The following is a 72,089-nucleotide window of genomic DNA, read 5'->3' as shown; positions in this document are numbered from 1 at the left end:
TATTTTTTTATTTCTGTGCCATCCTTATGTTTATACAGTTGTTAGGGGATTTTGTATCTTCTCCGTTTCTGCCTACTAAAGCAGTGTGATTGTTGTTGTTCGAATAGTTGTCGTTACTTGGTGTTTTTCTACTCAAAATTCACTTCAATTTTTTGCTTAAGCTAAAAAAAAAAAACTCTTCTATGGAAATTTTCTGCAATTTGTTCGGCTTTTCGTTGTATTTAGAAATTTGTTTTTGTTGACATGGCAATTTCATGAGAAAAAAACAACAACTAAATGTGCTACATACGGCTGTGTCGCATCGTATGTACCTTCAAACCGACTATTAGACATGTAAGAAATGCCCATAATTCGCCTGAGTGTCTAAACATTCAATTACAAAAGCGATGAAATTCAGTATTTTTGTTATTTTTAGTGCAATTTTAGTTAAAAATTTGCGTTTCTAAATTCATTAATGTACAAAATTCCATTAGTATCCCTTTGTGGATTCTAACTCATTTGTGGCTTTTCCTTCATTTAGGACCATGTAATTTAATTTTTTTAGATACATTAAAAAAAATCAAAAAGTTGTATTAGAAAGAAGAAAAAGTATCCCTTTATACTTTGACTTTTCATTCATTTGTCTAGCTTCACTGTGACAGACAATTAAAACGATTCCGTTAGAGGAAAAAAGTACCATAATGTTTTCCTTAGCGAATTCTCACTCACTGAGGACCATGTTTATGTCTTAATTTTATGTTTCTAGGTTCATTATTAGAGGAAATTTAAAAAGTACCTTTATAAGAACAAACAAGTACCATTTTATATTCTATACCTGGGTAGAGTATATTTCATTTGCACTGGTGTTTGTAATACCCAAAAATATTTGCCCAACAGCCACCTTAAAGTATACCGATCAACTCAGAATCAGTTTCTGAGTAGATTAATAAAAATAATTTAAATTTTAATAGAAAAATTATTTGCTCATATACTCAGTGTAGGGTATTATATGGTCGGGTTTGATTTTATTATTTGTTTAGATTTTAATGCATTCGGAATCATCTGTGCTTTATTTCATGCCAACTTTTACGTTGCTAAGATCATTAATTTAAAATGTTCCCATAACTACAAACTTGAATATTTAAAATATGAACAAAATTTTAGCTCAAAAAAAAAAAATTATAAAAGTACCAAATAGTGTAACCGAGTCTTCAACTTCGAAATCTAGTTCTAAATAACACCATGTTAGCTAAATTTTCCTTTTCTACATTATTCAAATATGTAAATTTGAATATCGTTGTAGAAGCTATCAATAATATATGTGTATGTCTATGCCACATCAGGTTGACATTAAGAGAGCTATATTCGGCTGTGTCGAATCTTATATATTATATTGTTACGTTTTAACATTTTCAAAACGTTTGTTTATTTCCTTTAAATAAACCGGATACAGTTGATTGCAAATAAAAGCCGTTTAGTAGTTTAAAAATTGTAACAACTCTTTATTTATTTAAAATGTACAACAACAGCAAAATTAAATAGTCACTCAATGTTTTTTATACACGTTTATAAATTCGCAGAAATACAAACACACTTTATAATGTACACGAAATCACTTGAAAAATACAACACACTTTAAGGCACTCAGTTGATGTTTATTCGAAAAGCGTCTCTGATAAACTCACGAACGACTGCAACCTCTGCCACTATTTATAACACTGCCATCTGTACTCTAGATTGCTCTTTAACTGTCTAGAGCTTTCTAATACATACGTCATCTGTGGTGTACTTTCTACAATGTTCTTTAACTGAATATTCGGTCGCAGCAAACAGCGTTGCCATACTTACGATCAATGGTCAACTGAAAGCTTTTATTCAATGTTAATAATGCCCACAGATATTTTAATGTTTGGGCACTGCTATTTGAAAGCATTATGCAACTTTTAAATCAGCAGTTAAAATCGTTATATTTGAATTCAAGTACAATTTCGTAACAATATATTATTATACTTTAAAATACAAAAATTTTAGGTAAACAAAAAAAAATTTTTTTTCCAAATTGTTTTTGATTTTTTTTTAAATTTATTAGTGAAAACAAATTTATGCCAAACAAATTTTTTTGGTGAAAAAAAAATAATCGGGTTAAAAAAATTCTCGATTTTGAACCATTGTAGGTCTAACTTACTATAGTCATATATACATCGTTGCAATGGACTTTGAAATATCTTCAATTAGATATCCATATTGTCTATATTAATGATTTAGTAATCCAGATAAAAAATGGGCCAAAAATCGAGGTTGTCCCGGTTTTTTCCTTATATCTCAGCCATTTGTGGTCCGATTTTAAATATCAACCGAGCCTTAAGAATTTCCGATATATTGAGGTATCAATCATATTTTTAAGTTATTTGTGGGATACGGAAAGTTGATTTCAACATACAGATGGACATGACTATATCGACTTCGCTATCTATAACGATCCAGAATATATCGATAGCTTAATATAAAAAGGCCCTAACTCGTGTTTTTTTGCTAGTCCAGATTTTGGTTTATTTCGATAAATCATCCGATCATATATCATAATTACCCAAAAAAATCACTACATAAAAAAACACGAGTTAGGTCCTTTTTATGTTAAGCCATCGATATATACTTTGTGGGGTCGCAAATAAAAAATGTAGAAATTACAAACTTATATATACCCTTGTCACTCATGGTGAAGGGTATAATAAAAACGGAATTTTGAAAACGTACACGATACAAAATATTAGAAACCTGTCATTATCTCAATACTGTCTTTTTTCCCAAATTGAAAATTTGACATTTTTTTACAAAATCAGCTCCACTGTCCACGTTTTTGAGCGGACGAGTAACAATTAAATGGCGCGAAAATAAATATTTAGTGTCCAACAATCTACTCAGCTAGCGGGTAGACTTGCTAGCCTTCCTATCGGAAAAATGCTGTCGTTACATTCAACGTTTTGGCGAAAGTAAAGAGGTGGCTCTAGATATTTCTAAGACGTTTGATAGGATGTTGTATGATGCGCTTCTTCTTCTCTCGATTTATATCGAGCTTTCTCAGAGATCGTACTATACGAGTAGTTGCAGATGGAATCTCATCAAACGAGTTCAAGATCAATTCAGGGGTACCGCATCAACGACATTCTACGACAAACTTCCGACCCTATCTATTCTTTTGCAGATGCCAGCAACATTTGCTACTCATATTCGTTCAATTATACACCAATCGTGTCGCAGATTGGGGCAATGAGGCAAAACATGAATGTTACGTTTAACCATGATCTTGTGACATTCTCTAAATGGGTTTGTGCGAATATAGTCGATTTTAATGCATGCAGTACTCATTGTTGTATATTAACACACAAGCAGTGTTTAAAAAGCTACGATAACTAACAAATTTTTAACTGTTGCTACAACTACTGCTTCAAAAAAGTGTATGTAGCGGTAGCGGTAGCAGTAGCATTTGTTTTTTTTTCGTTTTCTTGTTTTTTTAAAACTACTGCTACCTTTAAAATATAAAACTCTTAACAGAGCAGTAGTAATAAAACATGAATTGTAAATGGAGTAGTAGCATAAAAATACAAATCAGTAATTATGACTCCGAGTTTTTATTAATTTTTTAACTAGACTAGTTGTGTTTTTTCGTTGCTACTGCTACTTGTAGTCTAGTTTTTTAAACACTGCACACAGATCAGGTTGCTTCATGATCTTAAATAATCAGAAACTCTTTATCTTCTAGACATGAGTATTCGGGGCGATGTCCGATATACAAAACACATTTGCCTTGGTTTTCTAAAACAGTTTAGGAAATACTAATTACACCACTTATATCTGGCCCGGTGCTTCGAAGTCTATTTAGGATTTACTCGACCGCGTATAGGAGAGGACAATGGTGCACTAATTTCCCTAATTTCTGCAGAGCACATTCCATTGTACTACAATGGATACTACAATGAAATGTGCTATGCAGAAATTAGGGAACTTGTTCCCGAAACCCGTTCAAGGGCTCGTCAATTCTTGGTCGACTGGACAGTGGATCATACAACACATTACAGTGTAAATTCTTTAGCCGAACAGTCCGTATGTAGAAAAAGCTTCCTGCTGAAATCTTTCCTGTCACTTTCAATAAACGAAAGTTCAAATCGATATACCAAAAGAAACAATTATCCGCCTGCGTTTCTTGAGATCTTGTCGCAGATACTTCATACATTCGACCAAAAATTTAATAAAATTCAATGGGTCGGATCTGCAAGGACTAGTCTGGAGCTTCTCGACCGGATTCATTGAAGGGCAGTGGATGTTGTAAAAAAATAAACTATTAATCATGTACTGATACTCCGGAAGATAGTCGTAACGTGGGCTGTTTATCGGTTGTTCAGCAGAATTAAGATATAGTTATCTAGGAGCTTAAATCGTCCCCATATATGTAAGGATGCACAATATATAAAGCAAAGCTTGTCAAAATTACAAACCAAATAACAAACTTATCACTACTACTGGTGAAGTGTATAAAAAGAAATGAAAACAAAAGGGAATCACTCTACTTGTTTCTATTTATCTTAAAACATCAACCAAACATTTGTTGTTTCTATTTTGGGTAAATGTTGTGCTGTTGTTGCAAATAACTATACAAACATGTATTTCATTTCGTATCTCTCTATCTACATGCCACTTGTTTTCATGATTTCTTTGCTCTTCGAATACTGTGGTGGTGTGTACGAGTATGTGTGATTGTAGTCTCAAAAATTTAAGACGAAAAGTTTATTTTGATTGTTCTTGAAATTCGTTAGACTAGACGACCCATTATGTTTTCTTTAAATACATAGATTGAATAGTAAAAGCAGATGATGATGACGATGATGATGAAGAAGAATAATAACATTGTTGTAATTATAAGCATGACTAAATGCGTAAAATGAATGAGTGAATGAATGAGTGAATGACTGAATGAGACGAAATTAAACAGGCGAAAATCTGTGAAATGTAGCTAATTTCTTGTAGACAACCAAGTTAAATGAAATGTTTTAAATTAAAGATTTCGCCATAATTAGGGGTACATCACTTTAATTTAGCTAATTAGTAGTAAAGTACCAATGTAAACACAGTGAAATGGCAAAATGACTTGTAATTGTGTCAATTTAAAAGATTGTTAAAATGTTACTGAAATATTTGGTTGGGGTTAAATGTACATATAACCTTCAAGTTGAAAGTTGAAAAGATTTTAAGTAGGAATTTCTCTGTAATAGTATGCTTAACTATTTAACTAACTGAACTGAGGTAAATCTGTCATTCATATCCTTTGTAATATCCTGCTTGACTGCATTTGTGCAGACAGTTTGCCGTATAAACAAAAATAATGACATTTACAATTTTTTGTTGCAAAATTTTCCTGAATAATGGCTTTTGTTTAATGATTCTCCCCTTAACCCCAAAGATACTACTGCATTCTTATTGTTGCACTGCAAGTGCCTGACATTTCTTGAATTAAGTACAACAATTCATATAAATTTGAGAAATTCGGTTAAATTCCTTCATTCCATTTTCACCCCCTGGCATTTCAGTTACTTACGCATATCTTGTTGTTTTGTTTTCTATTTAAACAATCGAATTTTTTTCCAAAAAAAAAAGAAAATCATTGAGTTCCTTAAATAATGAAATATTTACCAGATTGAAAGAAAAACCAAAGAAATCTCCGGGAGGTGGAAAGTAGTTTAAAATCTCTTTTTTATTACCCCACTTTACAGCTGTTTAAATACAATTTATATTGCTTTTACACGAGCAAATTTACGAATTGCAAAAGAAGAAAAACTTTCAAAAGGTTATAAATGAACAAAACGAAAGGACACCGCCAGCCAGCAAACAGTCGAAGGAGCAGAAGCAGAAGAAGACTTCTTATTTTATTTTACTATTTTTTTTTTTTGTTTCGATTGCAAATTGTATATAAATCCCCCACAACAGCAGCTGCTAAATGGCAAATAATTGTATATGCAGTTTTTCGTTTCGTTACTTTTTTTTTTGTTGGGCGCTTGGTTTAAGTACAAGAAAAATGTCTTTAAAGGGAAATTTATTTTTATTTTTAATTTCTATTTTTTTTTTATTTTTTGTTCACTCTAGATGAAATTAATTGTTTTATTTTCTAGGTTTTTTATTTGTTGGTATTAGAAACTGTGTAAGTGTAGAAGCATACAAAACCTACAAAACGGAAATATAAAATAGATGAGAAGGAAACGTAGTGAAGTAGAAAGTGCATTACTGCAATTAATGTGCAGGGGGAAGGATGGCTAATGATCATAGTTTGTAATTATAGATTTTGAAAAATAAAATCACTGGTAATTTTAATATTATTGATATTTAGAAAGCTAAAATTCGGCATCCTTATAATACCAATCACGCTTCAAATCCTAACGGAACAATAATTTTAAATTTCAATCAGGGAGCTGCAGGTCTTCCTTGAATTGACGATGTTATTGTCGCCTCGATACATTTAATAATATGAATACACAGAAAAAACAGATTCTTAGTAGCAACCGAATATGCTGCCAATCGAATGATTCGGTTGCACACATATTAATTTTCGGTTCTATCAACAGAAAATCAGTTGATAAAGAAGAATTTTGGTTAAAGCATCCAATTTTTTGTAAAATTCGGTCACTAAAGCTGAATCATTTGATTGGCTACAAATGCGGTTGCTACTAAGTATCTGGTTTCTTTGTGTATAAATTGTATTTTCTTCTTTTTGGTTTTATTTTCTTCTATTATTTAGTTATAGATAAATAAAAAACAGCAACATTTTTTTGGCTTCGAAAATGTGGAATCGACGAACCGAATCGTCACCAAAGCCAAATGTCCATGGCGCTAAGGTAATGCCCTGTATTTGGCCATCAATTAAGAGTCGCTGAAATCTGGCCAGACCATCACAACGTTATAGATTCGTTTGAACCAGAATATGCGGTCAGACATGAATCCGTAATATTGGCTTGATTCGTTCTTAGCCTCAAAAGATGAGAAGTAATTTTGCCTCGAAATCCATAAGTTGCCAGAAACATGGGAAAAGGTCATACTTTGAATAATATAAAAGCTAAACATTTTAAAAAATCATAAATCATACAATACGTTAATTAAACCGATTATAATTAACACATAATTAGAACCGATGTATCATATAATTAAAAAAAATGAACTTTGACTTCAATGATGCAAGGCTAACTGCCTGCTTAACGATGTCGAAAGAAAAAAGCTTCGAACAAATTTGTATGAAAAAGAATTTTAAAAACTGAGTGCTTTTCATACAAACATCGCGGAACAGGCAGTAAGAGTTCATAATGAGTGGCAAGGGTATATATTTGTTTGTCATTCCGTTTGTAATTTCTAGTTTTTAATTTTAAATTTGACCTTCAGGATTTAAGGTTTAACGTTTTCCAATTTTAGTAAAACTTTCATAGTATATTTAGAATTATCTGGACTATAATATTCTGAATAGGTTTTACTTAAAATTCATAACAGTAAGGAAATAGGTCTCATTCGCCAAAAATGGCCAAATAATTGGTTTTTCTCGAAAATTTCAAAATTTAAATCGCAGGTACGGAAAAGCTATAAGAGATATTTTCATAATGTTTTCATATTTTTATTCCCTATTATATTCTCAATAAATCCCAATGAGATGATCAAAAAATTCTAAAATTTGTTTAACAAAATTTTAAAAAATTTGAAAATGGAGTTAAAAAAATTTATTTTTTTTGGTCATACCTGCCAATAGGTTAACGGTATTCTATAAGTAAATATGGATATATTTTAAGTAAAAATGTACTTTTGTTATAATATTTATCAAAATATGTTAATTTTGTTCCTACATTTCTTGTTCTAGTTGCCTGAGACACGTTAATGGCCTGGCGAATTTTTAATAACTTTAACATTTTTTGACCAATTTCTGTTTTTTATGTCGCATTAGAACGACAATTACGTACACATTTCTATTATTTTATACTAAACTACAAAAGTAATTTTTTAATGCCAAAATTTTTACAATAACTGAAAAAAATGCATTTTTTTCCCCTAGTAAATGCATCTCAAAACTTCAGAGGGCACTCAACCGATTTACTTTAAAATTTTTTAGGATGATGTTTTTACTAATGTTCACCAAACTGGAGGGTGAGAATGACCAAAATTTCGTTTATTAAGGGCCACCCCAGTACACATACAGTGCACTCGCGATAATATGAACACCCCAAAATATGAACAATATGAACTTAGTGTGCAAAAGCTTTAAAATATGAACAGCTTATTTTTGTTTTTAACGTATCTACACAGTGTTGAAATCTAAATCAACAGGGTATTGGTTAAATTCTAATTCAACTGAATAATAATATTTCAAAAGTGAACTGGCCTGGTTTTAATGGTTATCGCGAGTGCACTGTATAAGGCCATAGTAAGTTGGACCTAAAATGGGTAAAAATCGAGAAAAATAAGTTTTGAAGAAAAATTTTCTTTTTCACCTTTTTCTTTTTTGGCATAAATTTTTGTCATTAATAAATTAAAAAAAAATTTAATTTTTAAAAAAATTAAAAATATTTAAAATTTTTATTTTGAAGTATAATTTGGGAAGGGTATATAAGATTCGACACAGCTGAATATACATTAAGCCTCAAAATAGAGAAAACATCACAAATTATTTGATTCCATCGATTACGATTTAAAGGTTTCGGTTTGTAGGAAATTGGGCTGAATAATAGAGTCGGTTCTGAAACAAAAATTTAAGTTGGACTATAATGATTTTAAATATACAGAATTTCGCGAATATGCGGTTTAGTAGGTCATGTGTAGAGTTGTCAAATATTCGACATATTCTAAAAATTGGTTTTCGAATAATTCGAAAAAGCATAATTTTTAAAAACCGGTTTTCGTTTTTTTCTATCAAATACCTTTTGTCAATTGGCTTGTAATTTCTACATTTTTCATTTGCGTATATGAAAGTATATATATTCTGGATCGTTATAGATAGCGAAGTCGATATTGCCATGTCCGTCTGTCCGCCACTATGTTGAAATCAACTTTCCGTGGCCCCCAAATAACTTGATTCATACATCAATATATCGGGAATTCTTCCGGCTCGATTGCTATTTAAAATCGAGAAAATCGGCCCACAAATGGCTGAGTTATAAGGAAAAAACCAGGACAGCTTCGTTTTTGACCTAATTTTGATTACTAAATCATTAATATAGACAATAGATATCTAATGATAAATATTTCAAAGACCTGTGCAACGACATCGTTCGGAAAAATATTTTTTCCAAAAAAGATTTTTTAAAAATAAAAAATTAAAAAAAAAATTGGAAAAAACTTTTTTTAAAAAAAATAAAAAACTATTTTTAAGTATAATTTGGTGAAGGGTATACAAGATTCGGCACAGCCGAATATAGCTATCTTATTTGTTGTATTAAAATTATTAAAAATAATCGCATAAAATCTTAAAATAAATTTTAAAAAATATTCAATTTTGTCTAATAATTCGAGACAAAAAAACCGGTTTGTCGAATAACTAGAAAACCGTCCTTTTGTAAAAACCGGTTTAAAAAACCGGAAAATTGGAAAAAACCCGATTTTTCGAATAATTCGAAACCCGGTTTGACAACTCTAGTCATGTGGCAAAATAATCTGTCTAAATATGTACAAAATAAAAAACAAGTTAATTTTTCATTGCCACCCCAATGTGCAGCCTAGTTGCACATTTTTGCCTAACCTTACACTACCAAAACTATTAAATAAATTTAAAAGCTTCTTTTGACAAATATTTATTCACATTTAAAATTCTTACACGAACAAGAGTGAATAACATTGAATACTTCCCCTAAACGTAGACACGCGAAATTTTAACGACTCTTTAGAAAGGAACTTAATATTGCATTTATAAGCAGCAGTTCATAAAATGATGTTAATGACTTGAAATAACAACAGCAACAGCAATACATAAATAGCAGCAGCAAAGAAGGAAGGAAAGATCTTCTTTTTTTTTGTGTAAAATAGGCTCATGTGGGTGACTAAATTAGTAATTCACACAGTAAAATTCCACTGATGTTGTTATTTTAGCAGCAATTGTTGTGAAATAAACTCTCGATGTCTCTCTCTCTCTCTCGTTCTCTAGATTGTTCGTCCTTTCTGGTAGTTATGGTTGTTGTTTGGCATCAATTTTGTACACAGTTTTAGCATGACTCTGTGTGGAATCGTGACTTAGGAACTCATCACGTCTTTTAACAAACCGACCTCATGAATACACCATTTACAACCTATCGAAATTTATGTACTACTCGAGTATCTTTACAGGTCTAACTAATATATGAATGAGTGTATGATGACTGTATGAGTGTTAGTAAGTATCTGTGTGTATCCGTGTTTAGTGTTATCTATGGAAGTATGAGTGTTTGAGAACATTTATAGTCAACTGCAGAATCCCAAGCAAAATGAAGAAGACGAACACGGAAAACTGAAAGAAATTATAGTGTTGGCACTTTTAGAGCCACGTTTTTTTTATATTTCGTTTCGTTTAGTTTTCTTTGCTTTTGCCATTTTGAAACTTAATATTTCATTCGCTCTTTGTTGGCTTAAATAATTATCTTGCGGAATGTTATGGCAATCAATTTAACGACTACGTAACTTGCTGGTAGTTGCTGTTACAGACTCCTCTCTTTTTTTATATGTAAATATTTTTCCTTTCATTTGGCCTTTGGTGCTGCTATTGGTGTTAATGTTTTCGTGTTGTCGTAGTTTAGGTTGTTGATGATGGCAATAAGATGAATATTGTATGAAGAAATTGTTTAAGCAAGAGTTGTCTTTCGCTAAACTACATAGTCAATATTGTTTTCTTTCAATGCAAAGCAATATTTGTTTTTGACAGTTTTGCGTTTGTTGACAGGAACGTGTCAGGTCATAAGAAAATTTTCCTAGACTTAATTGGTTAAATAATAAATAAAATTGTTTTTCAAATCTTTTTTTTTTAATTTTTCCACTGTGTTAGTTAAGATTAAGTTTAATTTTTTATTGCTATTGATAACAAAATGTCTGTAATTGTTTAAACTTGTATTGTTTCAAATAACATAAATCATATTATTACATTTAATTGACTAGCAAGAACAAAATGAAGTGGAAATCATTTCATATTACTTTTTGATCTTTTAAGTCAAATCTCATACATATACATACATTAGGGTGGCCCTTAATAAGGGCAAGAAATGTTCTCCGTCATCGAAAAACCTAATGATGAAAATTTGGGACAAAGTAGCAATAATTTCCAAAAAAAAATTTTAAAAATTAAATATCGAAAAATATTTCAATTATAAAGAGTTTTTAAATTTCATAGATATTTAAATACAACAATTTTTTGAGCCATTTTTGATGCACAAAAAATCATAAAATATTAATTTTTTTTAAACGAAATTTTAAAAAAATTAAATAATTTTTTATTCGATTCTAATCATGCTAAATGAGGATTAAAAACGCAAATTTCAACAGTTGCATCTATTATGGAGTAGCTTGAAGACCGATTTAAAATTGGCGGATTTCAAGAAAATATTTTTTTTGGTCGCAAATTTGTTAAAATTATCCAACACCTTCAAATCGGTCCCCAACTCTTAATAGATACAACCCATAAACTTTGCATTTTTATACCCTTCACCTTCGTGAGTAGGGTATATATAAGTTTGTCATTCCGTTTGTAATTTTCACAACATAATTTTCCGACCATATAAAGCCATGGTAGGCGTTCATATTGTTCAGGTTACGATGATTTTCGTCAAACAACACGAATGTGAACAAAAGAGCGTAAAAATACACACATTTCATTAAGTTGCTTGATGTTGTGGATATTTTATTTTTTACCCTAAAAAGAACACAAATTAAATGCCTCTTTTTGCCTACCAGTGATATAAAGTATATATGTATATTCTAGATCCTTAAGCCATGTCTGTCTGTCTGTTGAAATCAACTTTCCGAAGCCCCTTACTTAAATACACGATTCATACATCAATATCTCCGGAATTCTTCCGGCTCGGTTGCTATTTGAAATCGAGAAAATCGGTTCACAAATGGCGAGATATAAGGAAAAAACCAGGACAACCTCGATTTTTTACCAATTTTTGACTTACATATATCTGGATTACTAAGTCATTAATATAGACAATTGGTCAATTCACAAGGTCTCTTATCATGTCATATTGTCATAATGTCCTAATATTTCACAATGGTTTTTATTATTTTTCAAACAAAAAATGTTCTAAAATAATACTACTCTGTATGCTATGTTTATTTTGTTATCGTAACCAACCAGCAGAGACCTGCGCCGAACGCGTAAGAGTCGTTTAAGCCGAGCTGCCGAGTCGTGATAAATTAGGACATTATGACAATATGACTGATAAGAGACCTTGTGAATTGACCTAATATGTATATCTAATGATAGATATTTCAAATATTAAAAAAAAACAAAATTTTTTCCAAAAATTTAAAAAAGCAAAATTTAAATTTTTATTTTGTAGTATAATTTGGTGAAGGTAATATAAGATTCGGCACAGCCGAATATACAGCTGCGAAAAAAATAGCACCACCCCAAAAAAAAACCCCTTAATTTTTAATATTTTGGATTGTATTCGAGTTTTGAGGACGTCTGACGTATAAGCGAGAACCTTTTCCACCAAATATGATATGAATTTACTCTCATCTGTCCATAAAATATTCTTCCACTTTAGGACTGGCCAATTTTGATGCTTTGGGAACTTCATGCGCTTGGCGATATGTCTAGCATTTAAAAGATGGGCCATTCTTGGACTTTACGCTTTTAAATTATGTTCTTTGAGACATGTGCGAACTGTTTGTACTGTCGCATATTTAGGTCCTTTATTAGTTCGGTTACAGATTTGAAAGGATCCTTTTTGCTCTGGCGGATCAATATTTTGGCGTTAAGGGGGATCAGAACTCGTTTTCTCCACGTCTTTCAGTCTTTTCTTTATAATTAATTGCATTGTGAATCATTTTGTTCCAAAACCCAACCAATCGGCCAACTTCTCTATAAGATTTTCCATCCGATATTAGTTTATTGAGACTTTTCCACGATATATTTTATTTAAAATATTTTAAACTTTCCATTAAAGCAGTTTTGCGAAACAAATCTGTTTTTATAAAAAATGTGTAAGTGGTGCTATTTTATTTTTCTGCATTTTTTTTAGTAATTTTTACTTTAAATTGGTAAAAAAAATTAAAGTAACAATTTCAAGAGAAGTACTACATTTTTAATATAGGGGACATGCTAAGCTATGTATTAAATATCAACATTTGAAAAAATACCAACACTAATTATTTGTTTTTGGAAAAATGAAAAAAAGTGTCCGAGTGGTGCTATTATTTTTTTCCCAACTCTAGCTCTCTTACTTGTTTCTTAATAAATTATATTGACATATCTAAACGGTGTTAAGAATCATTCCTAGGAAGTTCATAGGTTCTAGAAAGTTTCTTAAGTACATTTTTGTAGTTGATTGTTTCCTTGAATTTTGAACGGTTTGCTACCTATGGACCTGAATAGAGGAAAAAATTCGAATTTTTTAAAGTTTTTGAAGATGACATTTTTTTGATTTTATACGTTCACAATTTTTGTTCTTTATGACAAGGGCTACAAAATTCTTTATGACAAGTAAATCAAAATTCCGAACTGTTTGCAAGATATGAGCCTGAGAAAATGATCACAGCAATTTTAGATTTAAAAATATGTTTTGCCACCTTATAAATTGGGCTTCCTAATATACATCTATACCTATTATATATTATCAAAAAATATCAAATAAAATTCTTGCTAATACTCTCATAAATTATACAAACAACATTATTCTTTAGGGCAAATTAATTTCGAAATAAAAAATTCGCAAAATTAATTCAATTATGAGTAAAATCTCTTCTTATGTCCAACAGATGTTTGGAAATTAAATGAATTCTACAAAAATGTTTGCAGCAAATATTAAATGAATAGATTTTATGTTTTTTATAGTATTATTTTCCAAAGCAATTCATTTGATGTTGGTTTTTTTCCAAATTGCATTTGAAATACAATATAATATCTAAAGAATTTTTGATTTGTACATATTTCTTGAAATTGTTATGCGTATGTATTTCGGAGAACAAAATTATATTTGAAAATGTTTGTTGTTAAGCCTTTGGATATAATAATTAGAATTCATTTTACGTTTGAAATGTTATGTTGTTTTGAAAGATTAATAAAATGATATGCGATTATGCAAAAAGAATTTGTTAGTAACTAAAAACATCCACTAAAAACACTCACCATTCCACCGGTAAGATACATACTTAGTTCCATTTATTTTGATGATCCCATTTGATCAGAAGTTCAAAGTTTAATATTTAATAACTATGTAGTAGTTCAATTATTTTAAAATATATGAACTCTTTCAAAAGCATTTAAGTATATTTACTGGTTTATTTTGCATATTTAAAAATATTTAATATTTTCGTTTCAATAAAATAAAAATAAATTTACACTTGTTTGTCTAGCATCAACCAGACCAGACAAATAAAAAACAGGATGAAATATATTAATAATATTGTCAACAATGTTAGAAAGAAGATAGATAGAAATCTCCTATCTGAAACTACAATATGTTAAAAAAAATAACAAACAAATATTTTAAAAAAGAGGAGAAAAACAGAATAATGGACAATGTTTTATCTGACATGAAAACATCGTCAATTAGTGTTAAAAATTATTTTTGGACATGATGTCCATGTGTCAACAACAGTTAATAATGAAGACAGCAACAAGCAAAAAAATAAACTTGAAAACTTATTTAACAAAGTATTTAAAATAATAAACAAATTTATGAAAATTTTAGAAAAAGAGAAATTTTCTGTGTTAAAAATACATTTAACAGGAAGGGAATAATTATATAGTTTTGCTGAGAACTTGATATGAGTTTCTCCTCAGTAACTGTGTGACCGGGAAGCGTTTATATGACCATGACCTTTAACCTCTTTGCATGTATTTGCTAATCTTTTGTTTATTGTGGTTTATTTTGAGTTCTATTCCGTGAAATGTTAAAATGCTTTTACCAAAAGTATTTGACATTTAGTAGACCGTCCGACCTCTCTTTATCTTAACACTTTATTATTTAAACCTAATTTTGTCTAAAATATTTTCAATACAAACAAAACTTTTACCATGATTAGGTTTTTTTGTGTTAAGCTCTTTTCTCCATTTCCAGCCTTGCACTTTTTGTTCAAACTTACACTCTTTATACCCTACACTACCATCGTCGGGAGGGTATTATGTATTTGTGCTGATGTTTGTAACAACCAAAAAAGGGGAACTGTTTTTTTTTTAAATTCAATCAATCGAAAGAAGAACATTAACTACTCAATTTTATGTATGTATATTAGTGTGTCCCAAAAAAAGTTTTTTTCTTATTTTCATGGTATTTTTCAGATTTTTTTGAGATTTTTCGGAAGTGGTTTAGAGGTCGCGTTTTTGCCAAAAATCGTGTTTGTCGGCCTTTTTTGAGTTTTATTCATAACTATGTCAAGACCCACGATTTTAATTACTTTTGAGGACACAGTTTAAAAGAAAAATGTCCATGCTTCATTTTTGTGTGCAAACATTTTTAGGTTTTGTAATGAATTGGCTCATTAAGGTGCCCTACATTACAAATTTTCCATAAATCTTGTAAATAAGGCTTTATAACTTTTAAAATTTTTATGAAAATGAAAAAAACTAACAATGTAGTATGAAAGATCAATTAATTCTTAATAATTTAGAGACAACAATTTTTGAATTTGCATTTACCGTTCCTGAGTTATATAAAGCAAACGAAAGCTTTTATGTACACAAAATGATTTTTATACCCTACACCACCATAGTGTAATCGAAATACAAGTCGAAATTTCAAAGATAAAATTTGGTACAAGCTTTTCTATTGCCACATGGAAGAAGCATATTGAATTTGGTTGGAATCGGTCCATTATTTCTACTAGCCCCCATACGACTGACCTATCTAAAAATAGATAAGCTCTCATAAATATCTAAGTTATAAAGATATCTAAACCAAATTGAGCACAAATAAGTTTTATATAAGCTAAACTCGCTCCTACCAAATTTTGTGGCGATCGGTCCATAAATAGCTCCCATATAAGGTCCACTTCCGAAAATCACTTTAACTAGCATAAATCTCTTAAAAATATTCGTATTCAAATAAAACTCAACACAAATATGTTATATATATACAAAAGTCATGTCACAAAATTTTATAACGATCGGTCCATAATTAGTCATAGCTCCCATACAAAGCCCACTTCCGAAAATCATTTTAACGAGCACAAATCTCTTAAAAATATTTATACATTTTTAAAGAAAACTGTTAAAAGAAAATTGTTGTCCCTATATTATTAAGAATTAATTGATCTTTCAAACTGCATTGTTAGTTTTTCATTTTCATAAAAATTTTAAAAGTTATAAAGCCTTATTTACAAAATTTATGGAAAAATTACGAAAAATTGTAATGTAGGGCACCTTAATGAGCCAATTCATTGCAAAAACTAAAAATGTTTACACACAAAAATAAAGCATGGACATTTTTCTTTTAAACTGTGTCCTCAAAAGTAGTGAAAATCGTGGGTCTTGACAAAGTTATAAAGAAAACTCAAAAAAAGGACGACAAACCCGATTATTTGCAAAAACTCGACTTGAGCGACCTCTAAACCTCTTCCGAAAAATCTGAAAAAATTCTCACAAATACTCTACCCTATAAGCTTTCAAATTATGCTTGAGCCCCAACAAAATTTTTTTTCTGGACACCCTAATATATATCAAACAGAAAACTAAAATTTTGTGAAAATGAGCGAATTCACTTAATTGTGAATAAATTCGAAAATAATTCATCACTTTTTATGATCAATATCTCATTTTGTTCCTATTACATATGGCTTTGCGATAAAGCAATAAGTCTGAACAATTTCTGCCGTTTTCATTTTTTCATGATTTTTTTAAAACAAAAAAATTAGCTATTTTCATGCAAAAAATATATTTTTTGCTTTAATTTGTTTTTATAACTCTGAAACTACTGAGCAGGTTAAACGCAATATATATGTATGTGAAAATTTGTACATAGCATAGGGAAAATGTTTTCCAAATTCAATCAATTGAAAGAATAAATATTGAATTTTATGTATATTAAACAAAAAACTAAAGTTTTTTGAAAATAACCGAATTCACTTAATTGTGAATAAATTCGAAAAGAATCAATCGATTTTTATGATCGATATCTCATTTTATTCCCTTTACATGTGGCTTTGCTAAAACAAGAAATCTGAAGAATTTCTACCGTTTTCGATTTTTCATGATTTTTTTAAAACAAAAAAATTTGCTTTTTTCACCTAAAAACTATATTCTTTGCTTTAATTTGTTATTATAACTCCAAAACTACTGAGCCGATTGAAAACCAATATATGCATGAAGATTTGTACATAAATAACATGAGGAAAATCTTTTCAAAATTCAATCAATCGAATGAAGAACTTTAACTACTCAATTTTATGTATATCAAACAAAAAACAAAATTTTTGTGAAAATGAGCGAATTCACTTAATTGTGAATAAATTCGAAGAGAATCAATCGATTTTTATGTTCTATATATTATTGTGTTGCCATTATATGCGACTTTTCTTAAGTTTTTTAAAAAACAAAAATTTGCCATTTTCACGTAAAAAATATATTTCTTGCTTCAATTTGTTTTTATAACTCCGAAACTACTGAGCCGATTGGAACGCAATATATATGTGAAAATCTGTACATTGCATGGTGAAAATGTTTTCTAAATTCAATCAATCGCAAGAATAACACTAACTATTAAATTTTATGTATATTATACAAAAAATTAATTTTTTTGAAAATGAGCGAATTAACTTAATTGCGAATAAATTCGAAAAGAATCAATAGATTTTTATGATCCATATATCATTTTCTTCTTATTACATGTGATTTGCGATTAAGCAATAAATCTGAAAAATGTTTGCCGTTTTCGATTTTTCATGATTTGTTTTAAACAAAAATAGCTATTTTCACATAAAAAATATTTGTTTGCTTAAATTTGTTTTTATAACTCCGAAACTACTGATCCGATTAAAACGCAATATATATACGGATTAAATGTTATATAAATTTTTCTATGTTTATTTTAATAATATTGGAATAACCTTTTTGAGTTATCATTAATTATGTGGAGAAATAATCTCTCCATATAAATGAAAATTATTACCATTTTGACCTGTATAAAAAAGTCATAGTTCCCAAATATGGATTACTTCCGAAAATCCATAAAATTCAATAGAAATAAGTTTCAAATATATATAAGTCATGTCACCTAATGTTATGACTGGCGATCGTTTCCATATAAGGCCAATTACGGAAATCACTTTAACATTTACATCAATAAAATTAAACTCAAATATGTTTTATATGCTTAGAAACCATAATTTTTCATTATAAATTGTTTGGCTATCGGTCCATATTTTGCTCACATATTCAGTGTAGGGTATTATATGGTCGGGCTTGACCGACTTCTTACTTGTTTCATTTAACAATAGTTAAGTTTTGTTAAACTTTAGTTTAGTTTGGTTTGATAGTTATAATAGTTGTTGTTGTTCGGTTGGGCTCTATGGTTATTATGATTTTCTTATGCAAAAACTTATGAATATATTTAAAGTTAAACAAAAACCAAACGAGATAAAAATATAAATATTAAATAACAAAAAAAACAAAATAAAAAGAAAAACTCCTCTATGTAAGTAAAATGATCTGAAAACCACACTGACGTTAATAGTTCCAGGAATATTGTGCGCGTATTACAAAATGTGAGAACAAAAAAAAAGCAAGAATTTCTGTAATAACAACAATTGTTGTAAAAACATTCCGGCTGTAATGTAGAAGGGAAAGATATTCAAACAAAAAAATATTAAATTGAATCTGTACACATAAAGTCAGTTGTAATATTGTTAAGTCCATTTAGGCATTTTTACACATCTTTTCGCAGATTTTTTTTTTGTGTTTTGTTGTTTTTCTTCTCTTTTAAAAAGAAAATTGAAATTCGTATACATATTTGAAAAACTTGATTATTCGAGAAGTAAAACAATGTAAGGCGGAGTTATGAAGTTAATGTTATTTTAGTAAGTGTAAGTTTTTATGTTACTTTTATTTGAAGTTAAAGAAAATTTCTTAAGGTTTTTTGCTATGGCTTTTTACAAAGTTTAAAATAAAGTTAGTGTTAAACTGAGGTATTGGTGAAGAACTAGAAAATTCACAGTAGTCAGTAAAAATTAAGTTTATAGAAACAACAGTACTGCGAAAATAAATAAGAAATTTATTGTAATATAATATACATTATTAAAAACTATGAATGAATTATTGTACATTAGGGTGGACCTTATTTTTATAATTTTTGGATTTACGATGCTAAATTTTGAGGTGGTAAATTTTGACACACTGTATCTCACCTTGTATTCTAACAGAGGGGTCACAAATTTCATTAGCCTAAAGCCTATGTCGTACTCTATGATTCGTTCATACATCATTTTGCAATTGCAACAGTTGTTTAAAGGATTTAGATTTACTACCCCATTATGCAGAGGCATCTTCTGAAAATTTCCAGCATGTTCTAGCAGAGACACTTCTAGAATGATCAATGAGCAATGTTGATAAATTAAGGTTTTAAAATACACTTAAATTATTTATTCGTTTGATGACTCACAATGAACTAAAATTAGCTTATATCCCTAAAACATATGACGATCTAAGTACTTAAAAAATTGTTTCAAAATTTACTTTGACTACAATTTAAGCTACTACAATTTTATTAAATACCAAAAATAAATAACAAAATTTTCATTTAATTTAATGTGGTTTTCAAATAACAATTAAAATTATGCATTTAATTATTTAGACAATTTGTTTTAAATTTTATACACAACTAGCAGACTGGCCATTAATTATCAAATAATTTAGAAATTTTTTGAAAATAAAAACAAATTTCTGGCAAAATACATACATGTACAACTAAAAATAACAAACATGGTAAATTCAAATTTAATAAAAATATCCATTTACAGTGTCTCACATAAGTATACGAATTTTGTTATATGAGTAACTATGAAAAGTAACGAGATTTTATTAAACATTAAAAAAATAAAAAATTAAAATAAATAAAAAAATTTTAAATTTAAACAATGTTTTAAAGCTAAATTTCCATACAAAATTTGATTTTAAAACGTTGTTTAAATTTAAAAATTGTTTATGAATAAGGCCCTAAATATTTATACAAATTCATTTCTAATATTAATTATACTGTGTATAATTTGTTAAGTCATGGAAATATAAGTCATGGAAATATAACCACGGACACCACTACGTGATAAAAGACCCGTGTCTCTCAGTTTTGCCCAAAGTCATGTTCTTTTTTTTTTATTGGCCCAAAAGATTTGGGACCTCGGTGTCATTTTTGCAAAAAATTATCATTTTCTAAGGCTCATATCTAGCAACAGTGCGGAATTTTGATTTATATCTTGAAAACAGTTCGCAATTTTGATTTACTCTCTGAGGCAAAGTTGTATCCCTTGTCATAAAGAACAAAAATTGTAAACATATAAAATCAAAAAAACTTACGGCCGTATCTATAACGAAAAATTAGCCACTGTATATACATTGCACACAACGATCTGCTAACTAGCAGAGCGATTAAGCTTAGCAGAAAGTTAGCAAAGAGTTTATTTATAATGCACTTTTGTCTGTCAATAATTTATATGAAAATCAACTCTGAAAAGAGTGATGTATTGCCAACTATTTAAAAAAAAATGAAAAAAATCAACTTTGATGTTTTTCTTGACATTTATATTTAACTTGTTTCCCTCAAATTTTGAAATGTTTCAAGAAGTACAAAATATGGAAAAACAAGAAACAAAAATTGTAAAAAGATCCGCAAATTAGGGCCAGGACGTTGGGTTTCACCTCTTAAGAACTCTAAATTGTCTAATTGGTCAAGAGTTTGCATCATTTTTAAATAATTTAATTTAATTTTTTCCCACACAAAACTTTTATAATATGTTTATTTACAAATTTACTTTGACACAAAACAGCTGTTGATTAAAGACTTAGCAAGTCTTTGATCGTTCGTTAACATGCGTTTAGCGAGTGGATAAGAAATACATTATAAATAACTTGTATGTTAAATCCATGCTAAATTTTGGTTATAAATACGGCTGTTAATTTTTAAGATCAAAATCACAAAAAATTCGAAATAAATTTAGAAATAATTTTTTTAAGCTGCCTAAAAGTATGCTTTAGTTTATAATAATTTAATAGTTTATGGCCCAAAACACTTAATTTCTTTAGTTTTTTCTTACTAACTTACATTGACCTACCTAAACGGAATTAAGAATAATTCCAAGGAAGTTCATATGTTCCAGAAAGTTGTTTACTGAGATCTTAGGTACATTTTTGTAGTTGATTATTTCCTTGAATTTTTAACGGTTTGCTACATATGGACCTGAAGCTTTTTGCGATTTTGATCTTGAAGAAGAAGTTTTGCTGATTTTGTATTGTTACATTTTTTGTTCTTTATGACAAGGGCTACAACTTTGCCTCAGAGAGTAAAAAATTGTGAAGTGTTTTCAAAATATAAGCCAGATAAATCTATCACTTTTTTGAAAAAATGACACCGAGGCACCAATTCTTTGGGGGCCCATAAAAAAGTGCATGACTTTGGGCAAAACTGGGAGACATGGGTCTTTTTTTTGGTTTCATTTGGTTTATCACGTAGTTGTGTCCGTATATGGTTATTTTTTTACATGTTGCACTGTGTAATTCATGAAACTACTAGAAGATGCCACTGTGTATATAAATAGTAAGTATTTTCGCTATTTCGTGGAAGTGGAACAGTTTTTTAAGTTACTACTTGCAAAAGCAATATAATGTTATTCATAGAACTTAAAAATTCCTTTTGTAACTATTGTTAGATCATAAAATGATTGGATTAATGCTAAAAAGAACTAAATTCTTGTACTTATGAGAGACACTGTATATATAATTTTTTAATACTAATGCAAAATAGAACAATGATTTTTATGATAATTGATGGAACAGTAAAATCTGCCACAATTTCTAAATTTAGCTAATTCATACATAAACTAAAGAGAAAATAAATTTATAAAATAATCCCTATTAAAAAGCTATTACTGTTTAGATATTTAAACTAATTTGTATGTATTTATATTGTATGACCATATGTTATTTATGTGTTAGAGGATTTGTATCAACAATTTGTTTAACATCATCAGGAACAAGTAACAACAATTAAATCTGGCATAAAAGTTTTAAATTTTTTATTGCATTTTTAATTTAGTTGCAATCAATCAGTGGGAATCAGTTGTATTTAGGTCAATGTTTGTATAAATAGTTATTTTTTTTTTGCTGTCTTCTACTTTTTCACTGCATGTCTGGTTGCTAATAAATCAGTGTAAAACAAAAAACTGCACAATTTTACCACTTATGTAGTTGTACGTACGTACATATGAATTAATTTTTATCAGTAATTGTATTGTGTTTCGGTATGCAGTACCAACCAGAGTTTGAAATTTATTTTAATTATGTGGTGGAGTTTTAAAACTTATACACACTTACTACTAATTAGAGTTGAGTTAATTTTTTCCTATATATTTTACCTGTTCAACAGATTCATTTTACGATATTTTTTTAATTGCAAGTTTTATGCTGCAGCCAGCTGCAATTGCGGCATGTAGGTACTTGTACGTTAAAATAAATATATAAAGGTTTTATTTCTACAACATTCATTCATGCTCTTCGGAGATATTTTGAATGGATTTAAAGAATTTTTTAATTAATGATCTAAACAAAATAAATTAAATTTTTGACTAGAATTGCCATTCGAATAAAAATTATTCGAATAATCGAGAAAAAATATATTTTTAATTCGAATGAATCACTTCAGATAAAAAAATACACCTTCAATAATTGTCGATTAATCGAATAGTCAATTTAAATTGAAGTTAAAATTAAAAGTTGATTACATTGAACATTTTATTAGAAACGACTTTCTACCTTTACTAACACATCAATATCAGAAAATGATATTGATGTATTACAGACCTTGTAAGTATTACAGACCTTGGAAAGTTAGATATAATTAATAATCAGTTTTAAAAATTAATCGATCACTGGAATAATAAGCAAAATTATAAAATTTTAATCGATTAAAATAAAACCCAAATAATGATGACCTTTCACGACTTCTTAAGCAATAAAACAAAACAATTAATTTTAAATGCCTTCCTAAATTCCAATAAATTCGTTAACAACACTGTGTGTAATTTTTTAAGTCATGGAAATATAACCATATACGGACACCAGTTCGTGATAAAAGACCAAAAAAAGACCCGTGTCTCCCAGATTTGCCCAAAGTCTTGCACATTTTCTATGGGCCCCAAAGATTTTGGTCCTCGGTGTCATTTTTGTATATATTTCCAAAAAACTGATCATTTTCTTTAGGCAGCTTTAAAAAATGTATTTCTAAATTTATTACGAATTTTTTAAAGTTTTTTGCGATTTTGATCTTGAAGATGAAGTTTTTTGATTTTATATGTTCACAATTTTTGTTCTTTATGACAAGGGTTACAACTTTGCATCAGAGAGTAAATCGAAATTCTGAACTGTTTGCAAGATATGAGTCTAAGAAAATTATAACTTTTTTGCAAAAATGACACCGATGATGACTTTGAGCAAAACTGGGAGACACGGATCTTTTTTTGGTCTTTTATCACGTAGTGGTGTCCGTATAGGGTTACTTTTTTTTCGTGTTGCACTGTGTAATGAAGCACTTAAAAATATCATTTCAGAACAGTTTTTCAAAAATTTTAATTTTGATCAGGGTAAAAATTTTAGATACACAGTAGGTTGTGCTTTTCATAGATTTTTGAACCACTGTACTTTGTATACCATATTCATAAATTTATAGTTTTAGGAGCACTGCTATAACAATTTAACTTATGTATTTATATCGAAATTCAAATAAACAAAATATGAAACTTTATTACACCCATCTGTTTAGCGTAGACACAACCCATGTGCATAGTGGTGGTTTAGAAACTTGGTAATAATGGGAAGACAGCAATGTTTGTTTATAGCGAGGACACGATCCATTGAATACAGCAAATGTTTTAAAAGCAGTGCTCCTTAAACTATTATAACACTATTCATAACTTTTGACGAATTTGTAATTTTGGGCCTCATTTTATGAAACGTTAAATAAATTTTGTATGAAAAAATCAAGTTTATAAAATGAGGCCCTTAATTATTATTATTTACAATATGTAATTTTTGATTACTATTCTACTTATGTTTTTGATAATTAGCCTTTGTCTCGATCTTATCTTTAGAATTTTGAACAAAGGTTCTAACCAATATATAGATAATTCAGTCTTCAATTTCAATATGATCATTGGCTGACTTAATTACTACTCCAAGCTAATTGAATTAATTGCTTTCGAGAATTTATTTTTTATAGAAATAATCCTTTGCTAAATCTTTCTTATTCTGTTTATTTATTTACTCCAAATCTAAAACCGGAATATAAAACTAATTCGTTTAAACTTCATATTTCTAGTTTCACTTAAAGGGGGGTCAGACGGCATGTATTGCTTGTGTTTTGTGCCATGTATTGGGACATTTTTCCATATGTAAACCGTGTGATCCATATGAAACTTTGTGTATGTAAAATACATGTGTATTAAAGGGGGGTCAGACGGCATGTATTGCTTGTGTTTTGTGCCATGTATTGGGACATTTTTCCATATGTAAACATGTACATACCGTGTGATCCATATGAAACTTTGTGTATGTAAAATACATGTGTATTACTCGTGACATTTTTTGCAATTAGAGCATGTTCTATTTTCGTGTGTATAACAGTGTTGTATTTTGAAATACAACACTGTGTGAGTGCAAAATAAAAAAACAAAACAAAAAATAGTAAAGAAAAATCATAACAAAATAAATTTCATTGCATTAAATATATGTATTGTGATTTAAAAATGTTTTAAATAAATATATTGTTAAAAACAACAAACATATAAACTAATAGAGGTTATGTCACATGCAATTACATATGTACGTTTGATCGTGGAAATTATGAATCGTATGTATAACGTGAATTTTGACATATACATGGAATTCCATATGTATCGAATACATGTCCCAATACACAAGCAATACATGCCGTCTGACCCCCCTATTACTCGTGACATTTTTTGCAATTAGAGCATGTTCTATTTTCGTGTGTATAACAGTGTTGTATTTTGAAATACAACACTGTGTGAGTGCAAAATAAAAAAACAAAACAAAAAATAGTAAAGAAAAATCATAACAAAATAAATTTCATTGCATTAAATATATGTATTGTGATTTTAAAATGTTTTAAATAAATATATTGTTAAAAACAACAAACATATAAACTAATAGAGGTTATGTCACATGCAATTACATATGTACGTTTGAACGTGGAAATTATGAATCGTATGTATAACGTGAATTTTGCCATACACATGGAATTCCATATGTATCGAATACATGTCCCAATACACAAGCAATACATGCCGTCTGACCCCCCTATTAAGTAAGAGTGCTGTATTTGGTTGTCCCAAATCTTATATATCCTTCACCAAAGTTACTTTAAGATAAATATTAAAAACAAATTTTGGTGAAAAAACATTTGAGTGAAAAATTGTGGTAGTCGTATTTTTGTGCTTATATCCCATCTATTTGTGGGCAACTTATTTTAAATTTTTGTAAAATTTATTATTTTATAATTTCGTATTTTTTTATTAATAACGTCAATCCTAAGTTATCATTATCATTAAAATAACATTACCGTAGCTGCAAAAATATCGTTACCAACATAAGAAAACACTGCTACCGAAATAATCCAAATTAGCGTTACCGTTACCTTTTCGTGGTTTCGAATCGGTAGTCAATTTTTTTTTTTCGAAAAAATATATTAATTAAACCATATATTGAAAACCTTGATAGACTTAAATCACTATAAAAATCAACAATGTGGCCATACTATGAAGAAATATAATAAAATTTATATTTTTCGCTATATGCAATTCAAAGCATTCCGCAAAATTTTTCCAAATCCTATTGATTATATCTGGGAAGTTGGAAATAATGTAATGAAACAACGCAGATGTAATGTACACAAGTTCATATAAGAGTATACTAGTAACCTAGTATGTATACTCTTGGTAAAACCAATTTTTTGAAAACATTTAGGCTGACATATCCTCTAAATACGCTCAACAGCCTTTGACCCTCCAGCAAGCTTGGCTACCGTTACCCCAAAACTACCCTTTCAGCTCAACTACCGTTACCGAACTAACTATAATTACCGTTACAGAAATCAAAATAGCGTTATCGTTAACTGTAGAATCGATAGCCAAACCCATCTTATCTTATGTTTTACACTAATCAATCAATGCAAAATTATTAATATGTGAATAAATTAATGATTAGCTGTAGAAAATAAAAAATTATTAAGATTTTTAAATTAATTTTGTTTGGCCAAAGGATGGAAGGATCTGACGAAAGTCTCTGGAATCGCTGCATATCACTAATGTAGAAACAAGTATATATCGCCTAATGTTGCTATCCTATAATTATAAAATAATCGTTGACTATCCGTGCTAACACTTGTGGATGGTAGGTATTAAGGTCCTTCCACTATTATTGTTTTACTATTATGGCTCAATATTACATTTTATGGTCAAATTAAATTGTTTACATTTAGCTAATACGGTGGATACCTGCACTAATACGTACCTTCCAATTGTGGACTCTAAATTGCAGCTAGTGTACACCAGGTGTCACTCATCTATTTATGTATAATAAGGCATTACCAACAATAAATACACTTTTCCGTTGCAATACAGACGTTTTAAAAGTTAATTGTTTTTCTTCAAGACCTTTCCTTTGAAAATATATGGAGCACTAACAATATATTCGATTTTCGGAAAATCTGTCAAATGATCGCATATTGATCATTTACATGATTTGACAAAATATCCAGGTCCAGCAGGTACCGTTAAGATATTGTTAACCTTGCCATGATTGGCAAGGTTTGTAAGAATATAAGTTTGTCATTCCGTTTGTAATTTCTACATTTTTCATTTGCGACCCCACAAAGTAAATATAATCTGGATCGTTATATGTAGATAGCGAAGTCGATATAGTCCGTCTGTATATTGAAATCAACTATCCGCAGCCCCCAAATAACTTACAAACATGATTGATACATCAATATATCTGGAATATCTCCCGGCTATTTAAAGTAGAGAAAATCGGCAAACAAATGGCTGAGATATAAAAAAAAAACATAGACAACCTCGATTTTTACCATATTTATACCCGATACAACCATAGTGGTGAGAGTATATTGGGTTAGTGCTGATGTTTGTAACGTGCAAAAATATTGTCCCAATACCCACCTTAGAGGATCACTTTCTGAGTTGATTAAGAGATGTCCGTCCATCCGTCCGTCCATGTAAACCTTGTAATCAAACTACATGTCGCAATTTCAAAGATAATTCAACAAAATTCGGTAGAAGCTCTCTTATTGCCACAAGGACGAAGCCTATTGAATTTGGTTAGAATCTATCCATTATTTCTCCTAGCTCCCATACGATTGCCTGAAAATATCTGAAAATAGTTAAGGTCTCATCAATCTCCAAGTTAGATAGATATCCAAACCAAATTCAGTAGAAATAAGTTTTATAGAAGCTGAACTCGCCTCACCCAATTTTGTGATGATCGGTCCACAATTAGTCATAGCTGCCATATAGGCCCACTTCCGAAAATCACTTAAACTAGCATAAATCTCTTATGTTGGTATTCAAATAAAATGTAATACAAATAATGTATTTATATACAAAAGTCATGTCACTAAATTTTATAACGATCGGTCCATAATTATTCATGGCTCCTATATAAAGCCCACTTCCGAAAATCATTTTAATGAGTATAGATTTCTTAAAAAAGTTTGTATTTAAATAAAATTCAATACAAATAAATTTTATATATACTGAAGTAATGTCATCTCATTTTTTAGCGATTGGTCCATAATTAGATTGGTGTAGGGTATCATATCGAGCCCTTAGCGCCAAATTATCGTAAGCGACATTTTCAAAAAAAAATTTTTATTGCAAAAATTAAAATTTTATGGACCGACTGATGTTTTAGCGTTCTCAGAATATCAAAATTGTTAATAACTTCAAAATTATAGGGGGTAAGATTTTATCGTAACTCAATGTTTACATTTTACAGTAAACGAATTTTATCGTAAGCAACACATAGTGGTGTTGAAAAAAAAGAGGGCAATAAATCTGTAACTTCTAAATGGTTAGATTGGTTTGAATGAAATTTTACATGCGCAAAGAAGAAGTGTTCTCGAGTTTAAGCTCTGAACGTGGACCTCATGGGCCCACCAGGACCGCGACCAAGGGTCCTCAAAGTAGGACACCTCGGTTATATTACATTTTTAAAATTATCCTATTTCTTCGTTTGTGTTCCGATTTCAAAAAAATTACACACATAAAATCTGTTCATCGAGTGCTACAAAAGACCTAGTCGTAGCTATCAATTGTCTCTTATAGCTTTAGAGATATTCGCATTTGAAAATTAAATTTTCAACATTTTTAGCCAACCTACTCCAATTTTTTGATAACAGCGTATCCAAATATTTTACTTATTACTCTCCAGTTTTCCTTCATTGGACTAACAACATACGTATGTGTCAAATAAGAAAAGAACTGTTTAAAAATAATGACTAAGTCCAAAGTTATATGCATTTGAATTTAAAAAATGTTGAAAAGCCGATTTTTCGCTAATTTTTTGGTAAAAAAGAACTTCTTTTCTTTTTAAGTTATCGCAAAAAAGAGGTTGTATAAGGAATTTATACTTTCTGAAAGCTAAGTTTTCATAAAATATTTTAAATAAAAAAAAAAATTAAAAATTTTTGTTACCGAGGAGACCATTCAAGGAGACGAGGAGGGTCCATTCAAAAATCACCTATTTTTTATGTAAAATTAAAATTTAGTGCAAAAATTCTCAAATCGCATATTCGATATCAAACAACAATAACCGATTTTAGATGGCCCAATATGCTTTTAATTATTTTGTAAAGGATTCCGATAATTCCGACCCTGGTATGGATATTATAGCCAAAAAAACTAAAAATTTTAATTTTTGGGATTTTTCAGCACTTTTTTGGGAATTGCGGGATTGCTGAAAAAATTTCAAAATTCGTTTTTATTTTTCCATTTTGAATAGAAAATTTTACATAACTGTGAAATTTCATTAAAAACTAATGATAAATAAATATTTTATTTCAATTCGAAAAATTTTTATCTATGCAAAAATTCAATAAAATATATTTTTTGTCATATTTTTCAATAAAGTATTCCATGAATTTTTAATTGTCAAAAGTTATAAATATTTTTGAAAAATAGACAAATAGCTTGAACGAAATTATAATATATATTGCATCATAAAATTTTTAATTCTATGGATAAATTTCAAAATAATCGAAAAAACCTTCTGCTGTAAAATTTGTGTTTTGTCGCTTACGATAATTTGGCGCTAAGGGCTCGATATGGTCGGGCTTGACCTTTCTTACTTGTTTTTATCAATATCTGGATTATTTAGTCATTAATAAAGACAATATGGATATCTAATGATAGATGCATGTTTCAAAGTCCATTGCAACGATGTATATAAGACTATAATAAGTTGGACTTACAATGGGTCAAAATCGGGGAAAATATTTTTTAACCCGATTTTTTTTTCACCAAAAAAATTTGTTTGTCATAAATTTTTTTTCACTTATAAATTTAAAAAAAATTTAAATAAAAAATTTAAAAAAAAAATGTTTAAAAAAAATTTTTAAAAAATTTTTGTTTGCTTAAAAATATTTAAAATTTGTATTTTAAAATATAATTTGGTGAAGGGTATATAAGATTCTCTTACTTGTTGACATACAAAATACATCAACGAAAACCCGACTTACTTTACGGATTCCATTCTACATTTTTTGACCATATTAGTTTAATTACAACATTTCATGGTTATCATTGTAATTATGATTTCTTTTTTACAAATGACTTTAAAGAAACAAAAAGCAGTTGTCTTAAAATTAAAAAAAAACATTATTTGAGTTTTGAAATTCCTAAACCCAACTAAATTCCCATAATTCTAACTAAAAATTACATTTAGTTGAGCTGGGCGCCAATGACAAAACAATTATATATTTAATTAATTAAATTACAAAATCTGCTTTATATTTAAATATTTATAATTACAGTTTCCTTTTCAACTAGTCTGGCCTAAAATCCCTGTATGAATACAGTTTCCTTTTATTCCCAAAACGGATCTCTGTCTGGCGTCTAAGTGTCACTTGTAATACTTTCTTAAATTTTCATAATTTGTTAAAGAAGACAATTTTTAAAAGAATGTACAGCAGGCATGTGCTTGCTTTTAAGAGTCTGTGTGTCCTTATAATTGAGTTATTAAATCAAAAACATGTGGTTCGTTAAACAACACGCTTTTTTTATTTAAAAATAAATTACAATTTTGAGTGCATATTACAATTATGAATAAATAAATAAAAAAAATAGATCTTTAAAATTAGTTTTCCACGCCTCAGTTGCATTTACAATTGAGCATGAATGTAAACACATTAAATTAAAATAAAGTAAAATTGTTGGGAATATTATAAAAAGTAGTAGGAGATTAACGAAATTTTAGGTACTCTAAATTTTTTTTTTATTTATTTCCAAATGACAAATTTTCATTTTCAAAAACAAGAAATAAAAATATATTGGAGACAACTAGTTCACAAATATGATACGAAAAACGTAAATATTTGTTTTTATTCGTTTCACTTCAAATCTGTACGAATGTCGCGTTCGTGACCTTGTAGTTTGATAAACTCTAGGAGGAGTTATGGCCAGTAACTTTAAGTCTTTCCCAAAGCCATAGTATATCATGCTCTATATAATAGAGTGTCTTTATAAACCTCAGCCCTTATCATACACAATCGTGGAAAATAATCTTTAGTCACCTACACGTGTGATTATTTAGAAGAACATCTTCCTCAATTCTTAAAGCAACTGAAATGGTGAAAATGACGTTGTCAAGTTGATGAGGAGGACATTCTATTTTGTCTTTTTTTAGATAAAATTATTTAACAAAAAAAAACACACATTTGCATTCAATTATAAAATTAAAATTGTATGTCAGCTGTGTTGGTTGCAAGATTTATTTAAATGCCTCAATGCAATAGCACCAAAGAAAGATAAAAAAACATTTATTTTTTTTATCATTAACACACAAACGATCAGAACTAAAAAAAAAGAATCATAAAATATTATTTTGAGGTGTTAAAGGGGAGAAGACACTATTTATAAAAATTTAAACACCCTTCCTCCTCCTTTATTATCTGGCTGTAAGTTAAAAGTTTGTGGAGACTAATTAAATGGTGGGACGTTGTTGGCTGCCAGCCTGCTTCTACACTTTCATTCAGTTTTTGTTGTTGTTGCTGTAAAGCGGCTTCACTTCAATGTCTTGTCTCTCTGTCAAATTGACATATTGTCATTCATGTCAGCAGTGTTGCATTTAAAATTATGACAGTTTTATTTGATGTTTTATTGTGATTTATATTTGTATATGCGAGTATTATATACATATTTGCTGTAAAGAGTTACTCTGCAGCACACACACTCTTTATTGAAAAAAAGGTGTTCCTCATTCAAAATTTCCCCCTTCCTTTGTGTTTTTGAACTAATTAAAGGGGCGGTTGTTGTTAATTTATTATAGAACTCATTTAAAAAAAACAAATAAAAAAACGATTTTTTTTTGGTTTTAATAATTTGTGATTTTATTTCTCCGGCATTTACAGCGTTCATAATAGGCAGATGTTTGACGTCAATTTAATTTGTAGGAAAAGGATTAGTTTTTGTCATCTCTCGTCTATAAATTGGCTTTTAAAGCTTTACACGTTTCTTATTTTTTAGTTTGAGTAAGAAGGTGGGCATATAAATTAGTTGTCATTACTTTAGAATGACATTTTACTTTGACAACATAATTTGTTTGGAAAAGACACATGGGAGTTTTGTCAAGAAATGTTTGTAAAAATAACTTGAATAGTTAGGGATTTCAAAAACCATGACCCTTTCAAATAAATCTTTCAAAAACATACTAAATATAGAGAAACTTTAGAGGCATTAAATTATATACTAGAGTAAAAACCCTAGAAGGAACGAAACCGAGACAGAATTGTCGGCTGTACTCGAAAGTTCTTCAAAGGGAAAAAAGCTTCAGATTGATACAGTTATCGCTGAGTTGAAATCTTTGGCCGAGTGAAAATCGGGTTGTTCCAGAGCAAAGATCTCATTGTCGTGGGAACGAAAGAATTGTCCCGCAATTGGTTACTCGTAGAACTTTCATAGATATGTAATGATTTATTGTGAACATTATTAATTTGCTAATAAATTGATCCTAACAAATGTACTTTTAAGCAAATTCACAAACATTTTAGAAGAAAGTTTGTTTGATTGAAAGCTTAGAATATTTTTTCCATTGATATTTCTCTCTCCTTCCGTTCTAAAAGCTTTTATTTAAGTGCTTTTACGAAATGTCCGCTGTTTGAAGAATTTGTTGACGTTTAGTGATGGTCTCAGATCTATGAAAAACCCAAAGATAAAAGTATTAAATTACTTTGTTATAAACAAGTATGTACTCATAATCGTCAGTATTTATAAAAATATTTTCATAATATATTATCAGCATTTGTTTTGTAATAATCCATTATTCTTTTATTTTATCATAGCAGCCAGAAATAAAATAAAAATAATGATTAAACAATAATGCCCGAAAACCAGGATAATACACTCCACAATGCAAAGAAACAATATAAAAAATATATTATTGCCAAACATTAGACAAGACGTTGTTGGGCATGAGAAGTGGAAAAAGAATAACAAATTATGTTTTAACACGAAACATAAACAAAAGCAACAATATTTAGCAAAAACCAAAAAAAAAGGAAAACAAAACGTACCCACATCCTACGCAAAGCTAAGGAAACAGGGATGGTATTTTTGTTTATAACAAGATGAGAAAAAAAAACAACATATCCAACTATAATGGCAACATATCACATTACTCTGATATAATGCAGAAACGTTCATACATAAATCGAATCTACAACAGACTCACTCACTCTGTCAGGTCATACCAGACCACACAAAAAAGGGATGAGGATTTTGTAAAAGTTTTAAAAAAAGTACCTTTGTCCATAATGGGGTCCATAATGGACCCCGAAAAACTCTAGACTAGAAGATCTAAGACCAAACAATCGAAAATTTAAAAATTTTTTAATTATGTAATCTAAAGAGAACATAATTATCTTTAAAATTCATCTTAATCATCTATACTTAACAAATATTTATCATAACAATTAATGATGTTTGTGTCAAGACAAGTTTTCTGAGCAAAATTACTGACATTCTTTCTCATCAGGTTGAACATCAGGTTCATAAAATATGACTATTTAAAGTAAATTTTCATGATTTTTACAAAAATTTAAATCGTGAATAAAATCGCAAGTTTTTTCAGAATTTAAAAAATAAAAATGTCCAAAGGATTCGAAAGGGTATGTGTTTACCAAATATGTCCAAAATCGGAAGACCCAAGGTCAAAACTTGTGTTTTTTCTGTGCTGTTTGGTGGAATTCATGATAGATGCAATTAGTAAAAAATTAGAGCATTTTAATTATAAAAAACCCCTTTAATATTTCATGAAATAATTGTTGATTGACAAACTTTAGATGCCAAAGTATTTTTAAATTCCTGGCGTTTGACTAATAATAAATTATGTACATATTATTCCCCATCTTCATAAACAATTTGTATACCCTACACCATCATAGTTAAGAGGGTATATTGCGTTAGTGTAACTCCCAAAAATATTAGTCCAACACCCACTTTAAAGTATATCTATCAATTTAACGATGTCTGTCCGTCTTGTTGGCTGGCTGACTTTCCATATAAGCCTTGTGCGCGAAGTACTTGTCGCAATTTTTTGATATTTTTTATTTCACCTAGCTCTCATACAAATGTCCTCTCGAAATAGGACGTTTTTGTCTTAAATTTTAAAATGAAAATACGCAACTGGAACAACCACCGTCAGTTCCAGTAGATTGCTCCAAAAGAAATAAAATTGCGAATTTTTACCGTCCCCCCTCTAGAATTGTTCTATGTATTGTAGAAAACGTTGTGTAAAATATTAGGATGATAGGATAACGTTAACTGGTACCGCAACGGCGCTGAAGTTTTGAGGTGCATTTACAAGGGGAAAAAATTATATTTTTTCAGTTTTTGTGAAAATTTGGCCATTATGTAATTACTTTTGCAATTTAATTTAAAGGAATCGAAATGTGTACGTTCTAATGAAATATAAAAGACAAAAATTGGTTAAAAAATGTTAAAGTTATTAAAAAATCGCCCGACCATTAATTTGTCTCAAGCCATTAGAACAAGAAATGTAGAAAGAAAATTAACATATTTTGAGAAATATTAAAATAATAGCTCATTTTTGCTTAAAATATATCCATATTTACTTGTTTTCGTAGGATACCGTTAACCAGGTATGACCGAAAAAATTAAATTAACGGCAGTTTGAAAACTCCATTTTAAAATTTTTAAAAATTTTGTTAAGCTAATTTCAGAATTTTTTGGTCATCACATTGCGATTTATTGAGAATATAATAGGGAATAAAAATATGAAAAAAGTATGAGAATATCTAGTAGAATTTTTTCGTACCTGCGATTTAAATTTTTCGATTTTCGAGAAAAACTAATTATTTGGCGATATTCTTGCGAATGATACCAATTTCCTTACTGTTATGAATTTTAAGTAAAACCTATTCAGAATATTATAGTGCACATAATTTTTAATATAGTCTGAAAGTTTTACTAAAATCGGTCAACGTTAACCCTTAAACATAACATGAAAAAACAACTTTAACCCTGACAACTATCATGCTGAACTTTTGAAAAAATTTGTTCATGAAAAAAGGTTGCAAAAAATATTTTGTAAACCCAATAGGTTATATATCAATTTATCATGTGATGACAACAGAACCTTGGAATCAAATGGTATTCTATATTTTTGAGTCCATGAAACTTAAGGAAAAAAAACATAAACAAAATTTTGACTTTAGTGCCCCCAAATTGGCAAAATCTGACACTGTGCTCTGTAAAAAAAATTCAGACCAGCTGGACTATAAGTTTATTCTCAACATGCCCTTTCAGAATTATAGGGTAAGACAATTGCATCGTTTATTTCAAAAACCAGTCAAACAAAAAATCCGAAATTGAGTTATTGGACGATTACAGTAAAGGTAAATGCATCGTTTAATGCAAACAAATTAAATACTGCCATCCTATTATGTTGAAGCAGGCCTTAATCTATATTTTTTTCATAAATATTAGGGTATTCAATCGATTAACCGTTAATCGGTTAACCGATTAATTTTGGACGGTTAACTATTCGAATAATTTAAAATTGCCGATTTTCAAATAACAAATAAACCGATTAATTTGTGTCGATTAACCGATTAACCGAAATTCCTTTTTTTGCACTTTAAACAATTTGTTTGTATTTATTTTTCCCTTTCAATTCAAATACAAATTTCAAATTAAAATTAGATATTTTTGGAACATCCAATAAACATGATTAGTGAGTATGTATAACAACTGATATATTTAATTTACATGTCTTTGAAACTTTATTTGTATTTACATGTATAGACGAAACCTTTTTTAAATGAGTCTTTTATCATAACTAAACGAAACTATTAAATTAATCTAAATCAAAAGCAATCCAAAAAGGAATATGTATTTTTCATCATGCTTTTGATTTCTCCAACATATACAATCACCGAGAGAATGTTTTTCCAAGAAAAGTTTTATTAAATTTAAAGAAAAAATCGTTTAAATTATATTCTTTTTATAAAAGATTATTTCAGAAGGTCTCACTAAAACCCTAAAAACTCACACATCGCTCTTTGCTGCAACAACGTCATAATTAAAAAAAATTGTTTCGATAAAAACGCCTTTGAATGCTTTATGACATTTTACTATTTCTTAAATAAATTTTAAACAAATTTTTACATATAAAATATACGAGAAAACATGAATTTTAATTTTGATGTTTACAACAAAAAAAAAATACTCTCATACAAAAAATAATTGACTTTTTTGAAAACTGATAATTTTGTATTACTCAGTTCAAAAAACACGGATTTTGAGTTATGACGTTGTTGCAGCAAATAGGCGATATGTTCACAAAAATGATCTTAAATAACTTATTTGCCGTTTTTTTATGTTTTTGTACACAAAATTCGCTGTTGTATTTTCAATTTAAAATTAAAATAGAAATTATTCGGTTAATCGAATAATTTTAAATTAACCGGTTATTAACCGAATAAATCTAAACCTCGATTAATTATTTGCTCGATTAACCGATTAATTGAATACCCTAATAAATATTGTAGGTCTCAATAAATGAGAAAAAATAATGAAGAATTTTAGAAATATGAAGAGTTTTAGGGAAATATTTTTCAATGGCCTACAACGGAAGCAGAATGCAATGTAAAACGAGCGTATGATGACAAATATTTATTTCAGAACAATTGTATATACATATATGAACATGATTTTACTTTTGAAGTTTCTAGATCTTCTTAGAATCTATGTGATCGATACAAATTATAAGTATTTCAGAACTCTATGGGCTCCAATGAAACAGAATTGCTATATAAGAACCACTGAATATTTTTGGTGTGTCATAGTGTTATTATTTAATGACCACCGTATTAAATATGTATACTTAAAAAAGTACCAAAAATGGTGCCCATAGTCCCATCACTATAACCAAAACATTCTGCCAGTATGAAGCCATGAACAAAGTCTTTTATGATGCTCGTAGACAAGAAAAATCTTCTTTCTTTCTACCAGCTGATTGTGAAGGCGTATAAAATGATAAAAATAAAACAAAATGTTGATGATGTTAAGCTTCATCATCATCATCGTTGTCTTCTGTTAAATGTCCTTTAACAAAAGAACACCAGCAACAACAACAATAAATGGCCCTGCAAGTGTGGCTTTTCCCAGCCCTCGACAATGAATAAAACAGAAAAAAAACCGAAGAGCAACCAGTGTTACAATGAGAAACATCAGGTGAACTAAATGTTTAAATCTTGTGTGTTATTTTTTGGGAGGGCATGACTTGCTCGTACTCCTTCTTCCTTCATATGGTGGCAATATTACGAGCACCCAAAAATAAAAACACACACAAAAACAAAAACCAAAAAAAGAACATGGGACGTGTGCTGCTAAGATCACATAACATTATTGTTGCACGTGACCACAAGTCGAGTAGTACATACAGGCTGTTGGACGACTGACTAACTGAATGACTGGTGTTACTTACAAACTGATATGGCACGTTTTTTAGTATTTTGCTGTGCAGACGCAAAGTACATATTTTGTTTTTGGATATTTTAGTTGCTTTAAACAATTTTATGCTTATTATCCGAATAAGGGCTTAACGATTAACTTGAAAAGCATTTGACAAATTATGTTCCCAAAACAAAATTTACTTAAAAAAAACTTGCTTCTGTACACGCTTATGCACATTAAATAATCGATACCAGTCGCCTCCCCTGCCATGCGATTTCAATTATTCAAAAAAGTTGGAAAAAAAGAAGCCTGAGGTTAAATTAAAATAAAAAAAGAAGAGAAAAATACTTATATGTCACCACATGTTTTGTTATGATTTCTGCTGTTTTTTTTTGTTTAATGGGAGGTATTGTTTTAGAAAATATTTTGTCATTTATTTTGTTTTATTTAAATTTTAGCTCAAGGCTTTGGAAAAAACCGAGATCTAAAAATGTTTTGAAGTTATTTGTTTTTAATGCCTTGAAAGGTTGTGACACTTTATTTTCCTGTTTTTTGAGACTGAGTTTTTATTATGTTTGTGAAGGTTATCCTTTGTTTTTAATTCATTTGTTTTCAATTAGCTGTATATCCTTTCAAATATTTGTCAATGCAATTTTTAAGTTTTTATTCAAATTCCACTCCCACATTATTCTTTTGAATTCATTATAATTTTTGGAAATTTTGTGATGAATTAAATTTCAGAATTATAAATAGGAGTAAACCAGCTGTAATATTTTACATATTCCTATAATGCGAATTTGTTAAATGTAGTGAATATGAGAATGTAAATTAATTGGCAGATATATTTAATGTATTTTAAAGATTGAAATATGGTGTTATGACTGATATTTTGATGTCTAAAGAACCTTTATATAAAACAGATATTCATATAAACCATCTTCTACACCATTTTTCATTAGAGTTAGATAACTGAGACGGGTTCTGGAACTATATTTATTTAGAAAAGTTTCTTTCTTTTGGAATTTAAAGTTTGATGGAGGAATACAAGGACTCTGAAATTGCCAGAAAAGCCGGAACGCTTAAACCTTGAAATCAAGAGTGATAATGGTACTCCACCAGTTGATACGTTGAGTTATAGATGGTACTCCACTAAGTTACGGTTGAAACAAACGACGTAGAACAGGAACCGTTATTACATCACGCACTTGCCAGAGTGAGACGTAAACCGGGCCTGATGCACTCAAAACATCACTATCCACCCTAGACAAAGTCGACTGCCCACCCTAGATAGAGTGGATGGTCCACTCTAAACATCTGGACCGAGTCGAGTGTCCACTGTAGACAGATTCGACTGTTCTCTCTAGACAGAGTCTACTATCCACTCTAGACAGAATGAACTGTTCACTCTAAAGACAGTCGACTGTCCAGTCTATACTGAGTAGACTGTCCATTCTAGACAGAGTCGACTAAACACTCTAGAGAGGTCACTCTATACATATTCGACGGTCTACTTAAGGCAGGGACTAGACTCTCAGGATATGAGTCCTACCGTAGCGAAGCATTGTGTTGGAACTAGAAAATATGTTATGGGAGTCAGAAAATAGCGATCAGTGTTTGAGGACTTTCGATTTGAACATTCCTAGTTTGAAAATGACAGGAAACTAATCGACCATAAATTCTTGATGTAAAACGTGTATCACGTAAAAATGTGCGGATATCAGGAACAAGTTCCCTAATTTCAGATGAAAACATTTCATTGTACCGATAGAACAGTTAAAAACGCAAGCCATATTGCGACGGTGCTCTAGCGAAACAATAGAGTTGGCTATCCTACTTTCACCAACAATCACCTTCGCCCTCTCATGTACGAGGTTGAGAATTGGAAGCACCGGCCCATAGAAGAGATTTCGATCTGGTTTATTCCAGAGGTCATCACACAGTATTCTCATGCCTCATTTAGGTTTTACCTCATTGCACTGATCTCTGATAGGCTTGGTTTATAACAGAATGAATGAATAGCTGTTATCTGCAAAATAATAGAGAGGACAGAAGGTGAGACGACAGAATGTTTAGAAAAATAATGAAAAAGGAGTAGGAGAAAGAACGGAGCCCGGTATTATTGACTTGATCTATAACTCGTTTGATAAGATCCCATATGCAACTACTTGTAGAGTGCAATCTCTGAGAAAGCTCGATATAAATCTGGAGAAGCAAAACCAAGATGGTAGTTTAGCATACTTTCCGTAACAAATTGCTATTGGGCGATAATTTTCAGGGTTATTAGCCTCTCACTTTTGAGGAATTGGGACTATATTAGCATCCTTTCAGTAGTAATGGACGATCTAGCATCGAAGTGCACAGCTTACAGACCAGCGCTGGAATGCAATCTGACCGATGAGCCTTATTTACGTTATGATTTTATAACATCAAATAAAAATAAATCACACGATCTAGGGTGCAAATATTGATCACCAAAGTAGTAGTTGCATTTTTAAATAGCTTTATATCATGTGGCATAGTCTTGTTTGAACACCATGTCGTCTACATCATTATCATCCAATTTAGGAAGAAACAACTCTGTTATCATGTTGCGATATCGAACACCAGTGACAGTCACTGCTTCACTAGTATCATAATCATAGAAGTGTGGTCCAATGATGCCTCCAGCGTAAAATACATGCCAACCAGTGACATTTTGCATGCTTTTGTTTTGTGACAATCACGTATGTATCCTAATTGTGGAAACAAAGTCATCATGGTGAAAATGAGCTTCATCATTTATCGTCACCAATCTTTCAGTATTTTTTTTTTTCAAAAAGTGTTTTTTTGGTTGGCTAAACTATACTTCACTAATGGCGGGAAATTCAAATTTTACGATATCCTTTATGCTGCTGATAGGACCATGAGAGATATACTCTTACATACAAACAGTTTGTGGCATGAGAGGCAGATGCTCCTAAATGTTAACAATTCTGACCAGTGGAACTTTATTAGGATCTTCTGAAAAGGGTAATAAAGATCACTGGAAAGTTGTGCCATGATATAACAGATTTAGACGCCTTATACGGAATGCTAATTGTAAGATTATTTCCCTCCTTTGTTTAGAAAATTCTATTAGGTATCAAAATAATCTCAAACCGAGGAAAAAATATTCTTCTTAATCTTAAGGTAAGGTCACACATGGCAAATATTTGCTCAAAAAAGCGTAACCACTTTATTTTGCACCAATTTGTTTGACGTGTTTACTCTTACAAGTGTTTTGTAAGATCAAACAGCATCAAATAAAATAAAACTAAATTTTTTGTTTTGAATCATCAAAAGTTAAATAAGTTTTTGAAATAAATTAAAGAATTCAAATGTGTTTTATTTAGGGGTTACGTCTTTTTCGACAAATATTTGTCATGTGTGACCCTACCTTTAGTCTGAGATGTCACGAGGTAGATGATAACCATGTTTTATATTTCTCTCAGAACTGCCTTTTGTTTATTTTTTTGCTGCATTAAATATATAACGATTAACTTTAATACACTAAATTAGGTACCAAAAGTTGTTATATCTTTCTAATGCCATGAGAACTGCCCTTGACAGCTGATCTTGGCTTTTTGAAACACCAAAATTATCATTTCTGTGTACTCTGTGCAACGGAGAAGTTTATCTAAATGAAATGCAAAAGTGAGTCAGGATTTCTTCTTAAAATCTGCAAATGCAGATTATACATTATATACATATAAATTTCAATTAAAGTTATAATAAATTTTAAATAATGATTCCAATACTTTTTTTTCTTTAAAACTCTTGGTGTTGATTCCACAAATATGTCTAATTTCATCAGAATCATGGTATATAGCTGAGTATCTACAGAACTCTTTCATAATTCTTTCACAAAAACCCAAACATTGAAACAAAACACAAAAAATAAGCTTATCTGAAATCTCGTTTAAAATATCTTTTTACATAATTGATATTATCGTGTAGAAGGTTAATTTAGATTTAAGACAAAAAACACAAACAAAAAATATCTCAGAGAAAACACAACATTTGTTGTATGTACGACGTACTTGTATGAGGATTGTCTTGAAGGTCATAAATATAATAAAAAAAATACAAATGACTTCAATACCTACAGACACAGATAGATACTCTTGCTTAATCGAAGAAACAATCCCTAACACCAGAAACAATTTCTTCAGATTTGGTCATGAGACAGTAAAGGTAGAAATAAATATATTCCCTGTATTCGAAACATACTACAATATATTTTATGTTAATTTTTATTTTGGGAATGAAATGCATGAAATGAAAACAAAAATATCAAAATGTCAACAATATTTAGTTACGTACAATTCATGTGTTCTTTATTCTTGGAATTGATATGAGTATCTCAGACATTGAGAACACAACAGAAACAATCTTCAGTTTTGAAGATCTTGTTATAGTCAGGCATGTTAACGTGGTCTTTACCATCATGTCTTTAAGGAATTTTATATGTACGACTGCAAATGCGAGTGTATGTGACAGGATGGTTGATACAATAAATAATGTTGGAAGAAACCAACTCATTAATAATTGTAATGATTTTAAATTGAAATCATTTTCTATATACCTAACAATTTTAAATGAAATACAGTGAGTGTCATTAGAAATAAACAAGAAAATAAAAAATAAACATTTATTAAAGAAAGGTTTTAGAATTTACTTAAATAAAACTGCACTTATAACAATTTATAAGTTTTTGTTAAAAACTAGATATTCTATTATTCCACAAGGGGGACTGGCATATATTTTTCCATAATTTTTTTTTCTAAGTCAGATACAGTGAAGCAAAAGAATATTTTATGTAGATGTTTTTAAACCAAATTTTAAAGTTTACTAAAAATTTCATCTAGTTTCCTATCCTTTAATAAAAAAACTTATTTTATTTTAGTTTAAAGATTTTTATTAATAATTTGAGTAATTTTATAACATGATTTTCATTTATACTTCATACATTAATTAATGAACTTAATTTAATAATAAAATTTAACAAATTTGCTTTTACTTTTTACAAAATTATTTATAATTCTTACATGTAAGTACGTTTTATTTATCAAATTGCACATTATATGTTTTATATTTTTTAATAAGTTCTATATATTTTTTAGAAAAATATTAAGACTTAATTGTTTTAAACAAAATTTATAAATATTATAAATTATTTGGAAAATGTTGTGTCGGTTTTAGCCAAGAACTCTCAAAGTCGACTCTTTGTAATTCTAAATAATAAAAAATAAATTTAACAGCCGCAGTTTTTTAAACATTTCAGATAGTTGTAATAAAAGCATTTTGTTTAAACATTCCATGTAAAATCGTTAGCCCCGACATAAATTCATTGGATAATTACAATTTTATATAATGTTCTTCAATTTAGAGTATATTGTCAAAAAAAATAACCAGAGATTGAGAAAATGGACCTGAGACTAAAATAAATACTGTCCAAAACAGTCACCGTTAAAGATGATTAACTTCGTTTCCTAATTTTATAAACAATTAAGAATGTTAAGAACAAAGAAAGAATACACATAGAGCGGAAACTTATAAGTGGTGAGAATGTATTACTAAAAAAAACTAGAACAAAACTCGTATGTGTAACTTTTTTGAATACTTTTTTTGTTTGAGTTTTTTTCTAGTTTCCCCTCTATGTATATTTCCTCTATGGTAAAGATTATCATGAATTTATTATAATTATTTTATTATTACTTGAAGGCATTCCAAATGCTTTAAGGATAAAAGCGGATACGATTCATTATTTAGTTTGATATTAAAAACGTGATCCTCATATCAGTAAATATTTTTTTGTAAACATTGTTTTCGTTATAAAAATGTTACCACCATTCAATATTTTGACATGGAACACACTTTCGTTTAGTTTGTACCATAGAGAAATACACATTGAACGGAAACTAGAAAAAAAACTAAAACCAAAAAATTACTCAAAATAATCTCACATACATACGAGTTTAATTTTTGTTTTCACATGTTTTTTTTTACCACATAAGTTTTCACAACTGAGTTTGCTCTTTGAAAGCAATGTTTCCACTCTTTTATTTTTTTGTGAAATAAGTAAAAATTTTCCAAAATAAAGACATTTTGAATGCAATAATTTTTGGGTGAAAATAGTATATTGATTCCCTGAATCTACCCTATGAACTCCTCAAATTAACTTTAACGAGTAAATTCTGAATTTTTAAAACACGATTTGTCTTTGTGGAAACTTGCCTTATAAATCAGAGATCGACATAAGTAGAAAGAAAATGCTAATTGTATTTGTATTGAAAGAAAATGCAACTTTAATTGTCTGTTGCATAGTACTGAGATAACTGAATACTGTCTCATTGCGCTACACGCTCAACGACTGGATGTTGAATATAATGATTTCAGCCGGAGATGTGGAAATTAAACCGGGTAGGACTAAGTTGATCTATTCGAATCTTTATGAGATGAATATAAGAATCTTGTGCTCTTTTCGTTATTGGAAATTGTTGAAGCTACTGATTGAAATATTGTGCACATGCAAATAACAGATCGTGCGCCTAACTAAGTAATGTGGTTAAAACTCTTTGAGCTCTTCGAGTACAAACTGGTTCAGAAAAAGGTTGACAATCGGTTGAGGTTGTCAAACCATAAGCATTTGAAATTAAAATCGAAGTACATATGTATAACCAAAGCAAACGATTGGCAATAAAAACTATAGTCAAAATGATACTATTTTCTTTCTTCATGATAAATGATGATACGTAGAGTTTGAAATCTAGTAAATTTAGCGAATATATAGAACTCTTTAAGTTTAATTGCACATTCGTATTGTGGCCGATCTTTAGATGATCACGGAATATTTGAATTTGATGCTATTTGTGCAGAAAAGTGTCTATGTTAGCCAACATAAACAGTTTAACAGCTGACAGTTTAGTGTTAATGGCAATGATAAAAAAGCGTGTTTTCATTGTTGAACAACATTTAAAAAATAATGAAAGTTCACAGCAGTGCATGAGAGTGTTGGTGACATCCCCAGAACATCAATTCGGCGTCGTGGACAAGAGTTTTAAATTTCAAGAAGCTCTCTACATGCTTACTACTTTCAATTGACACATGAATTGAAGTCTAATAGGCCCACAACGAATAGATTTGTTGAATGGCTTAAACAAGTGAATACTGATTTTTCGAACAAAATCCTACATTTTCACCATATGGCTTTTAATGTGACTGTCGAAAATTTGCATCCACAACGTGATACTTTTTGATGCAGATTTTGAACTGGCGGCATTATTGGAACATACTTCGAAATGAGGCTGTTCAAGGAGTGACTGTTACTGGTTCTAGATAACGCGTATTTTTGTCTTTTTGGTGCCTAAATTGCATGATATTGACGTGGACGACATGTGGTTTCAATAAGATGGTGCCACCTGCCATATTCCGGTGAAGCAATTTAATTACGTGAGATATTTTATAGTCGTATGCTCCCTCGTTTGGGTGATCAGAATCGGCCTCTTAGATCGTGTGATTAAAAACCGTTGAATTTCTTTTTACGGAGTTATTTAAATACAAAAGTCTATCCCCCGTATGCATAAACAGGTTTATACAACTGATTTTGTATGGAAATTTTGTAAACTGTTTATGCATATGGGGAAATGTCAATAGGCCCACAATATAAACCTTATTCAGTAATAATGTGTCAAAAATGCCCAAACTGTTTTTAATGTTTTAAAAGAGGACGTTGCTTCTTTTGTCTAGATCGGTCAAATATCACGAAATATTCTGGACTACATTTTCATGAATATAAAAAAAATAATCAGAAATAAGGAATTTGCGTTTTATTTGTGAAGTATGTAAATTTTACCACACTCTTCATATAATCTGGGCAATATGAATTATTAGCACTGTGTTAGAGACAAACTATCAATATCAATTTCCTTCCTAAGAGCAGGAAAAAAAGTGGAATATTATGAAAATTAATAGAATCACAAAAATATATTTAAAAAAAATAATAGCCACAGAAATACAAAAACTTTCGATACATTTTTTACTATTTCATTTAAGCATAACTCTACATAAGACAATTTAATGGGTATCTCGCACTCTTCAATTCTGTCTTCGGAAAAATCCTCTTTCAATTTAATGTTTTGAATAGAAATTTTTCCTAAATCTTGATCTAGAACATTATTGGTTTTAGTATGTTGTTTGCGAGACTTAAAACAGATTTTTATTCTACAAAATTTTTTTAGCAAAACACGATCGACACAAAACATTTTCCCCAATTATATATGTATTACAAATTATCACCTTTCCTTAGTTTTCCATAAACATCTAATCGTATACAAAATTAATTTCAAAAAATAGAAAAACTTCTCGTTTCAGTTTGCTGTGAAATATTTAAGGGTTAGTAAAATATTAATAATAGAAGAAATGCATAAAAAAAACTATAGAAATACACAGCTAAAAAACATGTGCTAAAATATCATGTTTTATAAAACATAAAAATTTGAAACAATAGAAGAAAGAGAGAGATGGAGTAAAAAAATTAAGAAGGATTATCCTTTGATAAATACAATATATGAGTGCGATAAATATCTAACATAAAGATCAAAAGATTACACATAAATTTACTCATATCATAAAGAATATATGTATGTAGTCATATGTGAAGTATTGTATCTAATATCTAAAGATTATGGCGTTTTGTTTAGAGTTTTTTAGGTAAAATTTTGTTTGTTTGTTTTTTTTTCGAAAAAATCTTTGATTTTAATTACATTTTTTTTAGTAATTTTTATACACATTTTAAATAATGCTTAAAGCAGCAGACTTCCTTTTTTGTTTTCCCATATCTTTGTAAATTGTGACGTTGTTTTTACAATTTTTCAAATGCATTGGCATTGGTTAACATTTCTCGTGTTAAACGCCAAACTTGTTTGGCTGCCTGTTCCAAGGCACTGGGTGATTTACCTTTGAATAGATCCAAACTGGGTAGAAAATAATGGGGACATCGTCGATACTGCAGGCAGGAGATTAATTGTAAGAATATGCCATTAATACGATCCGCAATGCAGGGTTCATCCCATTCAAAGTCACGGGGATGTTTTTCACATTCATACAGCAACAAATTTTTCAAGTGATAGGCTGTAATTGGATTGCCCGGTAAATCCAAGTGACGATCTCTAAGGGTTTTTAAAATGCTAAGCAAACGGCGACGGCAGCCACCTAATAAGAAATATCAAAAATAAATAAGAATAAAGTGCATTTATTTAGAGTTTTACCTTGCAACAAACGATTCTCCGCCTCAAAAAAACTCAACACCCAAGCATCTCCCTCCATGCTGGCGGCATTATTTGCCTTATTCTGAAAGATGACACTCTCCTTGGACAGTAAATCAAAACCCTCTGTTTTAACCTCAGCCACTATATTCGGATGTGGCCAGGGTATATGAGGCAGTGGCCAATGTGCTGCTGATCTTGGCCATATACCTGAACATTTGAATGCCGGTGTTATTTGCACTATAAATCTTTCACGTACTCTTAATTTCACCTCTGTGGTGTCACCAATCATCTTGACCATGTCTCGATAAATACTTTTATCACAGGCTTGTGCTACTAGTGTCTGAAAGCGTGATCTAATTTTACGAGAAGAAAGATAACCTGAAGCTGTTATAAATTCCACCCATAGAGACATGGATCTTTTGCGACCATCACTTAGTTTGAGAACGGCACAACCGGGCAGAGTGCCATCGTCTACGAAATTAAAGACACCCATTTGATTGAGATATAGCACGATTTCGAATTCTATGGGGGAAATGACTTCAACGCCTTCATATCTGCAAGGAGAAAATTGGAATCTTTATATTTTTATAGGGAATAATTAATTTGATTGTTTAAATTTTTTATTATAATGTAAGAAATTATTCATTTAAAGAATATTAAAAATTCCCCTTCATTATTATTTGCATTTTGCAGTACTTGCCTGGATATTTAACAACAGTAGTTCATTACTGTTATATAAGTAGAAGGAATTGTTACAGGACAAAAATATTATAGCGGCAATAAGATACCCACGTAGTATCTCCTCCAGTTTCTGGATTGAAAACGAATGCTGGTGACATTTGAAGGGAAGATCGTGATATTCAACAGTTGCCTCCACAAAAGCACACAAACAATAGGTGAAAGGGAAACAACAATTATTCGGGCTGGACTTTTGAAAGCCAGAAAATTCTTTAATTCCCTTTGACAAGTCAATTCATAGATGTACAGTCTCTTTACTATCTGCAACTAAATAAATTTCAAGGGTTCCTGCCTGTTTGGAAATGGAAATATCTAAAACTCACTTTAGCTAAACATAGATCGAAGATCGTATTCATTACAAATCGTACTGAATTGATATCGCATCACATTACCGACCAACCGAGACTGCCATTTAAATAATTCAATTCCGCTGAGTGGGAACGAGGTGTATTCTTTTATAAGCTTAACTCCTGTGAAGCATAGGTCCTTTAGGTTTCTAAAATACTGTCTGAACATGGATTACTCCCTCCCAGATACATGGAGCTTACAGCCGAAGCGAGAGGATGTGACAGTCGTCTGTGACCTCCTGGGAGACTTATCTTTTGTATTGGCGTTTTATTCATGTTATCTGTTTGACTGATTTGTCAGGATTCCTTTATTGCTTGTAAGGACAAAGAAGAGCTTAGTGGAACCTGACACTCCTTGTTTGTCTAAGCATAGGCGTAGGCTTCCTGGAAGCTTGTGGGCGCTATCGTTGACCTTTAACGGTTCATCCGCTACCACCCCTCTTGCACTATCCTGCCATAATAGCGCAATAATCTGATTGACCCTATTCCCCGAATAAGTCAGGTAGGCTCAAATAGCTCAGGGTGTTATAATATCATTGTCCGGTGTCCAACTGCCCCGAGGGATTGGAGGTTGTGAGTCTTCTTAGTTAGTTATAAGGACAAGGATTGCTTCTGAACTTTACCAAGTTAAAGACGATCAGTTCCGGTACCTCAATTCTGAACACCTTTATATGCTAGTTACCTGAATGTAACTGGCTGCATACAAAGAACCTCTTAACACTATCTATCCAAGTAATCACAAGTTATTTCGATCTTGAAGCATAATGTTATACTGAATCACTTCCTCCTGGGATGTCATCTAATGAGTAATTTAATTCATACAATTTCATTTCAATTTCGAGGAAAACATATAGAGGTAAATGTAGTATACAATTGATATATACACCAGAAAACGAAGATTCTCCCGGTCGCGGAATGTAATGTCATGCTGATTCAACAAAGTTTCTTGGAATGTCATCGATGACGTCATTCAAACTACATTTCAGGAAAGCCAAGGAGAACTTCCATTGCATTCTAACTTTGAACGATAATCATGGAGACACGGATACAGGATAATGCCTGAATGTCTTAGTTGTAGGACGACTATAGTTGTGAACAAGAGTAGTTCTGACATAACTGAAGTTGGGGTGTAGCAATAGGTTTAATGCCAACCGGTTCCTCATGAACCACTTTGACCCCAGCGAATGCTTATCTTGTAGCCAAACGTAGATCACTTCATTCATCTACTAACCCGTTAGAAGTAGCCCAGTTAATTGGAATTGACCTCAAAGCAGAATCACCGGATTCTAAAATTGAGGATTAACGAATTATGAAACATTGAAGATAATTAGCTGCCAAGATCATGTGCTCTGATGTTTTTGTTCATCTGCTTTTAAGGTCTCATCTTCCCGTTTAATTGGTATTGACCTCAATGCCAAAGCACAGGATTCTAAAATTGAGGATATTTGTCTAGGCTATTACAACAACAACGAACTAAGAAACATCGAAGATAATTAGCTGCCAAGATCATGTGCTCTGATGTTTTTGTTCATTTGCTTTTAAAGTGAGGTCTTTGCCAATAAGAATTCAACATTCAAAGGAATTATGTAATATTAAAAATATGAAATTTCGATTGGAGATATTTCATAAACTTGTTCCAAGTTCAATTTATTATGATACAATAAAGGAATAAATAAAGCATTGTTGTTCAAACACACTTCATTATTCAAATTTTTGTAATTGGATCGAAGTGATCATACCCGCGAATAATCAAGATTAAGAATAACATCATAACGGGACTATGAACTCCATTAAACGCAGTGGTAACTGAAGTGAGAGAGGAAAATAATCTAGTAAATAGGGGAAATCACTATTTGTTGCAAACTACCCCTGCATATATTGCAAATCTGGCATAAGTGCTATATTTTGCACAACAACAAAATATAGAATTTGCAACATATGCAAGATTTGAACGGTAGTTTTCAACGAATATTGAATTCCGCTATTATGAGAGCACTTTATGATCACTAAAGCAAGCTAATCGAGGATGTTGATGAATTCCTATATCTTCATTAAATAAATAAAATAAACTTGGAACTTTGAATCTTAAGAAATAGGAATTGTTTCGAGGCGTATTCATTAACTCTATTACAATGATCTTTATCTAGGTTGTATACTACTTTTTAAAAAATAAAATCCTATTCTACTTAGTACATTCAATGTAGCAGAATTGCGATGTCACTTTAAAAACGATGTTAGTGTTGAAACTCCTCTTATTTCCAAAAGAACGTGAATTAAAGCAGTTATAAAACTGTGATGTCTTTTCAAAGATGATTCCTCTTGTCTTATGAATGGAAGAAAAACAAAAGTTGTAAATCTTTATTGAATAAGGATTATTTCGAATAGTAGATTCAATAAAGATTTATTATTTATTTAACTAAATTGACAATCTGTATCGGAGTTTATGGTTTATTTGGAAAATTACTTTTAAATCTAAAACATTCCAATCAAATCCGAATTAAAGCTCTGGTTTCCTTCTCCACTCCTTTCTAACAAAAATGCCTGCGTCTCTCTTTCTCCTTCCTTTGACAAGCAGTCCATATATTAAATGATCTTTTGTCAACCATTAAATCAATACAAAAACCCACATGATTATCAATGTGGCAGCCATAACGATCATGATGACGGATGCCAAGTGAAATGAGTTGTGGTGCAAAGCCGAGAGTGACGAAGGAGAGTGTTAAAGATTCATTCAACCATAAAACAATTAGCACTCAAATATGTACACACACTCAAGCGTAAAACAAGTAGTTGTTTTTGTTCAACACTTGAACAGATTAAAAACAAATACAACACAAACAAATTGATCTCTTTGGAGATGTAAGAACAGATTTTGACAGATCTTAAGGCAATTTCAATACATCATCAACAATTTGTAAGAGTGTGTTTTATTTATTTTTTTTTTTAAATATATTTGTGTAACAGATTTACGACACCGACTGCAAAGTACATGTATTCGTAATTATCATGGGTGTTTTTAAAAAGTCTGATACAAAATAATGAAAACCACATCTAAAGGTGGTAACAAGTTGTAACCCTGTAGGAAATTGAGATGTAATTATCATGATTCTAAAACCAGCAAATGCTTGAATTGCAATACTAACTATAAAAGCTTAATGTATGCTTTCTTTTGTGGCTTTTATCCCTATTATTAGCATTACCCTGGATCGATTCTGACACAAACATATATATGTTTACTGTAACCATATATATGGTTGAGACAATCATGTGAATCGTAAGTTAATCATATTATGGTTACCACAATCATGTAAATGGTTACTGTGACTATAATATAGTTAAAAAACTTGTAACACTATATAAATGGTTACAGTAACCATGCCCAATTATATTTTTTCTCTGCGTGTATTAAGTTGAATTGAAAGAAGTGATTTTAATTTGGATTTATAAAATACTGATCATTGATATTGATCAAACGCAGTCGCGGATCCAGGTCAACCATTTGGGGGGCGGGAAAAATTAAAATTTGTTCTACATTTTTCTTTTTATTCCTTTTTCTATATGAAAACTTTTCGGTTTGGGAGGGGGAAAATTTCCTATTTCACCCCCTCTGGATCCATGCCTGTTCAAACGCTTTTCAGCTATTTCGATGTAATTTTAAATTTATTTTACTGTTACACAGAGAAAACAGATTCGTAGTAGCAACCGAATTTGTTGCCAATCAAATGATGTTACATTAGTGATCGAATTTTACTACATTTTTGTGACTACAAAATTTTGAGAAGTGGTAACAAAAGTTTGCTTGCTTTAATAGAAATTCTTCATTATCAACTGACTTTCTGTTGATAAAACCGAATAATTCTATGTGTGCGACCGAATCATTCGATTGGCAACAAATTCGGTTGCTACTATGAATCTGTTTTCTCTGTATACATTTTAAAAAATAAAGTAAGGATTGATCTACTGAATAATATCAATGTTTTATGTCTGAATTCCTATTGGGTCACTGCAGCGGTACCAGTAGCTGTTGTATGTTAGCTCTTAAATACCACAATTTCTACTAACTAAAAGAATATATAAAAATACAAGGAAAATATTTTGTTTTTCTTCTTCAATACCATTTATTGTTAAGTCATCATCATCAGTAGCCGCAACGCCATCGTCATTATCAACATCTTATTGGCATCGATCGTGAATGATCATTTTGTTTTGGTTTTTCTTTAAATGTGGTTAAAAGGAAAAACAAAAATATTTATACATTTCAACGCCTTTATGGCTCAGTAAAACTCTTTTACTTGTTTTTTTTTTACTTTACACACACTGTGGTGTTTGATTTTGTATTTTAAAACTCTATTGAATTTTGTATGATCATTTGAAGATTTTATTTCTTTTTTTTATACAAACTTCTGTTCAATTCCTTGTTTTATTTTTATTTATTTTTTCCCATTTGTATCCTGTTCTGTTTTTTGTTTCAATTTCTCATTTTAACTCATTTTAACAAGATTTCTTGTGGCTCTGGGATTCCTTTATTTCTGTCACTTAATTGGTGTTAATTGTTTTTTGACAGTTTTGATTTCATACTCGTACGCGTGTTGTGACGTGTGAAAATTTCACATTCACTTCATTTCATTTTTGTGTCGCATTATTTTTTTTTGTGTGTTGCTGGTTTGTAAATTTTATAAAATTAATTCTGATTTGTAAAGAATTTTTATACATTTTGGAATTTTATGATTGGTTAATTGGTAGCTAATGTGTTTTATAATTTTTATTTTAATATTTTTTCAGATACAATTTTTGTTGTGTGGTGGTGCAGTAAAGGTAAGTGCTCTTTAAACAATGCAATATTTTATAAGAAAAAATTTCATTGAATTCCATTGTACTTATTTAATATTAATTAGAAAGGAAATTGTAGATGTTTATCGCATTTTGAATACATTTATAATGCAAATGTGTGAATAAGTTTGATTATCAATACCGTCGATCAGTTGATCAGTCATATATACAGAGAAGGGGCCGAATTAACGCATTCGATATCGAGTAAATTCGATCGTAATTTTGTTATAATTAGGTTATCGAAATAATTTTTCAATACGATAGTTTATTCGATCACGAGTGCGGTAATTCGGCCCCAGATGTAGGCATTTCTTTCGAGAACTTAAGCACTATGAATTGAATTTCAAAATAACTGTTTCAAGAAGCTTTTACAATTTATTGGGTGTATGACTAAAAACCGCGGGATTTACAATATCTATTGAACGCATTGTTGTTTTAATTTTTTTATCTGTCATTCTCAATTAGTTATTAATAATAATATTATAGTGTAAACAACAAAGTTTTTTTGCTTCGAAAATGTCGAATTTTGTGCCAACAAAGCGTTAAATGATATAAGTTATGATTTACTTGTGTCAACGAAACGTTTGCTGAATGTGTTCCATCGGTTTCAACGTCCATGAGATGGTTTATCGATTCAGAAGTGGTGATTTTGACAAGGAAGATCTCCTCAGGTCAGCCAAAAATGTTTGAAGACCACACAGAGAAAACAGATTCGTAGTAGCAACCGAATTTGTTGTTAATCGAATGATTAGGCTGCACACATAGAATTTTTCGGTTCTATCAACAGAAAGTCAGTTGACAAAGAATAATTTCGCATGAATCAACCAAACTTTTGTTATCCCTTCTAAAATTTGGTATCCACAACCGTAAAATTCGGTCACTAAAGTAGAATCATTCGATTGGCAACAAATTCGGTTGCTATCACGAATCTGTTTTGTCTGCGCATGAATTGGAAGCATTACAACATGAAGATTGTTGTTAAACTCAACAAGAGCTTGCAAAATCATTGGGTGCTACTTAATTAGCAATTTCAAAACGTTTGCAAGCAGCAGGATTCATCCAAAAGCAGGGAAATTGGGCACCATACGAATTGAATCCGAGAGACCTTGAAAGATAATTTTGTATGTCTGAATTGCTGCTTGAACGCTATAAAAGAAAATAATTTATTCATTACGATAACCCGAAGCATAATAGATCGTACGTGAAGCCCGGTCAACCAGCCGAATGGACACCAAAGCCGAATAGGCTCTGTAGTCGTTGGGAGAAAAAGGGTATCTATTATGAGCTGCTGAAATCTGGCCAGACCATGACAGGGGACCTGATTCGTTAGAAGCGAAAAACGCCCAGAATATGCGGCCAAACATGAAACCGTAATAGTCCATCATTACAACGCTGGGCCACATGTTGCAATACCTGTTAAAAACCATTTAGAAAAAAAGCTTTTCCTCATCTGCCTTATAGTTCAGACTTTGCCCCGTCCGACTACTATTTGTTCTCTCTGGGATACGCTTGACTTTAGAACAGAGTATCCGAAATTGGCCTACATAAATTAGCAGTTCTTTTTACTCGGATATCCGCCTGTCTGTCTATTGAAGGCAAGATAGAGCCTACATTAAAGGACTTAGGAGAATGGAATTTTTTCCAAATATTTTCTGTTAATCTAAAATGTTTGGTATTGCAAATATGCAAAATCTGTCAAGTAGAACCAGAGTTATGTGAGACAATATCCAGAAAATATTTTTAAACTTTTATGCAATTTTCTTTAAATATATTGCAGAGACAAATTTCTTTTTATTTTATATTAAAAATTCGAGGATTTTTTTTAATTTTTTAGCATTTTTGCCATGAACGAATCAAGCCAATATCGGATACTCTGTTCCAAATTGAAGCGTATTGCAGAGAAAGCGTTCTGCATCGATCAAAACATATAGTAGTCGGATGGGGCCCGGTCTGGACTATAAAGCGGGTGAGGCAAATCTTCCCAACCACTTCAGTCTAAATACTTTTTAACAGGTATTCAATACATGTGGGCGAGCATTGTCATGATGAAATATTACAGTTTAATATCTGGCCGCATATTCTGGGCGTTTTTCCTATTCTCACTTCAAACAAATCAGTTGCTTTCGGTACAGGTTCCCTGTGATGCTCTTGTCTGATTTCAGCAGCTCTGTACAAAAATGTCTCACCAAATGCAGATAGTTACTACCTTAGCGTCATGAATATTTGGTTTTGGTGTCGATTCGGCTTGTTAGCAAGGATTCACATATGATGTCTTACGCTTCGGGTTGTCGTAATGGAGCCATTTTCTTTTATAGCATTAAAACATCTTTTCGGACATGCAAAACGTTTAAATATCAAGGTCTCTCGGCTTCAATTCGTATGGTATCCAATTTCCCAGCTTTCGGATAAATTCGCTGCCAGCAAACATTTAGAAATTGTTGAGTTTGAGAACAAGATTAATGGAGTAATGCTTCCAATTCTTGGTCATCAAAAATTTGTGGCTGGCTTGGGAGATCTCAGTCTGCCGTATCAAAATCACCATGTCTGAACCACACAAGCTATCTTCTGATAGATTTTACACTATTTGCTATTACGAATCTAAATTTCACACTAGTTGCTATTACGAATCTGTAATTTCGGTTGCTATTACAGATTCGTAATAGCAACCGAATTTGTTGCCAATCGAATGATTCTGCCTTAGTGACCGAATTTTAAACTTGTGACTACAAAATTTTAGAAGTGGTAACAAAAGTTTGGTTGCTTCAACCGCATTTCTTCTTTATCCACTGATATTCTGGAGCTAGAACTGAAAAATTCTATCTGTGCAACCGAATCATTCGATTGGCAACAAATTCGGGTGCTATTACGAATTTGTTTTCTTTGTGAATTCTCCATATGCTTCGCTTTTTAATTAAAGAAGTAAAGCAAAACTTCCCGCATATGACGCTTAGTTGGCACAAAATTCGACATTTTCGAAGCTAAAAAAATATGTTGTTGTTTACACTATAATGTTTAATAACTAAGTGAGATTAAATGACAGATGACAGCGGTCAACCGCATTCAAAAGAAAAATCTTTCAAATCGGATCGAGAACAAGAAATTGTCATAATTTTATGTTTTGGATATACCCGAAGTACCCCACTGGAGTTTAAAGTCCAAATTCAAAACTTAAACTCATCTACATATTCCACATACATATCCGTTGAAAATAATTTTATTAAAATCGGTTTAGAATTTTCAAATTTATTTCATCTTTTTTCATTTCCCCTTAAATTTACAGAATCAATAAAAATAAAATGAATTATTCATATTATGTGCAATTATGAAAAGTTTGTCTATTTTGCAAATATAAATAGATTTGAACAATTTTGTCTGCTGAAAGGGTTATAATTAGGACAATGAATTTGAAATCGAAATTAAGAAACATGACTCTTCTAACTTAATGTATTGATTTTCTTAATAGTTTACATCCGGTTATTTTCACTATTAAAATTAACAATACTTCAATTAAATTAAGTGAAAATGATATCTTACCTGCCATTACACTCAACTAAACTAGAGATAAAACGAGGCTCCTGCAACTCCACCTCTTTCAAAATGTCCTGGACAATTTTGCAAATTTCACGTATCGCCGTAGCGGTTTTAAACATGCGAGCTTGAACTCGTTCCGCACAATAACGATTCATCTGATAGATCATGCGCGTTTGGGCGGCCATCATATCGGGTGGAACCAACATGGCGGCGGCGGCGACAGGAAGTCTACAAAAAACCAGCACAAAACCAAGTTATGATTGTAAGTTGAAAGTAAATTCCTTTTTTTCTTGTTTGTAACAAACTATTGTCTAAAGACAATAAACAATTGTTTTTTATTTTTTTTATTTTCACGCCACAAAAGTTTTTATTGTACGGCTGTTTTTTTCTTTTTTTTGTCTGAAATATTTTTCTTTCTTTGTACGGTTTTGTTTTTAGAAGAAGCCGCCACAAAATTCACATTTGGTAAATAGTTTTTTGTTACTTTTAGTTTTTCTCCTTTGCTGGCTTTGATGGTTTAAATTTAAAATGCAAAAAGATTTAAAATCACTGATTGTTGTGTAGTACGTTGAGTACGAGCAGCAAGCAGTTGAACATGGCAATAAGAAACAACGAGCCGTTAAGTTGTTGGTAAAACATTAACGGATGCTTCTGGTCAACAAACGAAACGAAAACAAAAACCCAACCAAAACTCCTCTAGAGAATACGTTGAGAAAACAAATCAATGCAATTGCAGTTTTGGCCTAAATGTTGCCATTTAAACGAGTGAGTAGACAGTCGGACTTAGCACAAACAAACAAACAAATGTATAATTCAATACTCTGCTGGTAAACGAGCAGTAGTATGTAAACAATTTTTGGATGTGATGATGCAGTGAAGTAGGATTTTTAAAGTCGTTACATTGTCAATGTGAACAAACAAAAAACCGACGAAATGCAGAAGTTAAAGCTGCTGCAGTTTGAATTTAGGGATTTTTCGTAGTTTTTTTCTTTTTTCGGTTCAAATGTTTTTTTTTTTGCTGTATTTCTTGGGTACGAAATGACACGCGTCGTGTAGTAAATCTCGCGGATATTTACAGCTTTATCCTCAGATAAAGAAGTTTAATACCTTTTGAAAATACACAAATAAACATTCAAACAAACGATACAATTGGATACAAACTACCAACACCATGATATCCATACAATTCACACATCATATGGATCGTCTCGCTCGTCCAGTGCACCACAAAAGCATGTGATACAGTGCTGCAGCAGCTCATGCACTCGAAATATTCTCACAACGCACCTTCACACTCAAACACACACCTTACACAATGCACGAAGGAGTAGGCGTGTATGTAATGAGTACATTATCGCTGTCGTCGATGCTGTTGGCATTACTGCAGCAGCTGCTGCTTCTGCTATTGATGCGAGTTTGTATTTGTTTTATAGAGATATCTCTTGTATTTTGTTGTAGTTAAGTGTGAGCGTACAACAACGATTTTTATTGTTTTCCCAAGTATCTAACAGATGTATCTTTTTTGATACCACTCTAGCACAACAAATAAACGTGATTGCAGTTTTTTTTTTTGCTTTTCTGCACAATTTACACAAATCTCAAAAATGTATCTATAAATTACCGGCGGTTTTTTTTTCAAATTATCTTCACTATTCCAAGCTTCTCTGTTTCTCTGTGCAGTATCTTTCAGATTTATCCCTTTTTATTAATATTTATCTTTGGTATGTATTCTTATATACTTATATCTCACAGATACTTAGTTATTTATGTATGTGTCTGCTTATAAAAATAAAATGTTTTAGTCAGTGTGAGTGTGCTCAATTATACATAGATACACAATGAATTAAGCTCCTCCCCTTGTAGAAAAAAAATACAATTTTTATTGTGTTTGCTTTGTTTTTGCTATATAGATGTATAACACACTCTCTTTTTAATGGGTAGTTTTTTTAACTCTCTGCAATGTCGCCCTCATAGATACAGACATATTTTTATACATAGTTGCCAGATTAAAATAATTTAGTATTCTAGGAAACATATTTGCATTAGTTTTTGAAACCAAATATCCATTTTTCGCGATTTCAATTTAGGAAACTTAATAAAACACAATTTAAGATAAGATGATTTAAACCTTTCAGTGGTTTTGTCGAATATATTCGACATTATAATATACTCTGTTGCTATGCGTTTTTACTGTATAATAGTTTTATTTTTTTTGTTTTAAATAAAAGACAGACACAGACTTGGGAGCAACCAAATACAAAACGTTTTATTTTTCCCGGATTTAGCGTATTCAATTAGCAAAAATATAAATTTTCATACTTTTAGCTCGACCAAAATTATTTTTGACCCTGAAAGGTTTAATCAGTACATTAATGTTTTTCATTTCAATATGTACAAATTTCTGTTAACATCAACCTTTTTAGTTTTAATTAATTAACTTTTGCAGTATTCTTTGAAATTATTACAAAATTTTGTTCATTAAAATATTTCTTGGAAGTTTTATTTTATGATTTTCAGATAAAAAATGATCTGTTAAACATACAAAAGTTAATGGATTTATATTGAAAATGTATCACTATATGGCTATTATACAAAAATTGTAGAATAAATCAATATATTCTATATCTGACCGCATATTCGGCCAATACTTGCTTCAAACGAATCAGTTGTGTTCGGTATAGGTTCCCTGTGATGATCTGATCAGATTTCAGCAGTTCTCACCAAAGACATACAAAATCGTCTTTCAAGGTCTCTCAGCTTAAATTCGTATGGTAGCCAATTTCACTGCTTTTCGATGAATCGCACTGCTCGCAAACGTTTTGAAATTGCTGTGTCAAAAATCTCCACTCCGCTATAGGTCTAACTACACGCAGAGAAAAAAAAATATTGTTGGGCATGGTTATTGTATAGTGTTTACAAAAAACCGACTTTTTAAAAAACCGGTCGGTTAAGCAAAAATTGGCATTCTTTAAAAATCCGATTTTTCGGTTAACCGATATCGAAAAAACCGGTTAACCGTCATGTATGTGTAGAAAACATAAAATGTCCAATAAAGTATATACAGCTTTAAAATATGTAATTTTTAGTAGTCAGGAATGGTTAATATTAAATAACTATAAATATACAAAAGTGCTAAGTCCATTTATTTTGTAAAAATTTAAAAATTATTATCTCAGTCAAATGGAATTGAGTATAAATACATATGTTACTAAATATATAATACTTTTTTTAATTATTAGTTTATTCATTAAATTTCAACCAAAAAATGTAAAACACTTTATTAATTAAATATTTGATAATTTTTAAATTTATTATCACCTTGACTTTCTGATATAAAACAGAAAATATTACAAGTCCCAAATAAGGACGCATTTCCTGTGATTATTTGTCATTATAAAAAAACTCCATTAACAGATTTCATAAATATTTCAAATAATGGATTTTAGAACGTTCTTAGTCTCTCCTGTAATATTTCTGAAAAGCTAACGAAATGAATAATAAATTAAAATTTTAAGAAAAAAACACACTAATGAAGCCAAATTTATTGAAAGAAGGTATTCAATTTAGCGTTTGGTAAAATCATTACTAAGTTTTTAATGAATCATTAATAGAATTATGCGGAATTTAATTTTTATTAGTTTCATTATGTGAAATTTATTCTCAATTACTTTTAAGTAAACTCATCGTCCTCTACTATTTAGAAACATTGTAATTCTTAACAAGTAAGAGAGCTATATTCGCCTTCGTCACCCTTCACCAAATTATACTTAAAAATATTTTTTTTTTAAATATTTTTATTAAACAAAATCAAAATTTTTTTTTTAATGTTTTCAAATTTTTTTAAAAAATTTTTATTTTCTCCAAATTGTTTTTAAATTTTTTTTAAATTTTTTTTTTTTAAATTTCTTTAATTAATTTTTTTGGAAAAAGAATTTATGACAAAAAAAATAGTTTGATGAAAAATTCGGGTTAAAAAATATTTTTTCCGATTTTGACCCATTGTCCAACTTACTTTGGTCTTATATACGTCGTTGCAAAGGTCTTTGAAATATCTATCATTAGATTTCCATATTATCTATATTAATGACTTAGTAATCCAGATATAGGTCAAAAATAGGTCAAAAATCGAGGTTGTCCTAGTTTTTCTTTTTATCTCAGCCATTTGTGGACCGATTTTCTCGATTTTAAAAAGCGACCGTGCCGGAAGAATTTCCGAGATATTGATGTATGAATCGTGTATGTAAGTTATTTGGGGGCTTCGGAAAGTTGATTTCAACACACAGACGGACAGACGGACATGGCTATATCGATTCCGCTATCTATAACGATCCAGAATATATATACTTTATGGGGTCGCAAATGAAAAATGTGGAAATTACAAACGGAATGACAAACTTATATATACACGCAGAGAAAAAATATAATTGGGCATGGTTACTGTAACCATTTATATAGTGTTACAAGTTTTTTAACTATATTATAGTCACAGTAACCATTTACATGATTGTGGTAACCATAATATGGTTAACTTACGATTCACATGATTGTCTCAACCATATATATGGTTACAGTAAACATATATATGTTTGTGGCAACCATATTTATGATGAATAATTTTATCATAATATGTTGTTCTCAGATTATGATAAGCCTTAAGCCGAGAGCACCATAATATGATAAGTCCTTCATCATATAAATGGTTGTCACAAACATATATTTGTTTACTGTAACCATATATATGGTTGAGACAATCATGTGAATCGTAAGTTAACCATATTATGGTTACCACAATCATGTAAATGGTTACTGTGACTATAATATAGTTAAAAAAACTTGTAACAATATTTAAATGGTTACAGTAACCATGCCCAACTATATTTTTTCTCTGCGTGTACCCTTGTCACTCATGGTGAAGGGCATAAAAATGCACAAAAACGTAAGATTTATTAATTTTAGTCCCAAATTTTAAAAACCGGTTAACCAAGTGATAAAAAACGTATAAACCGGTTAACCGAAAATCAACATTTTAAATTAACCGGTTCGAAAAAACCGAGATTTCGAAGAAAAACCGGGTTTTCGGTTAACCGGTTTATAAACACTATTATTGTAAGCATTTAAATAGTGTTACAAGTTTTTTAACAATATTATAGTCACAGTAACTATTTACATGATTGTGGTAACCATAATATGGTTAATTTATGATTCACATGATTGTATCAACCATATATATGGTTACAGTAAACAAGTATATGTTCGTAAATGAATTGTCAAACATTTCTTGGAAATTTTTTACACAAGTCTGATTAATTTAATTTGAATTCATTGTGTATTTGATGAATCAACTACTTTTGTCTACATTTATTTATGTATAAGAAACAAAAATCAAATAAAATAAAATATAATTACTTTCTACATGTGAAAATTGTGTAACTTTGAAACTTTGGATTGAATTTGTATGAAAAAGCTAAAATATAAGCAACATTTTCCAAGCTATGTATACCATCATTTGTTCCAAAGATTATACTTTCATTAGAAATTGTTAGAATTTAATTTTATACAATTTGAAAAACTTTTTTTAAAGCTTTTGTTGAAATTATTTTTATTTAACATTTTTATAAACTAATTTTAAATTTAAACAAAGTTTTAAAATCAAATTTTGTATGGAAATTTTGCTTTAAAACATTGTTTAAGTTTAAAATTCTTTTATGAATACGGGGGTTACTGTATAAAATTTTACAAAATTTAAATGCTGGGTTATGTTATTTTTATACCCTTCACCATGAGTGGCATTTCTACATTTTTCATTTGCGATAGTATACATTAGAGTGGGTCAATTTGTATGGATCAAAAAAAAAAAAAAAATGCACCAAGCGGTTATAAAAATCGTAATCTACGATGAATTCTAAGAATGTTTGCCGAAGAAACCATGGGTCTAAAATCTAAACCAAGCTTCCCATTTTTAATGCTAACATATTCCTTTCGTATTTTATATTTTTGACTATGTTTGGGCTATTTCGAAAGGAAAGAAAGGCAAAAAAAGATGAATCTTTGCAAATGGAAAAGATTAACAATAAACTTCACTCGAGGATGGTTACAAAATCTCATTTTGTGAGAGGTTACAAAAAAGGTGCAAATAAATTTGTAAGTTCCAAACCGATAATCCGCTTTTAAAAAAATTTCTCACGACTATAGAGGAGGTGTTGCTGAGCCTAAGTTTTCAATTTGGACTTTCAACACTAAGGTGTGGCGGAGTCTCAAGAACCCAAATTGGGGTGTCTCGGGTATATTACAAATTAAAAATAATGTTAAAAGTTTGTTCTTAATCCGATTTGAAAGATTTGTATATATGTAGAATCTACTAGAATAGAGCTACAAAAAACATTACTATAACTGTATTTTATCTTTTATAATTTACGAGATATTCACCAAAATTTTATGTTTTTTACCTACTTTGGTCTGTATTTTTGCAAATATCGGATATATATTTTTTAAATTAATATAATAAGGAAAGAATTATTTCAAAATCGATACAAAGTTATGTGCACTTAAATTAAAAAAATTAAAAAGTAGTTTTTTCGCGATTTTTTTTTCGAAAAAAGTACTTATATTAATCTTTAGTTATACAGAAAATAAAAACAAATTAAATAATACATTTATATTTTACTCAACGGTAACATTTTGGGAAATACTATATAAGAAAAATAATTTCAATATTTGTATAACTGCATGGTCAAGAGCCTTCCGAAGTAGACCTATTTTTTATGTAAATTTCAAATTAATGGCAAATTTTCTCTAATCGCATAGCTGCTTTCAAAAAATGAAAACCACTTTTATATGCCCCAATATGTTCTTAAATATTTTGCAAAGGGAATTAATAGCCCGGATATCGGTACCATCAACATAATCAAAAATCTAAAAAAAATCCATTTTTGTGTTTTTTTTATTATTTTTTTATTCCCATTTTTTACAAAAAGTCTTCTATGATTTTTTAATTCTTAGAAATTTTATACATTTTTGAAAAGAAAAATGCGAAAGGAAAATTTTCGCATTAAAAATTTTTTTTATCTATACCTGAATTACTAAGTCATTAACATAGACAATAAGTCGTTCAAAATCGAGAAAAATATTTTTAAAACCGATTTTTTTTTTTCAATAACAAAAATATTTTTTTTGTTCAAAATATTTTTCACTAATAAATTAAAAACAAAAAAATTAAGTTTAAAAAAATATAAAATAAGAAATTTTGAAAAAATATCTATTGTCATAAAATGTTTTTGACTACTCATCTACTTAAAAATTGTTAACATTTTCATAAAGAGTATAACTTGAAATTTTAATTGTTTCCACAAAATTGTTTTCAAACGTTTATAGTGAATTCAGCATTGTTGATGAAATGGCGAACCCGCACATAAAATGGCAAATAATTTTCATGTGGCAACCCAATTTACCCTATACAATTTTATTGCATATAAATTAAATTTATAGTAAATACTTTATTAGTTTAGCATTTTCCAACTTTCAACTTTCCCGGTTTTTCCATACACCGCATGTCTGTCTGTCCGTCCGTCCGTCCGTCTGAATTTCATGTAACCCCCATCTTTTGGTAAAATTTTACACGAGCACACATACAAAATATTCACAATTTGTGGGCCATAATTTATCTTCATGTTGTTTTATTTCCATTTAAACATTTATTTTATGTTTTTTTTTGTTTGTTTGTTTGTTTTATTTTCATTATGTTGTATCTTATTTTATGTAAAAAAAGTAGGTACTTTCAGTCTGTGTTTGTGGTGTATCTTCCAAACAAACATCATCCCTGTTTTGGGAAATGTAAAAAAGTTTTATATTTCACTCATACCTATTTTGCCTGACTGTCTCTCTATATAAATACCTTGGCAGTATTTTTCAGTTTTTTTTTTTATTTTTTGGGTAAAAAATGTTTTTTGAATGAATGAATTAATGCTGTAGTTGCTATTTTTTGACAGTTTTCTATGGTGTAAATATTTTAGTGTCTGCAGTTTAAGTTTCTTTATGTTTTTTGGGTTCTTTCCTTTAGCTTTTTTCCTGCTTAAATGTTGTTTGTTGGTTTGCTGTGTGTTTGTTATTAAATTAAAATATCACATTAAATTCGGAAATGATTAAGTATCCTGGTTTCTATAAAATATTACAATTTGAATACAGTTCCATTTGTAGAGAAATTTATTAGCGATATCGGTTACCAAATTTTAAATTTATATAAATTGTTTGATTTTAATATTTATATCCTGGTCAGTAATAAAGTTTTTCCAGTTTTCGAAAGTTTATTAGTAATTTATATTTGAAATTGTGTGGAAATTAAGGGAATTAGATCTTTAAACTCAAATAAATCGTATTTCTTTCAATGAACATATTCTATAGTTTATGGAATTTAACAATTATTTAATTAAACATTCAGAAATATTCGAAAATGTGTGCTTTAATTAATTTTGATGCTGCATTTTATCATTTATTTATCGACATTTTAACTCCAGTTATCCAATTTTCTCTTAATATTTTGCTGAAATTGTCATATTTGCTAGTTATTAAATATTATTTATGTCAAAGACGTCATAAATTCCAACGTGATTGTTGTTTTTTTTTTACAAATATTTTGCATTTTATAAAATTTAAAATTTAAATTTTCGTTTTCTTTGGTCGAAATAAAACTAAAATATTCAGTATTCATGCACACGCGTTTCTAATGAATGTTGATCATTAGAAATAAACAATTTTGTGGTTTCTATTCGCATCAAAATCTATCCATCTAAATGTTAAATAATTTGTATTTTGTTGCTTAGTATCTATCACCTCTTTTTATTGTTTAATGAATTCAATCCAAAAGATGGGAAAATAGATAGACAGTCTGTCTTTCCATCTGTAGACCGACAGAGACAGAAAACGAATTATTTTTAATTTATATACCCACAATTAACAATAAAAATAAAAATCAACAAAATATATCTGTATGTATCTGTGTGCTTGTAGTTAACAAACTTTTAAATGACAAAAATTATGCAAATTATAATAAAATTTCAAAAATGATGACAATTTTTGTATATATTTTTGTTTTACTCTTAAGAAAATGGCAAAAAAATTAGGCACAAAATCCATTTTTTTCACACACAAAGTCACGAGGGAATTTTTGTTAAAAGTTTAGAAAAAAATAAACATCAAAAGAAAACAAATGTTTTTGGTAATAAAAATAAATCAAAGGTATTTTTTAACAAAAAAAAAAAAATACTTAAAAATTTGTTAGATGTATACTTATGCTGCTTTTAAAATAATCATTCTTTTAAAACATATTTAAATGTCAGTTTTGTTAAAATTTTCAATTATTTTTTCTTTAAAATTTGCAATTTTATGATTAGAGTTATTCCAAAACTGTGTTGTATTTTGTGGAAACTTAGTTCAAAATTTACATTTTATATGTTAGTAACATTTTGTACGCTTTATATGAAAAAACGTACAAATTTGTCAAAGGGGACAAGGTTCGTGGAACTTCTGAGGAGTAAATAAAGGCCTTTTATTTAAGTATTTGATACTGTTGAAAACATTATGACTTAAGGATTGATAATTTAGTAAAACTAAATAATTTTATAAAATTTTGGGACTTCATTACCTTCAAAACTAAAAAAATTATAATATGGTGATTTTTCACGATTAAAAATATAAAATTTGAATTGATGTAAAATTTTAACAGTTAAAGATATCATAACAAACTTTGGAACCAATATAGACTCAAGTGTCCTTAAATCAATGGCATTATAATATTTGACATTCTTTATTTTCAAATTACAAATTTCCTAAAACTGGGAAAATGTGTTACAAAAACTGAGTTTTTTTTAGAAAAGTTCCCACTATGACGTTATTTACCCTCTGATAGTAAAAACACTTAGTAAGTATTTAAGAAACATATGGGGTTATACAAATATGGAGCATATTCGTGGATCGAAATCTTTTTTTTAAATTTTTTTTTTTTTAAATTTGCCAAGTTTGGGCATGTCTGGGGGGTGATATGTCCTCTAAAATGAGCCAAATTTTTCTTTACACGCTTTAGCATTAAGTTATCTTTCCGGATCATATAAAAATTTTATATAGTCTCGAAGAAATTTTTTTCTACAAAAGATAAAAGATATGGGCTTTTTTGGGAAAAAACGTAAAAAATACGGCAAGTTCCAACTCTGGATGCGTATAACTTTTTATAGAGAAGATATAACCAAGCAAGTTGCTTTATTTTATTTAGAATTTTATCGACAATATAGCTGATATTTTAAAAATAAATTTCGACCCTCCGTAGGCCCGCCATATATAAAAAACCATAAAAAGATCGAGCAAAATTAAAAAAGAAATAAATCAATAAACCTGAATATCTCTTCAACTAATTGAGATAACCTACACTTGTAAGCGCATTTTTTTGTAGATATTATCAAGGGCTATTTACATATCAAATTTCAGATCATTCGGATCAAAAATGGATTTTTGGAGATTTTTTATTAAAAATTTGGGACCCGAGGCAACCAACTTTGAAGGGCTACGCACTGGCCCCCATTAGCGCTAGGAAGCTGAACAAACGTAAATCGACTTGAAAACACCTCAGCTCAACCCATTTCGTAACAATAAATCCAATAGTTCCCAATATACCGAATTATTTCCAAAAAAAAGGTTCTAAACCACTGTGGATCGTATGTGAAGCCTTGCCAACCATCCCATAGACAGCAAAGCCAAATATCCATGGCGCTAAGGTAATTCTCAATTATTGGTGGGACCAAAAGGGTCCCACCATCCCTACTGAAATCTGGCCAGACCCTCACAGTGAAACAGTACCGAATTAAACTGATTCATTTGAAGCGATCATTGCCAGAAAAACGCCCAGAATATGAAGCCAGAAATGAAACCGTAATATTCCATCATGACAATTCTCGGTCACATCATTAAAAACTATTTGGAATGAATTGGTTGGGAAGTTTTGCATCAGCCGCTTTATAGTCCAGACCGTGCCCCATCCGACTAATACTTGTTTGGATTGATGCAGAATGCTCTTTCTGGGATACGCTTCACTTTGTAAGAGAGTATCCGATATTGGCTTCAAGAGATGAGCAGTTCTTTTGCCTCGTAATTCATATGTTGCCAGAAATATGAGAAAGAGTCATAGCTAACAATGGCCAATACTTTTAATACATTTATATTGTACAAATGTTTAAAAATAAACGCTAAAAATTAAAAAAAAAAATCCCTCATTTGTAAGTCATACACCTAATAGCTTTAACTCTTTAAGCCACGGTTTTTTGTGTATAAGTTTAAAATTGCATTTTTACTTTAATCAATGTTAGTTTATTATAAAAAGTAAGAAAATAGATATTAATCAAGGTTTTTTGTGGAATGAAGTGGTTAGTTTACTAACCACCGCGGTGGTTAGTGCACCGTGGCGGTTGGTATTAAAAATAACTATGATAAAAAATTTTGTTTCGTAAACATTTTTGGGAAATCGAATATTTTTGACTAACATTTCTGACCAAACAACCGAAATAGCAAAGTAACACTGAACTGATAACTGATTTTTACAATATTGTTACGAAATTGTACTTGAATTCAAATATAACGATTTTAAGGGCTGATTTAAAAGTAGCATAATGCTTTCAAATAACAGTGCTGTAATAGCAAACTGTAACATATCTGTGGGCATTATTAAATAAAAGCTTTCAGTTGACCATTGATCGTAAGTTGGCAACGCTGTTTGAATTCGAATATTCAGTTAAGGAACATTGTAGAAATAGAGCTTTCTAGATGGTAATGCAGTGTTATAAATAGTGGCAGAGGTTGCAGTCGTGAGTGAGTTTATCAGAGACGCTTTTCGAATAAACATCAACTGAGTGCCTTAAAGTGTGTTGTGTTTTTCAAGTAAATTCGTGTACATTATAAATTGTGTCTGTATTTCTGCGAATTTGCAAACGTGTGTAAAAAACATTGAGTGGCTATTTATTTCTGTTGTTGTTGTACATTTGAATAAATAAAGAGTTGTTACCATTTTCAAACTACTAAACGGATTTTATTTGCAATCAAAAGTATCCGGTTTATTTAAAGGAAATAAACCAGCGTTTTGAAAAGGTTAAAACGTAACAATATTTTCAAATTAAAATACTATTTATCTAACCAGAGCACCCTGAAGGCAAAGTTTTGGAAAGAAATCATAAGTGACGACATCAAAAAATAGAATTGTTTAGCAAAATGTAAATAGATGCGAATTAACTATGTTTTAAAGACTATAGAAAAGGTGGTTAGTAAAGTGACCACCCAACCTCAAAGTGTTAACAATATGGCCACTAGCATCTATCAATGCTCGGAAGTTCCTATTGGAAGACCGTTTGCGATGATAGCATTCGTAGATATAGATTTGATTTATTCTGTGACAACCTATGTATGTTACAGTACTTCCTATTCGATGGTATTTTCGAATTGAAAATTCTACTACTTTTTCGCTATTTTGGAAGCTCTTTGTTGCTGGGTAGTTTGATTTGGAGTGTAGTTCATAACACTTCAACTAAAACATAATGCCTGTTTCTAAAATTCATATATTTGTCTAGCAATTTGTTAAGAAAATGTTACTTTAAAAACTGATGATTTTTCATAAAATTTTAATGAATTTTATACCATATTTTTTCTATATTTTGTGTAGAGTATCAAAAATTAGTTTTAAATTTGTACATATCAACATAAATACATGTATGTTTTTAATAAATATCTTTTATCTTAAATTCCCCATCTTCCGTCTTCTTTGTTTAATGTGACGGTTAATATCCTCGGGCAGTTGTTGTACGAATAGTATTTTAAATATGTTTGTATTTATTTCTTTGTTTTATTTTAATTTTGTTGGTTATTTTTTTTGTCTATACTTTTGTTAAAACTGTTAACATGTCCAACGGGCATACATTCATTATTCACTGTCATTTTCATAGATGTTTGACAATTTTTATTATTATTTTTTTTTTACTTTTAGTTTCTAAACTAAAATTAAAAAAAATGTAGTAGTAGGTATTTAAAAAAGACCATAAGGGTGTTATATTTGGAACCATCTAATGTTAAGCAGCGAAAAAAGTTGGTAAAACTATTAAGAAATATTTATGTAGGGTGAAATCGGTTTCTGAGATGCAGAAAAATGAATGGTTTGGTTTTGTGGTAACAAAATGTTGTCTAGTTAATCAGTAACCCTCACCAGCAATTAAGCAAATAGTCAATGAATCGCTTATATATAGTAATTTTCAGTAATGTCTGATCACTTGACTGGCTCCAATTTATATATTTTGGGCCATTTAACACGTCTGTGCTCTTTGTAGTGCAGAGAGCAGTCAATTGGTTACTTTATACATCCCATGCAATCCAGCGGGAACACAATTGTCACTTAAGTGTCTCTAAGTAATCTAGAGTGTAGTCACTTAAAATATTTATTTTGTATAGCACTTTCGTGCTATAAAAATTCCAAAAATATAAGTTTCTTTCGACACATAATTTATTGAAAAGGCAATTTACACTATCAGATCCAACAAAATTGGGCCACTACATATGTTTTGAGGTATGACAACCAGGTTTATCACACTAGTGTAATTTGCGAATTTTACTAGAAAATTGAACAACAATTAGAGTTAAATCCTAAAAATTAGAGTTAAATCCTAAAAATTTTCTTTTATAAACCCAACCCAGTAGTAAATAGTCCTCCTACAATTGCAGCTCTGACAAACATCATCTTTAACTATAAATCTCAAGTAGAAAACTAAATATTGGATCGCAGTTCCCTTCCTCTTTTATGTGGCCCTTCAAAACATGCGTTTTTCATCTAATAGATCTGTCATTTTTATATTTTCAAAAGGGTTAAATGGATACGGCATATTTAAAAGCTTCTTTTGATTCAACAAAAAAACATAAAACAATACAACAATTGCAACAATCATAACAACAACAAAAAAAACTACAAGAAATTTTAATATTGAAAGTAAGTATTTATTTATGTACCGGAATATGTACATGACAAGACAATTAATATTCTGTACAGATCATGAAGAAACACATGTCCAAAGATTTTACTTCACCATGAATCAAGCTACTGTGGATCAACACAAGGCAACACAAAATATATTCATGCCACAGTCATACGATCGAGCATTTTTTTTCTCGTATTGTTGGTTCGAGTAAATATTTACTACATGCATGCATGATCTTTGCTACAACAAAGACAACAACGTCAACATTATTATTGTTTTTATTGTTTGTTTAATGTTTTCTTTGTTGTTTTTTTTCACTAACAAGTGAAAAATCATCAACATCATCGTGATCAGCAACATCAAAAGGATAATGAGTAGTAAATGGTGGCCTACCACCGCTGGCGGTGTGCATCGATTGTGTTGTCTGCTATAATTATTTCGTTGGCTTTGTTTGATAGAAACAAATATTAAAATGTCTCTTAAGATGGATCTTATTATATATTCCGTAAATTGTATAATGAAAGTTATTTCTAGTCAAATTCGGAATCATGTATTTGCAGTAAAATCTCAGAGGAATAATAAATGAAAGAGTCCTCGAAGAAATAGCCAACTCTGACTTAATTGGCACACTGTAAAGTAATGCTAACCAAACACAGTCCCGGTGCTCGAACATGAATCGGTATTTACACGAACGCCAATAAAAATCTGAACTAAGAGTTCTATTTAAAGGTAATACACCAATACCCCTGTTTGCGTCGCACGGTGGCTCATATCTCAATTTCATCGGTCAAAAGTCCAACTATTTGTTAACTCCGATTTCAAAAATTTTAATGTCATTCAATAGTAAATACATTGAAACTAAGGTAGCCAAAAATATTGTCAATTGTGTGCGTGGCATGCTGTTAAAGTCAAATATTTTATGTCATTTTATAAAAATGTGATTTTTGTAAATTTGATCAGAAGTAAATTATCATTACTCGCAAACTATTACAGATAATTGGGTGATTTTTCTTTTGTTATGTTGGTAAGACAATAGTCTTTAAGAGCTGGTATGATTTGTCACTGTACCGTTTATACCTGATGTGTTATTAATTTTTTTCTTAGGTACTATATTTTAGCCAAATTTGAATTTCAGTGGAATAAAAGTGCTTAGGGTCAAAAGGGGTTAAACAAATTTTACCACCAGGAGAAAGTCCAAAGTGTCCTCTTTAATCCTATATATACTTGTTGACCTGTTTTGACCTGTTTGTTGAACACTTTTTTCATTTGAATGAAATTACTCCCAAATTTTTGTTCTATTTTTATTTTACTTGTTCATATGACTGGCGCAAATTACAAGTCGCAATTTTGAAGATATTGCGATAAAATTTGGTACATACATTTTTTTCGGCCCGAGAACGAAGTCTATTGAAAATTACTGAAATCGGTTCACTATTTCACCTAGCACCCATACAAATGTTCGCCCGAAATTATACTTTATCTTTCGTAAATGGTTAATTTATATATATCTACACAAATTTTGCTCCAAATAATTTTTATATAAACTGAATTAATGTCACCTAATTTTATGATGATTGGTCCATTATTAGTCATAGCTCCCATATAAGACCCCCTTCCGAAAATCACCTTAAAGGAGCATAAATCTCTTAAAACTGTTGGTATAAATATAAAATTCAACAGAAATAATTTCCATATAGACATAAATCACACGACCTAATTTCATAGCGATAGGTCCATAATTAGTCATAGCT

At 30.0% G+C, this 72,089-nt stretch overlaps 1 protein-coding gene across 1 annotated transcript; it reads right to left on the bottom strand.

Moving 5' to 3' along the window:
* Nucleotides 1–46,405: 46,405 nt before the first annotated feature.
* Nucleotides 46,406–56,661, bottom strand: LOC135957469 (protein mab-21-like). Its single transcript, XM_065508218.1, has 3 exons — nucleotides 56,351–56,661; nucleotides 46,902–47,455; nucleotides 46,406–46,845 (listed from the first exon to the last, which is right to left on the bottom strand). Exons 1-3 carry the CDS (start codon nucleotides 56,551–56,553, stop codon nucleotides 46,496–46,498), a joined length of 1,107 nt encoding a protein of 368 aa, XP_065364290.1. The 5' UTR covers nucleotides 56,554–56,661; the 3' UTR covers nucleotides 46,406–46,495.
* Between the last annotated feature and the right edge of the window lie 15,428 nt (nucleotides 56,662–72,089).

Source organism: Calliphora vicina, chromosome 4 (genome assembly GCF_958450345.1).
Source record: "Calliphora vicina chromosome 4, idCalVici1.1, whole genome shotgun sequence".
NCBI classification, from domain to species: domain Eukaryota; kingdom Metazoa; phylum Arthropoda; class Insecta; order Diptera; family Calliphoridae; genus Calliphora; species Calliphora vicina.
The sequence above is the reverse complement of the archived record's forward strand: the minus strand, read 5'-3'. Positions and strand labels throughout refer to the sequence as shown.

Coding starts and splice junctions, on each gene's coding strand:
- LOC135957469 (XM_065508218.1), bottom strand. CDS start 56,553: ATGTTGGTTCCACCCGATATGATGGCCGCCCAAACGCGCATGATCTAT. Junction 47,456..56,350: donor TTAGTTGAGTGTAATGGCAG/GTAAGATATCAT, acceptor TTCTCCTTGCAG/ATATGAAGGCGTTGAAGTCA. Junction 46,846..46,901: donor GGAGAATCGTTTGTTGCAAG/GTAAAACTCTAA, acceptor ATTTCTTATTAG/GTGGCTGCCGTCGCCGTTTG.